The sequence below is a fragment of the Zingiber officinale genome, chromosome 10B (assembly GCF_018446385.1).
Source record: "Zingiber officinale cultivar Zhangliang chromosome 10B, Zo_v1.1, whole genome shotgun sequence".
Lineage (NCBI taxonomy): Eukaryota > Viridiplantae > Streptophyta > Magnoliopsida > Zingiberales > Zingiberaceae > Zingiber > Zingiber officinale.
This window is the reverse complement of record NC_056005.1, coordinates 60,432,567-60,504,655: the sequence shown is the minus strand read 5'-3', so window position 1 is coordinate 60,504,655 and position 72,089 is coordinate 60,432,567. Positions and strand designations below refer to the sequence as shown.

General features: G+C 38.4%; 1 protein-coding gene across 5 annotated transcripts; it reads left to right on the top strand.

Moving 5' to 3' along the window:
• Positions 1 to 25,009: 25,009 nt before the first annotated feature.
• LOC122029517 (1-phosphatidylinositol-3-phosphate 5-kinase FAB1A-like) lies at positions 25,010 to 52,084 on the top strand. 5 transcript variants are annotated; one of them, XM_042588530.1, is made up of 15 exons: positions 25,010 to 25,249; positions 25,834 to 25,874; positions 25,963 to 26,052; positions 26,130 to 26,245; positions 26,338 to 26,371; positions 26,857 to 27,567; positions 27,666 to 27,810; positions 27,878 to 28,222; positions 47,814 to 48,626; positions 48,723 to 49,048; positions 49,137 to 49,263; positions 49,409 to 49,576; positions 49,666 to 51,081; positions 51,170 to 51,430; positions 51,511 to 52,084. In XM_042588530.1, exons 3-15 carry the CDS (start codon positions 26,027 to 26,029, stop codon positions 51,841 to 51,843), a joined length of 4,821 nt encoding a protein of 1,606 aa, XP_042444464.1. In that variant the 5' UTR covers positions 25,010 to 25,249; positions 25,834 to 25,874; positions 25,963 to 26,026; the 3' UTR covers positions 51,844 to 52,084. The 5 variants fall into 5 exon arrangements, with proteins under 5 accessions (XP_042444464.1, XP_042444466.1, XP_042444463.1 ...); XM_042588532.1 differs by having other exon boundaries at positions 25,834 to 25,879; XM_042588529.1 differs by lacking the exon at positions 25,834 to 25,874.
• The last annotated feature ends 20,005 nt before the right edge of the window (positions 52,085 to 72,089 follow it).

Sequence of the window (72,089 nt, the reverse complement as noted above, 5' to 3'; positions counted from 1 at the left end):
AGCTAGGGCCGGCCTAGGTATAATATTGGGTGGTCCCTAGCTTGAACCCAAGCTAGTAGGGGCCCCAAATTAGATTTAAAAGGATTTTAATTTTAATTTTATTATGTGGAAGAAATAATTTATTAAAGAGAATTAAAATTAAAATATCTCTCTTGTAAAAGATCTACAAAAGATTAAAGAAAGAGATTAGATCTCTTTCCTTATTTGTAGATTGGAGAGATGTTTTATTTTCTCTTTAAAAATTATTCACATGTTGATAAAATTAAAATTATAGAAATTTTCTTTTATCAACCATGAAGAGATTTTAAAGAGAAATTTTTATTTTTTAAAATTTCTGGAAACAAATTAGGAAGTTTTAATTGTTGATTAAAACTTGTCCAATTTGTTCTCCAATGATGTGGCCGGCCATTGAAGATTGATTTGGAAAATTTATTTTATTTTTCTAAATTAAATCATGTCAAGGAAATTGAGGAAATTTTATTGTAATTAAATTTCCTAATTTGCCTAGGCCAAGGAATATAAAAGAAGGGGTGAGGGTGCCTTCATGAGAGACAACCTCTATTATTTTCTCTCCCTCTTTTGTTCCTTGGTGTGGCCGGCCATCCTCTCCTTCTCTTCCTCTTGTGGTGGCCGAACCCTACTCTTCCATTGGAGCTCTTGTGGTGGCCGGATACTACTTGGAGAAGAAGAAGAAGAAGAAGGAGAGAAAGCTAGCATCTCTTGGAGCTTGGTTAGTATTTTGATTTTCTTCCTTGGTGAAGCTTCCTCTTTGTTGGCCGAACCTAGCTAGGAGGAGAAGAAGGTGATTGGTGGTTTCTCATCTCGGAAGATCGTTGCCCACACAACGTCCGAGGTTAGAAGAGGAATACGGTAGAAGATCAAGAGGTTTTTCTACAAGGTATAACTAGTAATTTTTATTTCCGCATCATGCTAGTTATTTATGGAAATAATACCAAATACAAGAGGCTTACGATCTAGTATTTCGAATATGTTTTTCGATGTTGTGTTCTTTTGTTTTCTTTTTTTTCCTTGTGATTTGATTGTTCTCTTTGGTTAACCTAAAGTTATTTTAGGAAATTAAATATTAGCTTTCTATTAAAGGTTTTGTCTAGTCGGTGGTGGTTGCTCCCATATCCAAGAAGGCCATGTGCCTCGCCACGTCAGTACTGGGAACCTTTTATGGAAATTAATATTTAATGGAATTAATAACTTAAGGAGACTTGGGTCGAACGTGTTAAGTTCCGCAGGAGATCCAAGTCAAAACCTAAAAGAACAAATAGATTAAGTTTTGGATCAAACGTGTTAAGTTCCGCAGGCGATCCAAAATTTAATTTAAAAGAACACATGGTAGCTAGGAAAAGGTTCAGACCTTTGTACAAAATTTTTGTACAGTGGAACCTCTAGGTTTTCCGAGTAGCAACCAACAATTGGTATCAAAGCTAGGGTTTTGCCTCTATGTATTTGGTATTTAGTTTAATTATGCACATGTCATACATAATTTAGGCAGGATAATAGTAGGATGTGCTAACTTTGTGGATGTAGGATCCAACTATTATGGATTTTAGTTAATTATGTGTGTGATTGGACCCTTGGACATGTCAAGGGCAATTTATATGTGTGTGCATGATTGTATTAAAATACAGCAGGAGCTGTATTTAGTTTTATTAGGATTTTATTTTTGATCTAGATACATGTACATTCCTTTTATGGAATATAGGATCAAAAATGTAAAATTCTATTTATGTCGCGGATCGAATCTTGCAAAGCGTGGAACCTTCTAAGGACCAGAGGCGCAATTGAACAAGGAGCAAGATGGATGCTAATAGACCTTGAGGCGGTGGCACAAATATGGCAGAATTAGATGACAACACAGGATAATTAGAGATAAAAGCCATAATAGTTGAAAATTAAGTTTTCTATTTATTGCTTTATATTGTCAGGTATGTGTGAATGTTAGTTTACAAGTTTAGTAGGCTAGCATAGTTAAAATTCTCATTTATAAATAACTAAGTGGGAGAGGGATTTTAAATAAATCCCATGGTCTCCATTATCGGGTTTGTAAGTGATGCAAACAAGCTTGCGCGTTGGCTCGAGTGCCTTCCTCCATAACGGATGAGCTTGTTTGTGGATCACTAGAATAGACTTCCATTTTGGATGACTATAGGAAATTAATTAAGAGCGTGTGATCTTCCCCAACCAAGGGCATAATCTTATTAATGGACTTAGTGTCAAGTAATGGTACACATTAGACACATCTAATAGTATCCTCCCAACGGAGTCACTATTATTATTTGTGTGACCAAATAATACCAACTATTAATTTTATTTGTCAAAAGTTAGGTTGACAAGATAATAAAATTAATGGGTTAAAACCCTCCTTTTACAAATGTTGAATTTGTATACGTCCACACTAACGTGGCATACAAAATTCATGGTGTGATGAGGTGTTGGTTAATTTAAAATAGTATTGTTTGAGGAATCAATATTATTCTAAATTTAGAGTTCTACCAAAAGTTATTTGTGATTCTTAGGATGACTTTCAACCCACCGTCCATCATACTTCAACAAAATAGACTTACTGGACCTAATTACATAGATTGGAAAAGGAACCTGGACATTGTTCGACCGCTAAAAGCTATAAATTTGTATCGATGAACCTTGTCCCGATGCACTCACCGTGAATCTACCCAAGAGGAGATTGAATATCATAAGAGATGGGTAAAGGCCGATGAGATGGCGCGGTGTTACATTTTAGCTTCAATGTCAAATGTATTGCAACATCGAGATCAAGATTTACCAACAACTTATGATATTATGAACAATCTCAAGGAGCTCTTTGGTCATCGGGATAGGGTTTCTAGACAAGAAGCTATGAGAAAGATAATGACAGCCACCATGCAAGAGGGTACTCGTAAGGGATCATATCCTAAAGATGATGGCTTATCCGAATGAGATGATCCTTGGAGGAGAAATTGATGGGAAACCCAGATCGATATTATCCTCCAACGCTACCTAGAAGTTTTGAGCAGTTGCTTGAACTATAATATGAATAAAAGGATTTATTCATTAGGGGAACTCTTGACAAAACTTCAAGCAAAGTAGGATTATTTCACACATTCTCAAATTCACTTTCAAAATGGTTCTACTTCTAAACCGAAGGAAAGAAGAAGAAGAAACAAGTGGCAGAAAGAAAGTGAATAAATCTCAGAGTACGGATTTAAAGCTAGAGTGAAGAAGCCAAAAGGGCAAGTGCTTCATCTGCAAGCAGACATGGAAGGCGGACTGTCCTCGTAGGAACCAAAACAAAGGTATATCTCATGCTCGTTGTTGAAACATGTTTAGCGTGTTATCTACCAAAGAGTGTGTAGATACGGAGCCACCGATCATGTCTGCAATTCCTTTGGGTTCCGAAACCCGACGACTATCGAAGGGAGATTACCGCTCCATGGGCAATGCTACTAAGGTGGCAATGTTGCAGTGGGAGGGAGACGCCTACTTGTCTTTTAGTAGAAATAGAAATTTGGTTTTAAGAAATTGTCTTTATGTACCCAGCTTTAGAAAGAATTTAATTTCAGTTTCTAAACTGCTTATAGATGGATATTCGTTTCTTTCAAGAACGATGTAGTTATTAAAAGAAATAAAGTGATTATCTGTTCTGGTGCATTAGTTGGCAATTTGTAATCCAATTTCTTCCACAAAGCAAAACATGGAAATTTATAACTCATCTTCTAATTCTAATAAGAGAAAAGAACCTTCAGAAATGAACCAAGCATATCTTTGGCATCTAAGACTTGGTCATATTAATTTAAGTAGGATTCAGAGGCTTATAGTCGATGGACTTTTGAGTTCATTAGAGTTGGAAAATTTTCCAACTTGTGAATCTTGCTTAGAAGGTAAATGACCAAGAGGCCGCTCAAGGCCAAGGGGTATAGAGCCAAAGAAGTGTTAGAGTTGGTTCACTCGATTTGTGTGGTCCTATGTCCGGCAAGAGGAGGTTTTGAATATTTTGTCTCTTTCATAGACGATTATTCAAGATATGGATACATTTACCTAATGCGCCGAAGTCCGAGTGCTTTGACAAGTTCAAAGAATACAAGGCTGATGTGGAGAAACGATTAGGTAAAAGTATCAAGACACTACGATCCGATCGTGGTGGCGAATACCTCTTAGGAGAGTTTAGGAATTACTTATCGAAGTGGATTCAATCCCAATTGTCTGCACCGGGAACACCCCAATGTAATGGTGTAGCAGAACGAAGGAATAGGACTCTTATGGAAATGGTTAGATCGATGATGAGTTATTCAGAATTACCAAATTCATTTTGGGGATATGCTCTGGAAACAGCAGTATACGTTCTGAACTTAGTACCTTCTAAATCAGTTTCTTCTACTCCCATAGAATTGTGGAATGAGCGAAAACCCAGTCTAAGACATATTCGGATTTGGGGTAGTCCAGCACGTGAAACCAGATGCTGATAAGTTAGAATCTCGTACAGAAGTTCACGTGTTTGTAGGATATCCCAAAGGAACGAAAGGTGGTTTATTTTATAGTCCTAAAGACCAGAAGGTCATTGTTAGCACCAATGCCCAGTTTTTAGAAGAAGACTATATAATGGATCACAAGCCCAATAGTAAAATTGTTCTAGAAGAACTTAGAGAGGACACGTCTACTTCAGTACCAACAGTACAAGATGAAGTACCACAAGATACTGCAACACGTGTCACACATGATACACAACTACAGACGGTGCCTCGTCGTAGTGGGAGGGTTGTAAGGCAGCCCGAGAGATTCATGTTTTTGGGTGAGTCTTCGGACTTGATACCAGGTAAACATGAACCAGATCCCCGGACATATGATCAAGCACTCCAAGATATAGATGCAGTATCTTGGCAAAAGGTAATGAATTCTGAAATAGAATCTATGTATTCTAATAAGGTATAGGAGCTTGTAGAACCACCTGATGGTGTAAAAGGCATTGGATGCAAGTGGATCTACAAAAGGAAAGAGGGATGAACATGAAGGTAGAAACCTTCAAAGCTAGGCTTGTTGAAAAAGGGTACACTCAAAAGAGGGAATCGATTATGAGGAGACCTTTTCACCAGTATGCTTAAGTCTATCCGGATACTCTTATCCATTGCTCACATGGATTATGAGATTTGGCAAATGGATGTCAAGAGCTTTTCCTTAATGGAAGTCTTGAAGAGAACATCCATATAAAGCAAGAAGGGTTCATTGAAAAGGCAAAGAGCATCTAGTGTGCAAGCTCAATCGGTCCATTTATGGATCGAAGCAAGCTTCAAGTCTTGGAACATCCGGTTTAATGAAGTAATCCAGTCATATGGATTTATTCAAAGTCCGGATGAGTCTTGTGTATATAAGAAGTGTAACGGAAACGTGGTGGTATTTCTTGTACTATACGTAGATGATATTTTGTTAATTGGCAACAATGTCAAGGTATTATCAGACGTAAGGGTATGGTTGTCCAAACAATTTGATATGAAGGACTTAGGAGAATGTGCACACATTCTTGGGATCAAAGTTATAAGGAATCGTAAGAAAAGAATGTTGTGTCTATCCCAAGCTTCATATATAGATACAATCCTTGCTCGTTTTAACATGCAGGATTCCAAGAAAGGTTTCTTACCTTTTAGACATGGAGTAGCTCTATCTAAAGAGATGTCTCCAAAGACATCAAAAGAGATAGAGGACATGAAAGCAGTTCCTTATGCTTCGTACCGAGGAAGCCTAATGTATATGCAATATATACGAGACCGATATCTCGCCTACGGGCATGGCTATCGGAGTAACTCGACAAGAACATTGCGATCAGTAAGCATATATTGAAGTACCGAGAAGGACTAGAGATTATATGCTAGTTTACCAAACAGACGATCCGCTCCCCCTGTGGGTTACACGGATTGATTTCCAATCGATAGGGATAACAGTAAGTCTACATCAGGCCATGTGTTTACTTTAGGAGGTGGAGCCATTTCACGGAGGAGTGTTAAGCATTTTCGACTCAACCATGGAAGCGAGTATGTAGCATCGAGGCGCTAAAGAAGCGTAGATGGCTTAGAACTTTCTAATGGACTTAGATGTGATTCTGGTTTGCCCAAAATTATCACAATTTATTGTGATAATAGTGTGCAACACAAACTCAAGGAACCACGAGCTCATAAGGCAAGTAAACATATAGAGCGTAAGTACCACGATACGAGATATCGTGAAGCGAGGAGAAGTTGTCATCGCCAAGATTGCATCAGCAGACAGATAACCTCGCAGATCCTTTCACTAAGGCCCTTCCTACAAAAGCCAAGTGGAGGGAATGAGAATCGATATATGGTAGAAGATATGGCAGCTAGTCATTAGTATAAGTGGGAGATTGTTGGAGTGTATAAAAGCCTAAACTTTGTAAACATTCATAATGAATAAAGAATCACATTTGGTCAAATTTTCTACATTTAGTTGTAGTTGTTCAATTAATTTATATTGAAGATAATATAGTATGTGGTGTCACATACAGAAGATGATATTATCAGTACCTTATAAATTATAAACAGTAGCTCACAACCAAAATGGAAAGGAACAAACCATTAGAAGGTCGTAGTGTAATTAGGTATCGTTTATCTTGATTGTATAATTACACTAGTACACTTAGTGTGTATTGAGTAGGACCATTTGAGGTCGCTTCTTTTATACCGACTTTATAAAGAAACAAAGACCTCGGTTATTATGGAAGTGTGTGCTCTTAATCCTGATATAATAACAAGCACATATATTTGATATTTATTTCTTTAATTTATCAATGGGTGAGGTTTAGTTCGATGAATCAATAAGCCCGATAAGTTGAGAAATGATATCACTTATAGTGTGTGTTGTTGATTATAGAAGGAAACTGTGTCCTAGAGATACTAGGTTGATAATGTCCCCAAGAGGAGCTCATAAGGATTGTCATGCTAAACCCTGCAGGTGGACTTAGTCCGACATGACAATAAGGTTGAGTGGTACTACTCTTGGACTTAGATATTAATTAAATGAGTTGTTAGTAACTCACTTAATTAGTGGACATTCGATATCTTAAACACAGGGAGACTAACACACTCATAATAAGAAGGAGCCCAAAAATGTAATTTGGGATTGGTGCGGTAGTTCAATGATAGTTCTCTAGTGGAATGAATTATCATTGATAAAATTAAGTTGTGTGTTCCGGGCGAACACGGGATGCTTAATTTTATCGGGAGACCAAAACCAATTCCTCCTCTCGGTCCCTATCGTAGCCTCTTATTTATAGAGTTCTATACCCACCTATACCCACCTTCTATACCCAGGGTCGGCCAAGCTAGCTTGGGAACCAAGCTAGGGCCGGCCTAGGTATAATTGGTGGCCGGCCCTAGCTTGAACCCAAGCTAGTGGGGGCCGGCCAAATTAGATTTAAAAGGGATTTTAATTTTAATTTTTATTATGTGGAAGAAATAATTTATTAAAGAGAATTAAAATTAAAATATCTCTCTTGTAAAAGATCTATAAAAGATTAAAGAAAGAGATTAGATCTCTTTCCTTATTTGTAGATTGGAGAGATGTTTTATTTTCTCTTTAAAAATTATTCACATGTTGATAAAATTAAAATTATAGAAATTTCCTTTTATCAACCATGAAGAGATTTTAAAGAGAAATTTTATTTTTTAAAATTTCCGGAAACAAATTAGGAAGTTTTAATTGTTGATTAAAACTTGTCCAATTTGTTCTCCAATGATGTGGCCGGCCATTGAAGATTGATTTGGAAAATTTATTTTATTTTTCTAAATTAAATCATGTCAAGGAAATTGAGGAAATTTTATTGTAATTAAATTTCCTAATTTGCCTAGGCCAAGGAATATAAAAGAAGGGGTGAGGGTGCCTTCATGAGAGACAACCTCTATTATTTTCTCTCCCTCTTTTGTTCCTTGGTGTGGCCGGCCATCCTCTCCTTCTCTTCCTCTTGTGGTGGCCGAACCCTACTCTTCCATTGGAGCTCTTGTGGTGGCCGGATACTACTTGGAGAAGAAGAAGAAGAAGAAGGAGAGAAAGCTAGCATCTCTTGGAGCTTGGTTAGTATTTTGATTTTCTTCCTTGGTGAAGCTTCCTCTTTGTTGGCCGAACCTAGCTAGGAGGAGAAGAAGGTGATTGGTGGTTTCTCGTCTCGGAAGATCGTTGCCCACACAACGTCCGAGGTTAGAAGAGGAATACGGTAGAAGATCAAGAGGTTTTTCTACAAGGTATAACTAGTAATTTTTATTTCCGCATCATGCTAGTTATTTATGGAAATTATACCAAATACAAGAGGCTTACGATCTAGTATTTCGAATATGTTTTTCGATGTTGTGTTCTTTTGTTTTCTTTCTTTTCCTTGTGATTTGATTGTTCTCTTTGGTTAACCTAAAGTTATTTTAGGAAATTAAATATTAGCTTTCTATTAAAGGTTTTGTCTAGTCGGTGGTGGTTGCTCCCATATCCAAGAAGGCCATGTGCCTCGCCACGTCAGTACTGGGAACCTTTTATGGAAATTAATATTTAATGGAATTAATAACTTAAGGAGACTTGGGTCGAACGTGTTAAGTTCCGCAGGAGATCCAAGTCAAAACCTAAAAGAACAAATAGATTAAGTTTTGGATCAAACGTGTTAAGTTCCGCAGGCGATCCAAAATTTAATTTAAAAGAACACATGGTAGCTAGGAAAAGGTTCAGACCTTTGTACAAAATTTTTGTACAGTGGAACCTCTAGGTTTTCCGAGTAGCAACCAACACTGGCGTCTATAAATCATCCGAGCGGATGAGGCAAAAAAAGGATGCAATTGTCCAAGAAACTCGCCGTCAATATCGTTCGATCGTCTCTATGTTCCGCTCGGCCCAGTACCCAAAGGTACTTCATCGGTGTCTAGCGAGCGATCTCTGCTATCAAAGCGGAATGTTGTATATTGGAAATATTACATATTTAGCCGAGCGGAAGGGCAATGCCAAATACTTACAAAAATGTCTTTTCGAATACCAGAGATGTCATAATAGGCGAGCGGACAACACACATTAACTAGCAAAAGGACAAAGTACGCGAAAGGGAAATTGTAAAATACCGGAAAATAGGCGAATATTAATAAGGGAATTTTTCGGAATTTTTGGAAAATTTTCAGGAATTTTTCGGAGCTCGTACGGACGAGTTGACGGGGATAAAAACGGGGGCCGGAAAAGCCTGTTTAGGCTATCCCATTTAAATGAGGAAAAGTTGAATTTCTTAATTTCTTTTTCTTTATTTATGTTTTTTCCTTTGTGTCACCGTTCACTCCTTTCCCCGCGCAAACCCGAGCCCTAACCGCCGCCCTCTCCCTCGCGATTAAAGCCTCACCGACCCCTTCCTCTTCTCCTTCTTCGTCACCGAGCACTTCCTTTCTCCCTCTTCGCAGTCGAGTAACCTTCTTCGTGCCCTAGCCGTCGGCGACGCACGGAGCCGCGCCTTTCTCCCTCAGCCCTAACAGCCGTCGTCGTACGGAGCAGATCCTCTCCTTCTCTGCGTTAGAGCCGGCGCCACTGCCGGCCACCCCGTGCCCTAGCCGAGCCCTTGCTGTGGAGTTCACAGCCGCCGACGCCGATCGCCACCTTATTGCCGGATTTCACCTTTGTTCTCCACCCGACGGTGCCGCCGTTTTCCCCTCTTTTCCTCGGTCACCTCCGCACAAACGAATCACGGCAGAGCATTTCCTCACCAGTCTCTCTTGATCTGCCCTTCCCTGTGCCATAGCCGCCAGCCACCGAGCACCTTCGATTACTGCCACCGTGCCCTAGCTAGCCACCGGCGTCACACGGAGCAGCGTCGCCTCTCGCTGTGCCGCCTCTCCGCTGTTCTTGATCATTTCTTCTTTGAGGTGAAGTTAGGTCACAGTTGGGGTAAGTTGGATTCTTGGTAAGGAATTTTGTGTTATGTAATTGGGTATCTTGATTTGGTGATGTTCACATCTTATTAATCTGACAGTGGGGAAAAGATTTTCCGTAGGGTTTGCTTTACTGTGGATTTATTCTAATTCCAGCAGTAACCATCTCTTGGCGTTGGATCAGTGATTACAGCTGTGGAATTTAAGGTAAGGTTTAGGGTTTTTGATCTTCATTGTAGGTGATTGCTAGTTGTGTTAGCAATACTTGTTAACTTAAGTTTAGAAATAAATCTAAAGGTGTAATTAGGGTTAATGAAACTAACCCTAACTGGTCAGTGGATTAGAAATTAGTTTAGCTATTTGTTTATAATTAAATTAGCTAAACTGTGCGATTTAACACAGGACTTTGACGCGAGACGAGTATCTCGGAGTCAGATTGGATATTTCTATTTTCGGAGGCGGGTACTTTTGACTTATTGTCTTTGATATGCTTAGTAATGAAAATAATATGTTGCATTAATTGTGTTTCCTATTTGTTTCGGTTAATCACTGCCCAATACATGTTACCTGTTTGATTGATTGTTTGTTTGCATCTCGTATTGATCTTGTACCCGATCTATCATGCTCATGGGTAGTGATATAACCATGTTTTACCATGTCAGGACCTAGGTTTGATACCTTATTTGATCAGTATACCTTGATATGATTTATTTACTTTGGTGCACATTATCATATGTCCAGAGATTGATTAGCATATTACCATGCTTAGTGACATGCACCATTCGCATGATTGCATGCTGTGTGAGAGATTGCTCCATTATTGTTGAGCACTTTGCCAGTTTTCATCACTGTTCGGTGCTCCGTTGTGACGCTCATGGGTAGCGTGACACGTGTAAAGACGCCGTCTTGACTCTTCCGCGGCTGCGCTGATCCGCCATGGGTAGTGTGAGCGTGTAGCACGTTAGAGATTCCTCCCGTCATAGTGTACCGGAGATGAGAGCATTCGCTCCCCATTTATGATTTGGGATAGGAGTATGTATGTACGAAGATCCAATCCCGCCCACTCGATCACTCATCGAGTAGTGATGCAGAGTGCACGCTATTGTCATGACCCTACCCACTCGGTCCCACTTTGTTATGAGTTGGTGACCGCGCCGGGACCATGACATTCGCATCATATGCATGATGCATTTAGTGCTTGTGTTTGTGTTTGCCATTTATATGCTGCATATTGTGTGGATACCATGTTTGACATGCATACATGTTCTTATACCTTCGGATCGTTGTCCTTATACGGGTCCTGGTTAGTACAGATTCTCTCCTGTCTACTTCGGTTTGCATTTATCTTTATTTTTATCAGGAGACTGTACGCATGATTAGTGCTAGGTGCTATTTCTTTACTTTGCATATCAATTGTACCTGCTGAGTGTTGGACTCACCCCGCCTCCATTGTTGTTATTTTCAGGTTGATGTTGTCCGGAGGGAGTTCCAGTCGCTAGTCCTCACTGCACGTAGTGCTAGATCCCTACAGACCTCGAGGATTTATTTACCATTTGGTTTGGTTTTTATTTGCTTATGTGTGTACTTGGTTATTTGGATACTTGGACATCGTATGTTTTTTTTCTATTGATATTGATGAATGTTCTATTCGATATGTTTTTACTACATGCTTGCCTGGACGGCAGAAGAGGTGAGATTCGTCGGATTTGAGTTTTACGAGTGTAGTGGAGTAGGGTGGATTTCGAGTCAGTGTAGTATTGTGATGTACTATTATAAACTGCGTGGTGAATGTTTTTTATTTATTGTTATTATTCCAGCCGCCTGTGGCTGAGGTATATGAGATGTAGAAAAGTTTCAGATTGTCCGCCGTACAGGGGAGATGTTGCCGAAATTTTCTCGGACAAGGACTCCTCTGGGGCGTGACAATTTAATGGTATAAGAGCTTAAGTTTTACGATCTTTGTTTTCGTATTTTAGATATTGGGATAACTTGATACCAATTTATTTACTTGGTATCAGAGCGCCAAGTTTGGCGATACTTGTTGGATTTTTGTATTTTGGATTTTCGAGATTTATCTGATACCAATTTATTGGTATCAGAGCAGGTTATGGATACCTGCTTTTGGTGTTCTGGATTTTTGGAGTTAGCCCGAGTTTACTAGTGAACTTGGGTATTTATTTCGGAGTTACGAATTTCCATTATGTTATGTTTCGGACTTTCGTTTCAGATTTATATAGATTTCCGACGATTTTCATGTTCGAAATTTTGAGGTCAGAAGTTGGGGACTGGACAGCGATGGAACATCTCCAGACGGCTTATAGGTATGATGTTTAATTTTTTAGTTTATGACATGTATTAGCATTCTTTATTTAATACTTGTCTGGTTGTGGTAACACATATTACATGTGATAGGTTAGCCATTGAGCATGGTCGACCTTAATAGAGATCAAGGATTATAGTCTCTAGTGATTTTTCATATCATACCATCAGTAGTTTTAGCTTCTGTTACTAGTTGGTTAGGAGATAGAGGCACTTACCAGCCTCTGCTATTGTTAGCTGGCTAATGGATGATACCTACATATTCCTGTTGACTTAGCCAGTGGAGTTTTTATACTTATATCTTTTGGATATTAAGGTACCCGATACGATGAAAATTGGTCATTTGGGAAGTATCATATTTGATCATTGTTGAGAATGGTTTGAGGTTGAGGGATATTGTGAGATCAGATATTGTGATATGTTGATTTCTAATGGTTTGTGAGAGTAAATGTTATGTGGTTGTCTGATGATCTATTACTGGATATTTGTTTTGATGGTGACATAGTGAGTGTCAACTATTTTGATGATCTATTATTTGGGCTGTCGTTGATGGTGACATAGTGAGTGTCATGTATGATATTCACAGGTTTGATGATTATAGTTGGTAATTAGATTATAAATCGGGTGCTAGAGAGTTTACGGTTTGGTGTGCCTATGAAATTTTAATAAATCTGGTTAGTTGTGGTTAGTTAATAGGATGATAGAATTGATATTTGCTTCCTCTGATATTGGACTATATGGATAAATAATGATTTGATGTTTTGAATGTTAACTTGCTCTCATGGGGAGTAGAGATTTATTCATCTGATATTATGTGGGTTGATATTTTTGAGGATAAAAATGAGAGTGTCTTGATGTTCTTGAATTCTGACTTTATCTTTTAGGTCGTACACATTTATACATATGATTATTAGGGGTTTCTAGTCGATTATACCCGAGTGGTTAGACATACATGTCTGATTATTTATTGGAGGTATTTGCCAATTAAAAAAAACTATGTTGTGGAATGTGCACATATGTTTGAGTGTTTTATTGGATGCATCTTATCGATCTAATCTGAGTTGTGATATGTGCAGATGTGTTGGGTGTAATATTTGAGGTATCTTGTTTATTATATGATTGTTTTGAGAGTATACTCGTGTCGATTATGATTTGTTGGAAGTATTACGTTGATTATACTCATGGCATAGGTGTACATATGTCATGCGAGTGTTGTTGAGGTGTATTGTTGATTATACCTATATTGATATATGCACACGGGTTTGATAGGTATTGTTGGAGGTATCACACTGATTTATACCTGTGCTATGAGTGTGTTTGGTGTGTACAAATTGGAGGATTATGTCGATCATACATATGTTGTGTGTGCATGTGTATCAGGTGTATGGTGGGTAGTATCATGATGATTCTACCTATGTTGAATGTAGAATGTAAGTGTCTACATTATGTTATTGGTTGTATTATCCTGTCAATTAATTCTTCTATTAGTGGGTGACCGATCCACTATGATGATGATAGAGTTGACTATGGATTTGATTTGTTTACTAGGTTCTTTATACCTTTGGCTGCCTACAGTGATATGTGGTTGAGTGATCTCGTGCAGCCTCTAGTTGGATAGTTAGGTGCCTTGGACACTTATGGATCGTTTGTGGTGGAGCGGAGTTCCCACATATACATATTTCGGATTGCTTGTAGCGGAGCATTGCTCCCATATCTATTGCAGATACATGTTATAGATTATTTGTAGTGGAGTGTTACTCCTACATATTGAGGATTTCTTGTGGTAGAGCGTTGCTCCCACATATGTGGTATTTTCTGTGATGGAGCGTTGCTCTCACACTGGAGGATCTATGCTTAGATGATTTATATCGTTGGTGATCATATTTCAGATTTATTGTCGAGGATCTTATGGATTGGGAATGTCTGTGATACGGACATTATGTGTATTGGTTTTACCATTAGGGCTTATGGAGCCTTAGATGTTTTCATGGACTAGATGGTTTTGGGTATCCCTAGGATATTGGATCAGAATTCGTTATCGTTATTGATGATGTGGTGTTTTATTCCTGATCTGAGGTGTATCACGTACACTATCTTTGCATAGTTCTAGAGATGTTTCGACTGAAATGTCTAGATGTGAAGATCAGTAGTGCCTATTTTAGTTGTCTTCTGTGAGATGTTTGAGACACACGGTCATCAGTAGGAGTATACCGTGGTTCCACAGGAGATCGAGGTTGTTACCGTTGGGAGTAGACGGAGTCTATAGAAGAGGCTCGCAACTTCCTTTGTTTGGCCCGATATTTCCGGGGATACGTTGAGGGTTTCTCACGGATTGCTATGCTACTTACACGCCTGACCTGGAAAGACGTGAAGTTCACTTGGACTAAGGATGACAAGACCAGCTTCTAGGAGCTGAAGCGGAGGCTAGTGTCGGCTCCGATTTTGGTTTTACCTTCTGGAGAGGACGGATATGTCCTCTACACCGACGCATCTATTTAGGGTTTGAACGCTGTTCTGATGCAGCACGATATGGTAGTCTCTTATGCTTCTCGTCGATTGAAGGAACATGAGAAGAACTACCCTGTACATGATCTGGAGCAAGTCGTCATTATTTTTGCCATGAAGATTTGGCGATATTATTTATATGGCGTTACATTTGAGATTCTCACTGACTATAAGAGTCTCAAATATCTGTTTACTTGGAAGGAACTTAATCTCCGACGGAGAAGATGGATGGAGTTCCTGAAGGATTATGATTGTACCATTAGCTATCACCCGGGGAGAGCTAATGTGGTTGCCAATGCGCTTAGCAGGAAGTCCGGAGGGACTTTAGCTTGCCACCAAGTTGTGGTCATGGACTTGATTCAGGGTTTCTCCGAGTTAGACCTTGAGGGGCAGGGACGGACAGAGCAGGGTATTCTTGTTACCATGGTTGCTCCGTCGTAGATCAGGATGAGGATACGAGAGCCCTAGGCTGCTGATTAGTATTTGCAGTTTATTTGCAGCCAGATAGCTTCCGGGCAGCAGATCGAGTTCACATGAGACGAGGAGAGTGTTATACACTTCTGAGACAGATTATGCGTACCTCAGTCTCATCCGGTCTTACAGGAACTATTTCAGGAAGCTCATCGCTCTCGATTTGCGATCCACCCAGGCGAGACCCGCATGTAACGAGATTTGAGGTGTTTCTATTGGTGGAATGACATGTAGGACGACATGAAAGAAGACATCGCGGATTTTGTAGCTAGATGTCTTGTCTGTCAACAAAGAAAGGCCGAGCACCAGAGACCTGCCGGCTTACTTCAGCAAGTTCCTAATCCTGAGTGGAAATGAGAACACATTACTATGGACTTTGTGGTAGGTTTGCTGAGGACACGACGAGGCCATGACGCGATTTGGGTAATTGTTGATCGATTAACCAAATCCGCGTACTCGTTAGCGATCCGGAAGATTGATTTCCTGGATCGATAGGTAGATCTGTTTTGTCGGGAGATTATCAGACTACATGGTGTTCCGTTGAGTATCATCTCGGATAGAGATCCACGGTTCACGTCTCGTTTTTGACAGAGTCTGCAGTAGGCCTTGGGCACGCAGCTCTGTTTCGGTACAACTGTCCATCCTCAAACAGATGGATAGTCAAAGCGGACCATTTTGACTCTAGAGGACTTGCTGAGATCGTGTGTATTGGATTTTTGAGGCAGTTGGAAGGACCATCTGCCATTGGTAGAGTTCGCCTACAACAACAGCTTACATTCGCCTGTCCCGATGACACCGTTTGAGGCGTTGTATGGTAGGCCTTGTCAGACACCCACCCTCTGGATGAGGTTGGGAAGACCCAGTTGTTGGGACCTCATAGAGCCTAGCATGAGGCAGAGTTGGTCCGTACTATTAGACAAAGGATGTCAAAGGCATAAGACTGCCAGAAGAGTTATGCTGACCCGAGTCGGAGACTCTTAGAGTTCTCCATTTGCGACCATGTATTTCTGCGAGTTTTACCCACGAAAGGGGTGAAGAGATTTGACCTCATAGGTAAGCCAGCTCCGTGATACATTGGACTTTTCCAGATCTCGGAAAGGATTGGAGCTGTAGCTTACTGGTTGGCACTATCGCCGTCCTTGGCAGGCGTTCACGCCGTATTCCACGTATCTATGCGGAGGAGATACACACCCGATCCGATACATGTGTTGATAGATAATCTCAGTTCCCTTCAGCTTGATGTCACCTATGAGGAGGTTCCGGTACGAATTCTCGACCGGAAAGAGTGTCAGTTGCGGAACAAGACTATCCGGCTGGTTAAAGTCGGATGGCAGCATCATTCAGACGAGGAGGCTACTTGGGAGCTCGAGGAAACTATCCGAGCTCGATATCCCCATCTTTTCATTTGAGGTATGTGATTTAGTTTACCGTTCAGCATTTTTACTTTCTGTCTGTTGTTAGTACTTGCTGATGGTAGATAATGAAATTTGGGGACCAAATTTTTATTAGTGGGGGAGAATGTAAAATACCGGAAAATAGGCGAATATTAATAAGGGAATTTTTGGAAATTTTTCGGGAATTTTTCGGAGCTCGTACGGACGAATTGACGGGGATAAAAACGGGGGCCGGAAAAGCCTGTTTAGGCTATCCCATTTAAATGAGGAAAAGTTAAATTTCTTAATTTCTTTTTCTTTATTTATGTTTTTTCCTTTGTGTCGTCGTTCACTCCTTTCCCCGTGCGAACCCGAGCCCTAACCGCCGCCCTCTCCCTCGCCATTAAAGCCTCACCGACCCCTTCCTCTTCTCCTTCTTCGTCACCGAGCACTTCCTTTCTCCCTCTCCGCAGTCGAGTAACCTTCTTCGTGCCCTAGCCGTCGGCGACGCACGGAGCCGCGCCTTTCTCCCTCAGCCCTAGCAGCCGTCGTCGCACGAAGCAGATCCTTTCCTTCTCTGCGTTAGAGCTGGCGCCACTGCCGGCCACCCCGTGCCCTAGCCGAGCCCTTGCTGTGGAGTTCACAGCCGCCGACGCCGATCGCCACCTTATTGCCGGATTTCACCTTTGTTCTCCACCCGACGGTGCCGCCGTTTTCCCCTCTTTTCCTCGGTCACCTCCGCACAAACGAATCACGGCAGAGCATTTCCTCACCGGTCTCTCTTGATCTGCCCTTCCCTGTGCCATAGCCGCTAGCCACCGAGCACCTTCGATTACTGCCACCGTGCCCTAGCTAGCCACCGGCGTCGCACGGAGCAGCGTCGCCTCTCGCTGTGCCGCCTCTCCGCTGTTCTTGATCATTTCTTCTTTGTGGTGAAGTTAGGTCACAGTTGGGGTAAGTTGAATTCTTGGTAAGGAATTTTGTGTTATGTAATTGGGTATCTTGATTTGGTGATGTTCACATCTTATTAATCTGACAGTGGGGAAAAGATTTTCCGTAGGGTTTGCTTTACTGTGGATTTATTCTAATTCCAGCAGTAACCATCTCTTGGCGTTGGATCGGTGATTACAATTGTGGAATTTAAGGTAAGGTTTAGGGTTTTTGATCTTCGTTGTAGGTGATTGCTAGTTGTGTTAGCAATACTTGTTAACTTAAGTTTAGAAATAAATCTAAAGGTGTAATTAGGGTTAATGAAACTAACCCTAACTGGTCAGTGGATTAGAAATTAGTTTAGCTATTTGTTTATAATTAAATTAGCTAAACTATGCGATTTAACATTGGAGGCGGGTATTTTTGACTTATTGTCTTTGATATGCTTAGTAATGAAAATAATATGTTGCATTAATTGTGTTTCCTATTTGTTTGGTTTAATCAACACATTACTGTTTGATTGATTGTTTGTTTGATCTTGCGTGACATTGATCTATCATCGCTCATGGGTAGATATAACCATGTTTTACCATGTCGGGACCTATACCTTATTTGATCAATATACCTTGATATGATTTATTTACTTTGGTGCATATCATATGTCCAGATTGATTAATATTACCAATGACGCACACTATTCGCGCACGACGATGCAGAGATTATTCCATTATTGTGAGCAACTTTGCGATTCATCACCGCTCGTTGCAGTCCGCCATCGCTGGCCGCGTCATGGGTGCGGCCGCTGGACTCTGGCCCGGTCTGATCCTCATGGTAGTGTGATGCGTGACGTTAGAGATTCCTCCCGTCATAGTGTAGTGTAGATGGAGATGAGCTCACCATTTATGATTGGGTGTGTAGTTGTGACGCCCAGATCCGCCCCGATCACTCAGAGTAGTGATGCAGTTGCACGGTTGTCACCTACCACCGGGTCCCACTTTTGTTATGAGTTGGTCGGATCATGGCGTCGGTGGAACCATGACATTGACATCATATGCATGATGCATTTAGTGCTCAGTTGTGTTTCACGACGTTAAATACCATGTTTATCTGCATCTGGTCTTCTATACCTTTGTTTGTTGTCTTGTCCTTATACCGACTCTTAGTCTGCATTCTCTCTCGTCACTTCTTTTGCATTTATCTTTATTTTTATCAGAGACCGTGATTGCATGATTAGTGCTAGTCTTCTTTCTTTACTTTGCATATCAATTGTATCTGCCGAGTGTTGGACTCACCCCGCCTCCATTGTTGTTATTTTCAGGTTGATGTTGTCCGGAGGGAGTTCCCGCTAGTCCTCACTTGCACGTGAGTGCTAGATCCTGCTCGAGGATTTATTTACCATTTGGTTTGGTTTTATTTGCTTATGTGTGTACTTGGTTATTTGGATACTTGGACATCGTATGATTTTTTTCTTGATATCGATGATGTTCTATTCGATATGTGTTTTATTATACATGCTCGCTCAGAGAGTGAGATTCAGAGGTCGATTTGAGTTTACTAGTGAGAGTAGGGTGGATTTGTTCAGGTAGTATTGTGATGTACTATTATAAACTGCGTGAATGTTTTTTATTTATTGTTATTATTCCACCATCGATGTATATGAGATATAGAAAAGTTTCAGTTGTCTAGCAGATCGAATTTTCTGGACAAGGACTCCTCTGGGCGTGATGTAAAATGTGTTATTAAAATTAAAACTTTGCCGAGCTACCAAGTACAAAAAGGATCATTTTTGGCTAGTGGCCTAATTACATATAAAGACGCCTACTCAATGTAATCATAAAGGTCCTTGGGGATATTGTCCAGAGTGCCACTTGATCGCCTACGAATAGTAGTGGACTCAGAAGAAGACCTTTAGACTGGAAGAATAGTAGTGGACCAGCCAAGTCGAGTTACATCCGCCGCAGATTGAGGAATTCAAAGCATGTAGCTGTAGCTCTTTCTTAGGGCGACCCAACTCTACTCGGCCTCTGATATTCTTTGAGGGTCACAGGGAGAGGGAACTCCTGCATTTTGATTTCCGGCCGTAGCGACCCGCTTCTCATATCGCCCTCCGCCGCTCCTTTACCTTCTTTACTCCAGCCCCTAGCCTCCACGCTCTTCTTCTCCAAATCGGAAATGGCCGTGTTTTCGAGTGGTGGCCAAGGTTATTGTGTCCGGCGACTTGACTCGCTGGACTCAGGCATGGGCTTTCGGTCGCTCTACGCCAACAATCACTTCACTTTTGGCTTTACTGGCATACGAGGGGCCTTGAGAGCAGACGGCTTGAGCGACGCCGCTCTCTTGTTCCACTCGTCCACCATCGCCGTGTTGGAGAGCTATCTCTTCCACCTATCTCTGGCGAGAGAAATTAGAAGTTGTTAGTGGCAAGAGCGGAGATAATGCATACCAAACATCAAGAAAACAAACTTACCTCGTGGCCTCCTGCATGTGGCTGGGGATCAGTATGATCCACGACGAGCCACATCTCGACTAGGGGGCCCCTTCAAGGTGATGGTGTGCTCGGCATGGTTGGACGACGACGGCTCGCATGCCTTCACGAGAGAGAGAAGAGAGAGACTATTATAGCGCCGGCATGTCGGGTAAGGCCAGTGCTCGAAAGAGGATCAGTCGGCGAGAATGAATGGTTGAGCGCTTGACTAGTTGATGAGCGGGGCGGGTGTGCGGAATAGTGGCTCAGGGGTCCGATTCGCCCACAATCCGATTTTGCCGTTGTGTAGTAGCCGAAGTATACCACAGGCCAGGTAGCACGGTGGAGTGGAGTTTCACGCCTTCGAGGCGGGTTGTCCCTCTTCCAGGAACCTTCTTCAGTTGTCTCCTCCGGGGAGTGGCTCCGCTACACACGTCGTTGAGAAGGCCGAGCGACTGCATGAGTCCCGCTCTCCCCTTCCTGCGAGCCGACCGGCTGGATGCCGAGCGCCTCCATCTCCTTTGTTGCCGCGGCTTCGAGCGCCGCCGCCTTTCTCTTCAGAATGCCGGCCATTACCGACTCCATGACGATGTCCGCTGCAAAGGAAAGAAGAGAAATCAGTTAGCAATCAAAGCAAATGCCCAAGTAAAATTCTTACCGAAGTTGCTCGGAAGAGGAGTCCGTATGGGACTCAGGCCGAAGATGTACATCACTCCTTCGTGAAGAAGCTTATTGATGTCGAGCCGCAGACCGGCTAGCATGTTTGCAGCATGGAGGTAGTCCGGTCGGGTCTTGAATTTCTTCAGCTCAGGAGTGGGGGGTAGGTCGACCTGCCACTTGGTCCGGAAATTGGCCTGCTCGGGCATACGGATATAGAAAAAATACTCCTTCCAATGTTTATTGGAAGAAGGCAGTTTGTTAAAGAAGACTAAGCCGGGCCGAGCTTGAAACATGAAGGTGCCCGGCTCGGATTGCTTGGGGTAATAGAAATAAAAAAAGACGTCCGGTCGGAGGGGGATGTTGTGGATTTTGAACAAAACAACAACCCCGCAGAGAAGGCGAAAAGTGTTGGGTACTAGACTGCCGAGCGGAACACCGAAAAAGTTACAAACATCGATAATGAAAGGATGTACAGGGAAACGCAGACCAGCGGTAAACTGGTCGCGGAAGACACAGAAGGCTCCGCGCGGCGGCCTGTGCGGCCGAGCGGAGGGACCGGCCAAAAGAAGTTCAAAATCATCGGGGATTTCAAAATTGTCTGTTAGAACATCAAAATCACGCTGGTCGAATCGGGACTGCATGGTGGTGTACCATGGGCCGAGGGACTGGTCTTCAGGATGAGAAGAACTAGCCATGATCCGAGCGGAAGGAATAAAAAAGGCGGAAAGGTAGAAGAAAGGCGGCAGCAAGCGAAAAAAGACCCCAAGGATTGAAACTGGGGAAAGAAATGCGGAGGAAACACCGGAAATAAGGAAGAAAAGATATAGAGCCTTACTGCGAGGAAAAGGATCAAGGAAAAGGCGTCGGAGAGCATTGGAGAGCAGGAATGGAATCGCCAGAGCACCGAAATACCAGGGACGAAGGTAGAGGTCGCGAAAGCAAATGAGGGGGATAGGGGAGAATGAAGATTTTATAGGGTGGAGGCCGGGCGGCCTCCACCGTTGGATCCATGTCACGGGAACCAAAGCGTGCATCGCACCGTCCATTTCGAACCGCTTCGATCCCATCAAAGCACCACGCCGTCGTCGCCGTACGATGACGACAATGCGCCACGTGGCAGTCAGCCATTCGAAGTATTTAATGAGCGCATGCTCAGCCTTAATGTCGAAGATTGGCGCAGATTACGAGGAGGTCCAAGGAATGTGGCTGTTGACTAACCTTAAGGCCATCCCGGTGGTAGGCCGAGTGGAGTATAATGGCATGGATGCGCCGCCCGGCTAGACTCGCAGTCTAGTCAGTCGGACTAATCACCTCCTTCGACTAGACTTAAAGGGGAGGCAAGTGATCCGGCGGTAAGAACAGAGGACCCCCGCTCTAGGGAGTCAACGCAACGTGGAAGTCAAAGGGCCAGGTGGGCGACCGGAGATGGGTGGGTCGAACGCCCGGCCGGCTGACTGGGGTCTAACTGATGGCAAAGGGCGCCCCAGCAGGAAGCTGGGCCCCGACGCTCATGGTACAGGATCGTAGGGCCGAGCGGAGGGCACGCTCGGCAGAAACATGAGGAAACATACCGCTAACAGTCTCCATAAAGCACATCACCGAGAATCTTCCAAGTAGACCACTATATGCGCCCGGCCGGACGTAAGGCAGCAAGCCGGCCGGACGCCGGAGCGCAGGCCGGCCGGCCGGACGACCGGCCAGAAGCAAAGGGGAAAAGGACAAGGGACATCTTTTCCTGACAGCGGGCATATTCCACGTTTAGGCCATACTCCAAATCTTACGACAGGGGATTCCACTGTCCCATCGAAGACATGCTTGGAGTGTAGCATGAGATCGTGTAAGCTCACCGACAGCCCTTACTAGGTATGGGCTAAGGACACGTATCATCTCGGTATGTGTGCACCGCTCCTCCCAAATCTATATAAAAGCCTCTTCCTTCACGGAGGTACGCGTTCTACAACTTCGAGAGCCACTTCTTTGTTGAGCTTACGACTTGAGCGTCGGAGGGTCGTCGCCGGGAACCCCTTCCCGGCCCGACTTCCTTGCAGGTTCGCCGGAGCGTCGTCCGACCGGCCTGAGATCCACGTCAGCGACTCGGAGAGCGCCACGTGCCCAGCGTCCGTTGATTCAGCTTTCGGACAGGATCATAAATATATATATATATATATATATATATATATATATATATATATGCACTCTAATAACTCCTTAGTATACATTTATTTATTTAGATCCAAAATTGGATTAAAAATAAGCATGTAATAATTTTTGATAAAATTTATTATGTAATTATTTTTGATAAAATTTATTATGTAATGATTTTTGAATCATTTGTATGAATAGACTCAAACAACCTCCTAAAGGACATATATCTTCTGATTTAAAATTTCACTAAAAATGATCGTGCATAATTCTGGAATAAATTATTGCGTATTATTTGTCAATCGTTTGTCACTTTTAAATTATTAATGGACTTTAATGACCTCCTATAGTACAATGATTTATTTAAGTTCAAATTTTACTTAAAAATGACCTATAATAGTTTTGTCAAGATCGCTCTATCACTATTTTGAATTAATTTGTCCCTCGAAAGCATGAATAAATTTTAATGGCTTTTTAAAATGTATTTATCTATTCTAATTTCAAAAATAATTATCTATTAAAATGTACCATTCATTCAAATTCAATATGTATTTATCTATTTAAATTCAAAATCATATAGAAATTTTGGACAATTTTTTCTTAAAGTGCATTTATCTTTTATATTCAAAATTTAAGAAAAAAAAAATAATCATTTCATAGTTTGGGACAAAATTATTACACGACTATTTTAAGTCCTTTTGATCATTTTGAAAGCATAATAAACCCAAACAATCTCATAAAATACATCTATTTATTCAAATTTTAAATTTGAGTAATAATAATTATAAAATAATTTTGAGAAAAATATGTGGGAACTTTAATAGTCTCTTAGAGTGTATTTATACACTCATATTAAAAAATTGAATACAAAAATGATTATATAATAATTTTAATCAATCTCAAGTGAAGTTATCATTTTTTATTTATAGAATCCCTTTGATTTTATTAATTTTAAAGGATTTTTTTTCTGTATTTTTAAAAAATTTATAACCTCTTATAGCTATTTTTTATTATAAACATATACTAAATTTTATATTATTTTTAAAAATTGATATTTTAAAATTACAATTTATATAACAACTACTAGGTGTATTTATTTATTTTAGTTGATATGTATTCAACTCTTTTTATTTTTTTTAAAAATTTTTAAAATTTTTTATTAGCTATCAAGATAAATGATAAATTGAGAAGGTCTTATAGAGACCCATCCAAATATACATCTATTTAGAAAAGGTACACTAAGTTGGTTGTTATGGATAAATTTGATAGAAATAGAATCAAAATAATTCTTCCTCAGATAATTTTAATTATTTTTCCGGACTATTATTATTTATGGATTTTGTGTCGGTCTAAATACATATGGCTAGAGCGCAGTTATTGATAATGACGAAAATTCAAATTAAATCGAGATGTTCAACTCAGGATGCACTGTGGACGACTTAGAGAGGCAGTGGAGCCCAACAAATATGGATCACGATCACAAGGTGGTGGCAAAATTAAGAAATCATCGATTAAAATACAAAAATTAGTAGTTGAAACAATAAAACCTTTGGAATGTAAAATATTGACCTCTTCCGTCCCGTATTATTCCGACAACGTGTTTAGCCCTTTCCTGCAAAATCTTGACCCACTTACCCACGTTATCCTTGCCTGCTTGTCATCTACAATTTTAAAAAAAACTCCGACTAAATTCCACAAATTAAAAAAAAATGCTCTATGTTTTTTTTCTTCAAAATGTTTTCATTCTTCTTATTTTAATTAAGCAAATAAAGAAATAACGGATGAGAAAGATCAACTACTATAGAAAAGAAAGAGCGAAGGAATAGAGGGAAAAGTAGTTTCGTTTTTAATTAAATAAAAAATTAGTTAATCCATCAGTAAATTTAGGATCTATTTTTTCTTCTTCTAATTTTATACTAAGCAAGCAAATGGGGTACGGTGTGCTTGAAGACTTACCGAGATAATTAATTTGAAATCATTATGCCAGAAAAGTCCACCCTCTGACTACCAAGGCAAATGCTTATCCAACGGCTTAAGCAACCCGAGCCGCTCCACCGCGTGCGCCGTCACGTCACCCGCCCATTGGCGCGTTCTCCTTCGTTTCGTCTGCTTCGGCGTATGTTTCGGAGGGTGTGATGGGTGCACCGGGTCGTTGGTACCCGTCCAGAAAATGTTTTTTCAGACACTCGGTGGGCTCCACTCGAAGAAGCATTCCTGCTTTTTCTTCCTGTTTTGTTTTCCTTTCTTTGCCCCTTCCCTTTATTCTTCATTTTTTTTCCATCTACTTCTCCTCGTCGTGGCCTCGCTCTTGGTTTTCCCTTCCTGGTTCGGAGAATTTCGAGTTCCTTCCCCTGCTCTTATTCTTTTCGGCTTGAACGCAGAGAGCTTCAGATCGAGAGAAGCAAAGCTTGCCCAAGTGAAGCAGCAAAGGATTCCTTTAAGGCGAACAAGGGCTTCGTGTCGACTCCCTGGATTTCTTCAATCCCGTAAGTCATTCTCTTCTCAATCGTCTTTTCTGTCATCTTCCTTGTGTTTTAATTGGGATAAAGGGGAGAAAGGGTGATTCGATATTCTTTTTTTTTTTTTAAATTGAATTTTGATTTTGGGGGTGGACAGTATGTCTGGCACATGAGCTTGGGAATCACGTTTATGACTTCGTGGTGATCCGAGATCGGTTTATTCGTCAAGTTGGTGGATTTCGTCTCTAACTAGCTCCCCGATTTTGTTTTCGCTGACTCTCTTTGCTTCTGTTTTGTTTTTATCTGTAGCTAGCAGATGTTAGATTTTATTGTAGTTTTTGTTTCTCGGATCCGCTCTTTTCGATTAGTGATTTGATACTGAGTTTTTCCGATTATGTCCATCTCTTTTCTGGTGATTATGCTCCCAAATTTTCCTACTTGTCCTAATTATTTCGAGATTGTAATATGGATCTGGGTAAGATTATCATTCATCTCTTCAGATCTGATTGACTTAGTGCTAACCGGAAGGTAGAAGGATCACTGGTGCCTGTCTTCTGTTTATGTCTTGCTCTGGGGCAAATTCTAACATATAATTTTCAACTCAATCTCAGGTTTAAACTAAATTTGGAATTTTGCTCCAGGGTCACAAAGAGTTTTGTAACAGATACTTTCTATTGGTTTTATTGCATTACACCTGTTTTATACAGACTTTGTTATTATTTTTCATTTTCTTCTTGTAGCATATTGATTGGTGAAGAGTTTAGATCTATTATGGTTGGATTCAGATGAATACATTTGCTAATCATGTCTCCTAAAACAAACACTTCCAGGTAGTACAATTAATAATTTTCTCACTGGCCTTTGTTTCTGTGTGGTATGAATTGAGGGAGTTTCTGCTTTCAAATAGTGAATACCAGCCACGGCACTATGAGTCCAGTCAGGGGAAGTATGGTGAAGAATCTTTAATAATGGATGGTTCACTTAGTCGTATGTCAAGTTGTGAGAGCTGTTCATCAAGCTATGGTAAATTCTTCTTATTTTGCTGCTGTTTTTCTTTTTCCCAAAAAAATCAGAGATTGCCATTGAGATGCTTGTTTTACTGGTCTTTTCTCCAGGTGATTTACAAACCACTCTGAATGCGCAGTGCAGGTATATATGATTCACCTCTTTTGGTGTTACGCTGTCTTCTTCAGGAGCATGAAGTTTAGGAAAAAAATTTTGTAAAATGAAGTAATCATATGCTAATTTAAAGAACATGATAAACAAAAACTAAACCAAAAATCTAAAGTCGTGCTCATCAAATACAAATGTTTTGTTTTTATATATGTTGTTGTTACTCAGATATATAAACTAAGAGTATTAAATGAATTACAAGGGTACATAGAATAGTCCCTAACTTCTAGGATGCATGTACTCTAGCCTAATTTACGTTTCATATCACTTGCCTAACAATAAGAATCAATGGTGATTACAGTTGCTAAATTATCCTGATTTCTGAAATGAATATAAAAATTGGGCCTATACTATTTTTAAGGTTTGTTTTACTTGCATGGATAACTAGGAGGGGGAGGGGAGTGGGGGAAGGTCAATTTTTGTTTATTTCTTAACTTTTTTTTTCCACTTGGTTGATTCAGTGATGCTCATGAGCTTTCATCTCACGGGGAGAATGGCTTTAGCACCTTAAAAACTGATAAAAAACAGAGAGATTTTAATGCAAAGCCTTCCCATGATGGAAGCAATGAAGGTGGTTCCGGACATCAAATTTCATCTGGAAATTTTTTATCATCCAGTTCACTGGAGAGTACCGAAGAGGATAACAAACAAAGCAATGACCTTTTGGATGATTCTCAATCCAAAATTTCTAGTCTTGTTTTAAATAATATAGAAAATCACATGGATGGTGATATTCTGGCGTGGCTTCCTGATTTTGAATCAGATCCTTGCATCTGGGTACCTCCTGAACCAGAAAACATGGAGGATGATAAACCCAGCATTGCTGACAATTATGAGGATGATGAGTACAGCGGTTCAGAGTGGAAACAGGCTAGCTCTTTAAGCAGTTTGGATGAGCATCATGGATTCATTCAAACTTCTAGAGAAAAAAGACAAAAGGCAATGTTAGATGCGATGAATGGGCAATTCAAGATTCTTGTTAGTCGTTTTTTGGCATCAGAAGGTGTTACTTTTTCTGTATTGGATGATGATAAAAGTTGGGTAGATATTGTTGCTTCCCTATCATGGAAAGCTGCATTGCTTGTTAAGCCAGATGCTACTGAAGGGCGGGCAATGGATCCCGGGGCATATGTGAAGGTGAAATGCATAGCATCTGGTACTCCACAACAGAGGTAATGTGGAGGTGGAAATTTGGTTTTATGTCTCCTTTGTTATTTTGTCACTTGATTTCCAGAAATTCGTTTCTTTATTGTGAAGCTCCTTATTTCAGTGAACTGATCAATGGATTAGTATTTAAGAAGAACGCTGCTCATAAGCACATGCAGACCAAGTTCAGAAATGCTAAACTCCTACTTCTTCAGGGGATCCTTGGCCACTCGGCTGTTGGTTTATCATCATTTAACTCCATGGAGCAGGTTAGATTATCAATATTTTAATTTATCATTTAAATTTTCTGCTCTGAATTTTTATAGCTCGAATCAGGAAAAGGACTATTTGAAGTCCATGACTGAAATGATAGAGGCTTGCCATCCAAATGTGGTCTTGGTGGAGAAAAATATTTCTCGTGACATACAGGAATCTCTGATAGAGAAAGGAATAACTGTGGTGTCTGATATGAAACACCAGCGCTTGACAAGGATTTCTCTCTGTACTGGTTCTCCTATCATTTCTTGTTCTGACTTTCCATCAAACTTGATCCTTCCACAATGCGATTTTTTCCATATTGAAAGGTTTGTGGAAGAATATAATAGTGCTAATGAAGGTGGAAAAAAACCAAGCAAAACCTTAATGTATCTAGAAGGATTCCGGAAACCATTGGGTTATACTGTGAGTATGATTTTTCTTTGATCGTTTTTCTTTTGATGTTCTTTGGCTATTGCATCTCTTTAATCTTGAAATTGTTGACTGAGAGTCACATAGGCCATAAAATTGTGAACAATCTTGGTATTTGTCTTGAAAATGGTTTATTTATTCTCATTTAATAGCATATAACACTAGTAAACTTGGTTTGCTAATGTTAAAAATAATATATTTCATTAGCTAAATTATAAGGACAATAATGCCTCTAGTCGAACTTGACAAGAAACTCCAGCTCAGCTAGACAAGTTTTTTTTAATAAAAAAACAGGGGTGAATGCCTCTCGTTGCCTACAAAGTTAGTGTTCTACAAAATATACATCAGAAAAGTAAATGAATACTAAAAGAAATGCAAACTAGGAGATACCATGATTTTTCTCCAGAATCGCTACTTCCATGACCTATGCACACGATGTCCACTATATTTTCTTCTCTTTAGTTCAGTATTAGAAGTGGAGAAACCTCTAATAATATGCATAGGAAAATACAATAAGAACATAGCAAAATATGGGCATTGTTTGCATTAAATGGATGATCTCTTTCGCATTCCCTTGAGCTCCTCTTATAGTCTTCATGTCTTATCCTTCCATTCGCTGATTTAGCGATCATCAGTCAACTGCACCTTCAAATCTTATTCGAATCGCGTAGTCAGAACTTTCGTCTTCGGCTTTGTTTGAACTAGTCATTATCAGTAGTCGACTGATTAGTGCTTAGTCAACTTTGCCAATCAACTCCAAGATATTCTGTGTACTTCCAACAGAATTCTGAGTGACTTTGTTAGTCGATTTTAAAATATTTTGTTTGCTCTAAACAAACGTATGTGGACTTAGTCGACTAGACAACTTTTTGTGTTTGACAAAGTTTGAACCATCAGTAGGTTGATCCTTATCCATCACTTGATTGACCCAATTAGAATACCCTAATCAAACTTGTCATATCCCAAGGGTATATTTGCCCGCCAAACTGAACGGTACCCCTAGTGCCAATATAGGAAATAATTGATATCAAACTAATTAAAGCCAATACAAATACCAATGTTATATAAAATCAATATGATACAAATGACAATGCGTGTATGTATGTGGCAAAAGATGATTCGCTCGCCTCCAGCGCCCCCGCCAATCCTTCCCTAAGGAAACACGGAGGAGGTAAATCACTGGTGACTACTAGCCATTAGTGCAGTGGCCAAAGCATAGGGGAAGGCATGTTCGGATGCGTCGAGTTTCAACCTCATGACCTAATGCGGCAACATTCCATGCCTTAATCATCGCACTGCCCCAAGGGGATGCCAATGCGTGTATGTATGCATGTACATTTGATCATACCAAACAAAACAAGATAATAGATTATTACTAGTCTACCAAAAACTTAAAGAGATGATATAAAAAAACAATCGAATCAAAACAGTAGAAAACAAAATCTAATAACTCGAAGTCGAGCGGGATCGACAAGCACTAATCTCTGAGCAACACTAGGGTAGTTGACATAACTTGCCCTCTATCTGCTAACCTGGAAGTTAAAGAAAAGCAAGGGATAGTGAGTACACAATACTCAGTGGGTATAAGATAGATAGTGCATGATACTACATATAAGGAGATCAAAGAAAGTACTCTTAGGTAATAATACTTACTACAAAAGTAAGAGCAAGAAAATAAAATCATACTAGTCAAACCATAAACAATAACGTAACTATTCACTAGCTTGCTCGACCAAGTATAGCCAATAAATCAGGAGTATATACAATATATCCAAAAAACCACCTACATCAACTCAGCATATAACAAGCATATAACAAAAACATAGCAAGTCCATCTCGTGTGTAGTCAGAGTATTGCTACTACTATATGGTTTAGTGGGTAGATAGGAGGAGGTAGCTATTTAACTTTTCAGCTACTGAGTGCGAGGAAAATACACGCTACTACCATCTGGTCCAGTGGACTGTCAGAGCACATAAATGTCACTATATGCTACCCAAAATACATGCCACCACTATCTGGTTTAGTGGGCAGATAGGACATGTAGCTATTTAGCTATGGACTGCAGGCGACAACATGCTACCACAAATGGTCCCGTGGGCAGTCAAGATGTACAAGCACTCGAACTAATAATGACAAGTAAGCAATAACAATCACATCCAAGATAAACTCTGCAAACTATACCATAGTCTAATGATATCATACGTATATAAACAATCAAGTATAAAGAACAATGAGACTGTATAAATATCAAATAAACTCAATGTATGGACAAGGAATAGAGTATCAACCTTAGGAATCGATCTAGAGTAGAGTCAGGTAAGCAAATTACTGCTGTCTAATCAATATATAATAATAAATAATCATGCACTAAGATCAACGAAACTATAAAGATCAAGGAATAACTATCCATCTCTAATGAAGAATGTCCTAGTCATCTTCAAATCCGAGACTTTACCTCGATCTCGAATCTACAAGTAAAACATTCGACAACTATTTAAGTACTATAATAATCCTAATAACAAACTCAATAAATGATTTATCCCCCATTAATTAAACTGTTAATAACTTAGTTGATCAATTTAAACCACATATAATTCTTAATCACTCCATCAACTAATCATTTCATAAATTTCATTGATCCATTAATTCATTTATCGATTACACATTCAACCTATATTTAATTAACTTCTAAACACTTTCAATCATGTTATTTCTTAAGCAATTGATAAAGATAATTAATCTAATAAATTGGAAATAAATCCATTACACTCAAATTAGTGATAATATGATTCAATCAAGGTTTACCTAATTCTATTTAACTATTTCATCTAATTAATCCTCTAATTAATTAGTTAATCATCTAATTAATTTTGTTAATTAGTTAATCAACCAAATTAAAGCCAATTAATCTGATTAATACACCCAAATCACCCCTAATTAAATAATCATTTTTTATTTAATCATTACTGGCAGCCCTTCTCAGCCGACTGTGGCTCCCCGGTGTGGAGTAGGGGCGGAGGAGTCGACGCCGGCACTGGCGTCGACCGATGGAGGAAGCGAGGTGATGATAGATCAGTTATGGAAAAACTACGACGGCTGGCACGTGAACCAATAGTGACCTGTGGAGATCATCAGTTGCTCGTGGCAGGAGCCCCGAAAGACAGCCATTACTGTTCTTTGACAACGAGGAAGGTGTCAATGGTAGTGGTACCAGGAGCGACAATGAGCAGCAGAAGAAGACGTAGCACGAAGGGAGAGGGAGGGCTACGACAACATTGCTAGGGCTTCGCTAAAGACAGTGGAGGCCTCTCGTCGACGATGGAGGCCATGAGTTGGGGACAACGGTGACGTGTGTTTGCTGCACGATTCCTTACGCCGAGGGAGAGGTAGCGACGGAAGTAATTGAACTTAGCGTTTAATAAAATGAAAATCTAAGTATGCTCTAATTAACTCCCAGCTTAAATAGGATTTCTTAATCGACTTTTCTAAGCCCTAATTGATATACCCTAATAAAATATAATTAAAATTCATTTTAAATTCCTAAAAATTCTAATAAACTCTGATAAATTCTTATAAAATTAAATATATTCTTTTATGTTTATTTCTGTATTTATTATGAGCTATTTTAATATTTCATTTTAAATTTCTCTTTAATATTAAATATATTATTATTATTATTATTATACCTATTTAAATTTGGTATTTTACATTATCTCCCATTAATAAAAATTTGATCTTCAAATTTCCTACTTAAGTTGTTTCACTAAGATATCCTCGTCTAAGGGTAATCACTAGATAATATATTACTATACTAATCTCTTCTAGTATCTTCAACAATTTCTAACGGTTAGGGAGTAAGGATCTCTTATAAAACTACATGATGATCTACTATTAAGGTAGGTAATCACTATTCTGTAGGTTATGAGCCCACCGTGTGAAATATCCTAGACCTTTAAATATATGTATATATATATATATATATATATATATATATATATATATATATATATATATATTTCACGAACTTCACGGTATTAACATTAAAGAGACTCAAATTAAATAAAACAACTCTAAATGATAATGCATTACAAACTGGTTTAACTTAAAACCAAAACAATCTGAGTTTGAACATCATAATAGTGAATAAAATCTTCAAAAGAACATAGAGTGCGACTAACTAGTGAGATGAATTCAACCGACTATCAAAACAGATAATTGAAATCCGACTAGAGGATTCAATATCCTAATGTAAGTAGAAAAGTAGACTAATAAAAGAAGCCCTCGGGTGTGCACTGCTTGGTACAAGAAGGCTCATCTGTCAAGTCCCTCCGTCTCCTTATTACCCGCACCATATAGATCTAGTGAGTCTAAAGACACAGTAAGTTCAACCTTTATATAAATAACATCTATTCGCATTTAAGAGAAATATTTGATAAATTATCATGTTAAATATCAACGGAGATTAATCTCTGATTTCAGTTTCATGAACCTCCAAACTACTCTAAATTAACATTCGATTTTTAGCCTTTGTTATCTTTTATTTTACTTTTAAGATTCATAAATTACAAGAATTTATATCATCAAGTGTAACTCCTTTATACCTTAACCTCTGATCGTTTGACCAAACTTTTCCTAGTATTAGGTTGGTAAAGTTCATCGGACCCTTCTTAAGCTAGATTCCCAAACCCCTCTGTTTTGATGAGATTCACCTGACCCTTCTTAAACCGGATTCCTAAACCCTTCTGTTTTGGTGAAATTCACCGGACCCTTCCTAAGCCGAATTTCTAAACCTCTTTGTTTTGGTAAAGTTCACCGGACCCTTCATAAGCCGGCCATGAACTAGGGATCCATTGTTAAGTATGTTATGTCCAGCATGAGTTCTACATACCTAATGTTTGTGGATTGTGGTTCTGATACTAACAATTAAGACTTATTAACAAAAAGAAAATCCACATCAAGGTTATATATTGCAAAATTATTTAAGAAAAGAAAGCGGGCTAAAGCAAGACACGTGAAGTTGGCAATTTCATGGTTGAGGCTAGAGAAAAGAATACTAAACTACACATATATTCTCATCCCACCACAGCAACCAAGAATTAGCATCCGACAACACACTAACATCCATTAATATAGAACACGAAAAGGAAAAGTAAATTCCCTTATCACGATTTTCCAATGGAGGAGTCACTAGAACCTCCTCAAAACATCGCAACTTGGAATATGTATTCATGAACAAGAAATCTTGCATAAAACATCAAAACTTAAATTCTATGACTCTTATAACTCTTATAGTACAGGAAACCAATGTTAGATATCTTGCCAACCATCACAAAATTTCCAGTAATACTAAGAAAAGAAAAAAAAAAGAAATTCTCTGATCACAGTAAAACATGCATCAATCATTAACCATGCGTAGTTTTAACAACCGAACCAGGGGTGCTCTGGTTATGACGTTGTACCCTTTGACTGAGGTCAGGTTCGAGCACCCCCCTGCGCAGGCTCTTATCAATTAAGTGGTACCGTTCACCCAAAAATCCCTTCGGGGGTTTCTGATAAGGGGTCGTTTCGGCGGTGGTGTCGGTCACTATAAAAAGTTTATCCATACAGTTTTTTTTTATCAATTAAGTGGTACCGTTCATCCAAAAATCCCTTCGGGGGTTTCTGATAAGGGGCCGTTTCGGCGGTGGTGTCGGTCACTATAAAAAGTTTACCCATACAGTTTTTAAATAGTCCCTTCGGATGGGTCTAGTGGCTAGCGCATGAGGTGTTGTCACAATGAGGTCTGGGGTTTGAATCTCGGCAAAGCCGAGGTAAATACCTCCCTTATATGCTAGTCATTATTCCAAAGGCTAGTAGCCGCCCGTGATTTACCTCCTCCGTGTTGGCCTTGGGACGGGTTGGCGGGGACACTGGGGACGAGCGTATTCCCCTTTTTTTTTTTGCCACAATGTAGTGCGATAAAAGCCTAATAAAAAACCTGATGATCTAATCAAAATATTATACTATGACTCGTATAGTGCAGTAAATATCAAAAGCCATAAAAGGGAATTTGCCTTAGTGTTTTACGTATGGGGGATCATCCGCGAGAGGTAGGAAAAGACGACCTTAAGTGTTTCGACGAGGTTCTTTCTCTATCTCTTCCAAAGTCGCTAGGGTTTGGATAGGGGTATGGGGAGGCTGACTGTCACACCCTAGAAGAATCTCTACTCGACAAACGGACAACATCTCCTGACAAATGAAATATGTATACAATGTCACAAGGCTACTCACAAGTTATCAACAACCCACATGGTTGGAACATACACAACCACGCAGTTATATACACAACCCACATGGTTGAAGCAGAAAGAACATAGCCACACAGTTGTATAATAAGCAACCCACATGGCTGTACCAAAAACATAGCGGAAGATGTAGGAAAGCCACATAAACCAAAAAGATACAATGCGTGTCGGCGCGACTTAAACACAATCGAATACCAAAACGATAAAGTAGCCATAAGACTAAACTCTAAATACAATGCTAAACCATAAGGAAAACATGCAAGAAAACAAAAGCGAAGTAAAAACCATCCTCTGATATGGTGTGGGATCGACAGAGAAGATACTCTAAGCGACTCCACAATCATCTATCTGCTATACGAGGAAAAGATAATACACAAATGGGGTGGTGAGTGCAGGTCACTCAGCAGATAATAGACAAGATAGTGCATGGTTAATATAAAACATGACGATCAACGCATAACAGTCTCAATAGAGAAATAAGAACATGATCATATCGACATAATCAATGCACTTAGGCATAACTGACATAATGAATACTTATAGTCATAACCAACATAAGGAATTCACATAATCATAACTGATATAATAAATGCACATACCCAATCTGCACCCTACATATACAGTATAGTGATCAGTATACTCACTAGGAATCAGCAACAGATCTGCTCGTAACACTTGAGCAATATAACCGACAGTATATACATGTATGATAAATAAACATGTATGAAACATGACAACCATATGCAACAATCATATCTCAAGCATGTGCAACAATCACAAGCAAATGCATATATATCTCCAGAAGATGCATCGCGCATTATATGCAAAATGCATGTGCATGCAACATGATCACCCCACCCATCTCTCAAGGCACGACGACCCTTGTGTAGCCGAGAGGACGAATAATGACAACTGTACTACCCTCCATATATCACTATAGAGTGGCCGAAGCGGACAGTTCACTAAGTAGTTATCTAACTACATAGCATCAGGGTCCTGACTGCTCACATCTCTAGTCCGCACTATCCTCCAGATACCACTATACACGAGTGGCTGAGGCGGATAGTGTATAACATTGAGCGACCAAGTGAGCATGACAGGACTAGCTCCACTCCAAGTTATCACTCTCCCATAGCGGCTGAATGAACAACTAACATGTCTGATGACTAGTTCATACTATAAGGGAGCAAGTGGTCATTAACATGCATATATATGACTGGCGACTAGCTCATATCATAGGGAGCAAATGGTCGTCAGCATGCAGTGCAATAATGAACATGATATAAATAATCATGATACCGACACGATCATCATCAATGCAACGCCCCAATCATTATAAAATACCTCCAATACCATAATCTATTAAACACCTATATCTATAGGTATGGGTAGATCCAATGGGTACCTACTAAATAACAAATACTATAAGTAGCAACACCAAACACTTACACACAATACACGTACGCACTTTACAATGTAGGTATAATCTACATGATTCCTCCAATATCACACCAGACGCATATGATCACCAACATAGGTATTATCGACATGATTCCTCCAATAGTACACATCAGACACGTGTATACACACAACATGCAAATACATAGACAATATGATCACACCTATAACACATACCAATCATGTGTACACTTAATATCATATATATAATTAACATGTTAGGATATCTCCTACAGTACATACTCTACATGTATATACACAATAGAGTATAGATATTCAAAGCCGAGACTGTATAGACAATAAAGAGATCATTTCTTAAGTCAAGCAGCTAAGTATCAAGCAGAATAACAAATGAACAAATTTAAAGTAAAGCAACCTAATCTATTAATAAAAAACAATCATACACTAAGTTTAATGAACTAAAGAGGCAAAAAAAGAAATACCTGCCTTTATTTGTCGATCGTGATAAACCAATCGCACGTCGAGATGCTCGTCTCGAATAAAAGTCCTGCAAATGACATGATGTACAGTTTAGCTAATCATATAAGCAACAACTAGCAAAACCCAAAATCCAAACTAATTAAGGGAAACCCTAATCGAACGATCATTAATTAACTCTATTAATGATCAACTTCAATTAATCTAATCCATTTATCAAATTAGGGTTAACCCTGTTATCAATCCTAATTAATTCATCTTATTGACTAGATCAGATTAGATTACAAATGACCAATTACCTATCCCTTTACTATCACACATTTAACCTTTAACCAATTAGGCATCGATACATAATCATATCTAGAAATCAACTCTATGCTAATCTGATATCCCTTACCCACGTCGACAAATCACCATCAACAAGTAAATAACCAAAACAATACAGAAAGATGATTTCCATTCTACAAAAACTAATTCCGATTCCTTACACATCCCCTTCTCCTTAACAAATCAGAATATCCTGCTAATCAACTCTGCAACAACCCCAAAACTGAACAAAAACTCACCTCAATCTCTACACATAACCCTTCCATGAAGATGTCAATTGCTGTTGGAAGTCATGGCTGGTGCTTAGTGAAGTTGCTATCATCCAAACCAAATAACCCAAAGCAATACTAAGTATAGATCGACACTCAGATCGTGCGCTAGGGTTGACAAATTACCTCAAATGTGGCGACAGAGCACACCAACGATCAATAGAGAGGCTCGAGGATGCGAAGATGTACACAGATCATGGATGACCACTGGGAATGTTGGTTATTGTTGGGTGCTGTAGTCTATGGCCTCGACACCACTCCAAAGAAGAAGATGGTGCAGCGGTGAAAGATAAACTAGGGATCACCACAACCAAAAGGGTGTCGGAGCTCCTTCACTCTCTCCCTCTCTCGCGACCGGGAGGTAGGCCAACAACGATTGGTTGAGGATGATGTTTGACGGCGGTTCGAAGTTGGCGATTGACCTGATTGGCTAAGGAAGGGAGATGGCAGTGTCGATAGAGATCAGGAGAGGGCCACGATAGGGTCAGCGTTGATCGGAGCTAGGCATAGCTCGATGGGGCTTCAACCGGCGGTGGATTGAATGACATCAATGCGATCGGGATGTCAACAGCGGAGACACGACAACGGCGACATCCGACATAGGGTGGCGTGGCGACGGGCCGTGGTGGCCGGCGACAACACAGAGAGAAAAAGGGAGAGGGTTGACGACGTCTGGGAGTAGATAACGATGAAGATGAAGAGGAGAAGGCTCGCGGTCGGAGCAAGGGAAAAAGAAGAAATCAGGAGGAGAGGTTGGGGCTCAACTTTAATAACTAATTTAACTTGGGTTAGTCAATCAAACCCTAAGTTTATATTCCAATCAACTCCCAACTAAAATGGGTATTCCAAACAGGTTTTCGCCAAGCCCAATCGATCCATCTCCTTAAAAAGTATCATATGGTCTCCGTTTAAATCCCAAAATTTTTTTAAAAATTCCCAAAAAATCTAATAAGGTTAATTCTCCAATAATACTTATTATTTAATTTGCAGTATCTTACACCGACGACTTTCAAGGGAAGGGTGAGGGGAGAGGAAAAATAAAACTTGTATTTAAAAGAGTCGGGTCGGGTTGCTAGCAAATCGGGTAGGGTTCGTTAATCTACTAATACTTTAATTACTTAAACCCTTTAGTACTAAACAGTAACATAAATCTTGGTTTGTCTAAGTGAACTGGTTTTTTTTTTTTGTAAATGCTGTGTGTTTCACTACCTTTGATATCTTTTATTACTTCCAAAATTCTATGCGCATGATCGTAAATGGTCCTCCAGCTTGTGTGCTCCATCAGCTTGTCTTGAAGAGTCCTCTAAATAAAGTTTGGTACAAAGGACTTGTTGGAAACTCTGCCAAGTGATCCAAAGAGTCAGTCCAACGGGTCAGTAGGAAATGGGAGAACTTGATGAAGTAATCAATGATCACCCAAATCGTACTATGTTTCCCCTTTTTCTACTTAGGTACAAAATCTTCCAAAGTAAGCTTGCTAGTCTCTAATGCTCTCGGTGGGTTAAGGGCTTACTACGCTTCCACCACGTCACTCTGATGTTATGCTTTCCGCAAGTATCGTGCTGTAAAGTCCGCAAGGCCCTTTTGCATACCGTTCCACTAGTAGGAGCATTTTAGGTCTTGATACATATGGGTACTTCTCGGATGAACCGTGAAACATGATGATTTACTTCTGGAAGTTTAACTAGGTTCACCTTGAGAGTACATAGTCTCGAGCTATTAGATGGGGGGTAACATTCAGGTAGTTGACTAAACTCTGCCTTGAAATCCATTACGCCACGGTGGCCCAACTTAGGATTTAAGAACTTCTGAAGACGAACTATAAAAAGTAGCTAAAACTATCTCTAAAAAGCCTTTCGAAATCATCACCATGTGACGCGCTACTCCTCAACCTTTGAAATCATCGCCAAGTGACGCGCTGCTCTTCGAAGGTCATCTTCTGCAATCTTCCATCATATGGTGGCTTGGTCTCGTAAGTGATAAACAGCTAGCTCCACTATCTCTGCATCATGTGGGTTATATATCCAAGTGCACCTTTGAGGTTATTTAACCAAGTATGAGCATTCCATAGGTCAGAATCTCCCATAAAATAGAGAACATCGATCTATTAATTTAGCTAATATTGGTATACGCGCCATGTTCATTACCCAATTAGTAGTGGTAGGGGCGAGTACGATTGTCAATGCTTGCTGAGATAGTGCTCCTTGATCTCCAATAAGTGGTTGACTGCCTCGATCCCTATTTTTTTGAGACTGTACCAGTCGACACTTCAAATGAATTTACATTCTCTATGTCAGGGTCAGGTTCTAGATCGTGTCTACTAGTCGCTTACATGGTCAACGTTGACCACAATCGCAAGTGTGGGCTATCTCACTAAGTGTCATTTCTACTATGACCAAGTGAATAAGTACCTAATAGAAAGGTATAATAACATAATATAACCAACTAAATGAGAGAGTCTAACCAATCATATTTCAATTTTCTATGGAAAAAACTGTCTAACAATAACCTAAACAAAGTAGTGAACACAAAAGGTAAGATAATCACTAGAGATATACCTTACTTCCTATAGAGATGTCCTTCAGCTCGCCAAACATCCCAAACTCGGAAAACCATAAATCAAAACGAGATGGAAATCTTAAAACACAAAAACCCAACATTCGAACTCGAACCATGCTCTGATATCAATAAAATTGTCATATCCCGAGGGTATACTTGTCTGTCAAACCGGACAATATCCCCTAGTGAAAATATATGAAATAATCGATATCAAACAATTAAAGTTAACACAAATACCAATGCAATATACAATCGATAAGATACAAATGTCAATGTGTGTATGTATGCATGTATATGTGATCATACCAAATGAAACTAGATAATAGATTATTAATAGTCTACCAAAAACTCAAAGAGATAATTAAAAAAAACATGAATCAAAATAGTGGAAAACAAAATCTAATAACTCGAAGTCGAGCGGGACCCGCAAACACTGATCTCTGAGCAACACTAAGGTAGTCGACACAACTTGCCCTCTATCTGCTAACTTGGAAGTCAAAGAAAAGTAAGGGGCAGTGAGTACAAAATACTCAGCATAAGATAAATAGTGGGTGATACTACATATAAGGAGTTAAAGAAAGTTGACTCAGTTAATAATACTTACTACAAAAATAAGAGCAAAAACATAAAATCATCTACTAGTCAAACCATAAATAATAATGTAACCGTTCACTAACCTGCTCCACCAGGTACAACCAATAAATCAGGAGTACATATAGTATATCTAAAAAACCACATGCATAAACTCCGCACATAATAGCAAGTTCTGATTGTGCGCAACAACATGCTATAACAAATGGGTCTCATGGACAGTCAGGGTATCCACTATTTGTGGGGGACAATATACGCTACTGCTATTTAGTCTAGCGGGCAGATAGGATGAGGTAGCTATCTAGCTCCTCAGCTACTGATTACGGGGGACAATACACGCAACCACCATCTGGTTCAGTGGGTAGTCAGAGCACATAAATGTCACTATATGCGGGCGACAATACACGTTACCACTACTTGATCTAGTGGACACAGGACATGTAGCTATCTAGCTATGGACTGTGAGCAACAATATGCTACCATGGATGGTTCCGTGAGCAGTCAAGATATACAAGCATACAAACTAATAATGACAAGTAAGCAATAACATTTACATCCAAAAATAAACCCTGCAAACTACACCATAGTTTAATGATTTCGTATGTATATAACCAATCAAGCATGAAGAACCATGAGATTGCATAGATATCAAATAGACTCAATGTTTGGACAAGGAATAAAGTAACAACCTCTAGAACCGATTTAGAGTAGAGTTAGGGTAAGTAAATAACTGTTGTCTAATCAATATATAACAATAAATAATCATGCATTTATATCAACGAAACTATAGAGAACTATCCACCTCAAATGTAGAACGTCCTAGTCATCTTCAAATCCGAGACTTTGCCTCGAGCTCGAATCTACAAGTAAAACATTCGACCATTATTTAAGTATTATAATAATACTAATAACAAACTCAATAAATGATTTATTCCACCCGTTAATCGAACTGTTAATAACTTAATTGATCAATTTAAACGACGTATAATTCTTAATTACTCAATCAACTAATCATTTTATAAATTTCATTAATCAATCAACTAATCAATCCATTACATTTATCGATTACACATTCAACCTATATTTAATTAACTTCTAAACACTTCCAATCATAGTTTGCAAAATCGCGATCCGGATCGTAGGATCGTAGGATCGTACGATCCGGAAGCCCAAAATCGATCCAGAATCATGCAGAATTGTTTTTGCAGTAGGATCGCAACAGGATCGGTAGGATCGGAATAGAATCGGTAGGATTGGAACAGGATCGGAGCAGAATCGGAGCAGGATCGGTGAAAGCTTTGAGAGGTCATAACTTTTGACTCGGATTGAACCACGGGGCCTATAATATATCAAATCAAAGCTCGTTCAGAGATCTTTAATAAATTTCAAAGTTTATCTTTAACCACCATATTTCAAACCCCAAAAATATCATTTAAATCCTTTTCGGATGTCTAGAGGATTTTATGTTTTTTTTATTATGTTTTTTTTCATCTTATTAGGGTTTTAAATTATTTAAACATATGTTTACTTATTTTTGAGTTAGTTTTTTATCAATAATATTCTGTCAATTCTTTTTCTTCAAAATAATGAGTTTTTGGATATCTATTGTTTAATATTATGTGACATCAACCAGTCTTTAGAAGATTATTTCCAGCATTCATATTTGAATCAAATGATTCAATAGCTTCTGTTATATACGTTAAGTGCTTTGTTGACCTTTAAATTGAATTATCTTATAAATCAAGGAAATATTTTTGACATTGAATGTGTTATTATTATTGTATTAATAGAAATTTTATATTCTTTCATTTTATAATATGAAAATATAAATATTATTACTATGTGAGAATGACAATTGAATTACAAGTTAATTTAAATTTATACATGTAGTAATGTAATTTGAGGTGTTGAGTATAAATAATTGCATATATATACAAAATTAGTTATTTATTTATATGTAAATGAGTTTTTAGGTATTTTTTTTCTAATTATTAATCATGTACGATAAGATTTTAAGGGTTTTTCGTAGGATCGTACGATTCTACGATCCGATCCTAACCCTAAATCGATTCTGCGTAGGATCGCGATTCTGCAAACTATGCTTCCAATCATGTTATTTCTTAAGCAATTGATAAAGATAATTAATCTAATTAATCGAAAATAAATCCATTACACTCAAATTAGTGATAATCTGATTCAATCAAGGTTTACCTAATTATATTTAACTATTTCATCTAATTAATCCTCTAATTAATTAGTTAATCATCTAATTAATTTTGTTAATCATCAATTAATCAGTCAATCATTTTAATCAACCAAATTAAATCCAATTAATCTAATTAGCTGATTAATACACCCAAATCACCCCTAATTAAATAATCGATTTTTATTTAATCGTTACATGCAACTCTTCTCAGTCGATTGTGGGTCGACAGCTGTCGATTGGAGTAGAGGGCGGAGGAGTCAACGCTGGTGTCGACCGACGGAGGAGGCTGGGTGACGACAGATCGACTGTGGAAAAACTGCGGCGGCTAGCATGCAACCGTGCCCGATAATGTCCCGTGGAGGTTGTCGGTTGCTCACGGCGGGAGCTCCCAAAGACAATCGCGACTGTTTTTTGATAGCAAGAAAAGTGTCCGTGGTAGTGGAGTTAGGCACGACGACGAGGAGAAAAAGAAGACGTTGCACATAGGGAGAGGGAGGGCTACATAGTGGAAGCCTCCCATCGGCGGCGATGGAGGCCACGAGTTGGGGATAGCGGCTATGTTCGCCACTCGATTGCGGACACCAAGGGAGAGGTAGCGACGAAAGTAATTGAACTTGACGTTTAATAAAATGAAAACCTAAGTATGCTCTAATTAACTCTCAGCTTAAATAGGATTTCTTAAGAGACTTTTCCAAATCTTAATTGATATACTCCAATTAAATATAATTAAAATTCATTTTAAATTCCTAAAAATTCTAATAAATATCGATAAATTCCTATAAAATCAAATATATTCTTTTATGTTTATTTCTTTATTTAATATGAGTTATGAGTTATTTTAATATTTCATTTTAAATTTCTCTTTAGTATATATATATATATATGGTATATTACAAAATCAAACTTAAGGTATTAAACTAGTAGTTGTCTGATACTTATTAGTCGATTGGACCTTAACTTCGACCATATCTAAGGTCTAAAATTGTTGTCTACCTTAAACCTTATATACAAGGCACTCTACTCACATTTCTCATAGAGTTTCTCCAAGTCTTGATGTCTTCTACCATTAACTTGCCTATCTCATATGCTTTGAGCCCTCAGTTTCTCCTTAGCCATCTTTTGATTCATTGCTTATATAGATTTCCTCCTCGACTTGTATATTCCACGTCTTATAGTCTCTCGGATGCACCGTTCTTCCTTGATGTCACGGACCTCAAGCCATTGAGTCATCCCAACCCTTGCCAACGCCAAGGCAACTTCTATACATGGTAGACTTTGCACAACTTAGTACATAAGTTAAATAGCCACAAATCTAACTTAAACCCTTTGTCATTTTCATTTTCATTTTCATCAAGACCCTTTGTTGCTTAATGTAGAGGAGGACTAGAATTCTAATAAAATTTCCCTTTTGATGATTGACAATCCGTTTAAGTTAGTTAAAATCATAGTCAAAATTATAAATTAAGGAAAGTTTCAAGCTTCTCCTTCACTTAAGCTCCCTCTAGAACTAGGAATTTTTGAAAAATTTAAAAAAATTGTTAACTTAACCCTTAATTTCTCCCACTTTTCCACTCATCAAAGACCCACAAATTCAAACGGTCTATTTGACTTGGTTAATGTGCTAGTCGATTGAAGACACAATAGTCGATTGAGGTACATTAGTTGACTAATATTCTTGCTTTAGTCTATTGCCACCTAAATTGTGCCAATCTTTAAAAAATTAATGAAAAATTCTAAAAAATTTTAAAAAATTTAAAATTTTGTAGGCAAATATAATTTATGTATTACTTTGAGAGAAAAATGAATTTTCATAAAAAATGAGTGCTACAAGCTATTTTTGGTGTAAGTCAAACTTATCAACATATATTAAATCAAGTGTATAACTCATGATTTTCTAACAATATAACAATTCGAAATTCTCAACCTATTTTTCAGAATTTTAAGGGTACTTGCTATGTCAACCATATGATCGTTATTATTATTATTATTTATTCTAATACGGTTGACCCTAAGGTCAATTAATAGTTAAAATAAAGATTTTAGTACCTAAAACAAGTTAGGTCCAACTAGATTCACTAAAAAATATTTAGGTATTCATGTCTTAGCTATTGTTCCAATTTTGCCTACTCTTCTAGATAACAAGCTAAAACAAGTTTTTTTATAACCCTTATACCCTAAGCCGTTTTTGCTTAAGTTTGCCCTTTGACTACTAACTAACAAGTTCAAAGATTGTGATATAATAGTAAACTTGTCTAAGGCTAATTTTAATGAATCAATTTGTTTTCTAGCACTAGTTCTTGAATCCTAATGTCCTGCAATTTATCACATGCTATACTATTAATCTAAGCTTTTCTTCTAACATGACATTTTTCATTTTCAATAATTAATTTTCTTTTTAGACATATCTAATGGTCTATTTAATGAATTAACGAAATAAATTAACTTAGATTCATAAGAGGAGGAATTTACCTCACTTGTTGTGTTGTGATTTGAATTCTCCTTTTCTCCTTGGATGAAGATATGCCATTATCAATATTAGAAGGATTCGATTGTTTGGTTTGATGTCCTCTGATGAGCTGGTCTCATCCCAAACAGCCGGTAGGTTTCTTTTAGGAGGTTCCCTCTTTTTCTTTTCTTAGTTTTGGGTATTTCTTCTTTACATGCCCTTGTTGTAGTTATAGCATTGCTTAGTTTGTCTTCTATCCTCCTTGTACTTTACATACTCTTTCACGTCTTCCTCATTCAATTTAAACCGCTTTTTAAATTTACTTTTTGCCTTAGTTGCCAAACACACCTCGCCATTGTTGTTCGCTTCCATGGTGAGCTCCTCAGATTTGGAAGGTGATGATCGCCCCTTTCTTTCCTTTTCCCTTCTGACCAAGCTTAGATTGTAGTGTTCATTTGTTTGTCCCTTTCCTGCATCTAGATCCCTAGAGACATGCAACTCTAATTCTGAAAATAATGAATCTAAACTACTTGCATTGAGATCCCAGGCAAGCAATGAGGTAGTTGTTGTCCACCGAACTCCAATATCGCATTTTTGGTAGAGCTTTCAATGCAATTTAGATGAGGTTATGTTTGGCCATAATTCCTCACATTTATTAGTTCTTGAATTAATTGATTATACCTTGAGTGCATATCCGTGATTTGCTCCCCTTTTAACATTCTAAATGAATTGAGCTTTGATTGCATCAGATCTCTTTGTGCAAACTTAGTTTTTGTTGACCCTTCATGCATTTTGATTAGTCTCTCCCATAATTCATTGGCTATGGTGTATTTCTCTAATTTTCTCATTTTCTATTTAGGAAAAGCTTGCTCCTGTGCCATATTTGCTTTAGTGTCATCTACCACCTTTTCTGTTGGCTTCTTTGTTAACCTAGAATGGGGCAACCTGCTATTATGGTCATCAACAGAAAATTCATACCCTTCTTTGATTGTGATTACCATGACGATCTCCAATTTGAAGAAGTGCCCCATCTTATACTTTAATGAGTTGAAGCTCCTCTCTAGCTTCAGAATTTGAAATCGATCTCCGGCCATGTGCTTTATTGGTTGATACTCCTTCGACAACAAATCACTTGTTGGAATCGGTGTCGGTGTGCTAGAGAGGAGTGAACAACACTCGTTGACTAAAGTTCAATATTCTACAAATTATGCACAACAGAAAGTAAATGAACATTAAAAGGAGACACCAAATTTTTTACATGGTTCACAATTCCCTAGAATTGATATGTCTACAGCCTATATACACACGATGTCCACTATACTTTCTCTTCTTGAATTGAGCATTGGAAGTGGAGAAACCTCTTACAATAATCAACAAAATGCAAAGGAAAAATAAAATAAGAATATAAAAGCAATCAAGGCTTGGGATGAAGTTTATGGGCATTGGTTTCCATGAAATGAATGATCTCTCTTGCAGTTCCTTGAGCTCCTTTTATAGCCTTCATGTTGAATTTTTCCATTTGTTGATCTGACCATCAATTGACAACTCTTTCAAATCTTATCAGATGGCACTTCCATCTTCGGCTTCATTTGAATTAGTCGCTATAGCATTAGTCAATTGGACTTAACGGTTGTCAATTGATCTGCTCAGTCAACTTCGCTAGTTGACTCCAGAACATTTGTGCACTTCACTTTGCTACTCAACCCCAAAATATTCTGTTTGCTTCAAAAGAACCTTAGTCGACTAACTTTCTGTCCATTTGACAAGGTTTGAACCATGATTGATTGAACCAGAATATCCCAATAGACCAAACTTTGAATGGACTTCGACTTCGACCACATTTAAGGCTAAGTCCACTTAAGTATGTTGTTTACCCTCGACCCTTGTATATATGTTATTTTACTCATATCTCTAGTGGAGTTTCTCTAAGCCTTGAGGTCTTCTACCGTTAAACTGCATCCCTCAGATGCTTTGAGACCTCGTCTCCTCCTAGCCATCCTTCGCACCTTTGATTGGTATATCTCCTCGACTTGCCATGCTCTGATGTTTCTTCTCCTGCACTTCTCGAATGTGCCATCCTTCTATGATCTCATAGATCTCGAGCCATCGAGCCATCACAACTCTTGGCCAGACCATATATTTGGTAAACCTTGCACAACTTACTTAGTACACAAGTTAGGGAGCCACAAATCTAACTTAAACCTTTGCCAATCTCATGAAAATCTTATGCTGCTCAAACACAGTGGGGGATGAGAGTGCCAACCAAACTTGGTTTGGTTTTTGTCCATTTGCACCTCTTAGCGCACACAGAGACTAGGCTGTTTCTGATTTTTAGACTTGGAGTAGCAATTTTTCTCTTATCTATTGTAACCATTACTTGAAGACTGTGCTGCCTTGGTTCTGGGAGTATTTTCACTAGCATGGTTTTTATTCCCAAAGTGTTATATCAGTTTATGCTTCTGACTATTTGCAGTTCCCTTCTGATTTTGTGATGCCAAAGTGCATCAAGCTTGTATGCACCATGGTTTGGTACTACTACAGTTGTAAGTAGGTGTTGTTTGTCCATTTAAACTCTATAATTCACTTCTGTTAGTAAGATACGAGGATGTACCACGCTACCTAGTGATAGTGTCAATGAGCGATTGGTAGAATTTTTGTTTGTGGCATTCAAATGACAGCAGTTTGTGAAATTAATACTGCTGCATCAAATTATTTGTATAGTCCTATGTTACATGAGGATTATCTTTTGTTGTAAGTTACTGCTAGAAGTAACAATGACATCAAGCAATACAACAAAGATTTTATTCCACTAGTATCACAAAAGCCCGTCTGTTTTACATGTATCCTTGTTTTAACGTGCGAAACTCATTCTTGTCCCATTTCAAATTAATTAAAATAGTTTAAAAATGTAGGTACACTAGTAAATATCTTTGGAATTCTTGCAAGACCATGATTGGATTCAGAAACTTTGCTTGTCTAAGTACTCTTTGTGTTGGATTTTTGCAGATATTGCTGAAGGGTGCTGAGAGTGATGATCTGAAAAAGATTAAGCGTGTCGTTCAGTACACAGTTTTTGCAGCATACCATTTGATCCTTGAGACTTTGTTTTTTGCAGATCAAAGAGTGTTTTTCACTGATAATAATGCTGCAAGAAGAGAAAGTGGAAATTTCAATAATGAACCATTTCACTTTATTAGATCTGATGCTACAGGGTACTTGGATAACCATGAAGGTTGTTTGTCTCTCATAGCTTCAGAGCAATCAGTAGATGTTCCAATATGCAGTGGCTCATTTGGTAGTTTTACAGATGTGGTGACATCATCAGATTCTCATTTAGGATATACAATTTCTGAAAATTCTGGTATTGTTGACACAAATGTGTTAGACTCCTTCCAATCTAGAAATTTGCTATCTCTTTTCTCTCCTAGGCGTGAAGACAATTCTACTACACCTAATTTTGAATCTGGTTCAGTAGAATTTGTCATTCAAAATACAGTATCTGATGGCAAAAGAACTGACCATGATGTCTCAGAGAACTCTGAAATTAAAGAAGAGAAGCTAGGTGATGGAGCCTTGGATTATAAGGACAATGGGATTATTGGGGATTCTATTGTGGTTAATAATGATGCCCACATTTCTAAACAACAGAATGATGATATTGAGAGTGTGTTGGATTCACAGAGTATTTTGGTTTTACTTTCAAAACAGTGTACAACGAAAGCAACCATCTGTGATCAGAGTCATCTTTCCCGTATTAAATATTATGGGTACTTCGACATTTCACTTGGACGATTTCTGAAAGATTTGTTGCTTGATAAGGTTTGTTTCCTTTTTTTATTTCTTTGCTGACAATAGTTTGGTTTATTTTATGTCAATGGAGTTTGTATGAATGGACACTTTATGCAACTTTTGCAGAATAGTTGCACTTCTTGTGGTGAACCACCAGAGGCACATGTTTTCTGTTACACACACCAGAATGGGAATTTAAGTGTATATGTCAAGAAAATTTCTCCTGATTCTCATTTGCCAGGTGAATCTGAAGGAAAAATTTGGATGTGGACTCGTTGTTTGAGATGTAAGAATGGAAGTGAGATATCCACAAGGAGAGTCCCCTTATCTAGTTCAGCGCATAGTCTTTCATTTGGGAAGTTCTTAGAGCTCAGCTTTTCAGGTCATTCTGCTGCTAGTAGGTTATCTGAATGTGGGCATTCATTGCACAGGGATTTCCTTCGGTTTTTTGGGTAAGTTCATCTTCTTTATTTGGTGTGAATAAGCTTATAGTTTCTTTTTCTTGGATGTGAAACCTTAGCATACTTCGATGAAATGCAGATTAGGCTCAAAGGTTGCGATGTTTGTTTATTCATCAGTTAAGATATATGCTGCCTGTAAGCCACCACCTGTTTTGGAGTTCCATGATCCAAAAGGTCAAGAGTGGTTTAAGAAAGAAATGGAAGATGTATGTACTTTTTTAACTTAATAGTAAAACATTTCGTTAATATTTTTGTTATTGATTGTATATTATCTAACTAATGAAATTTTACATCTAATACCATTTAAAAGCTAGTTTTTCCTCATTAACCTACATAATGATTTTTTGCAAGGTTCTTTTTCGAGGGCACAAATTTTTCTCTGAAGTCTCGGACTTGTTGCAGAACTTGAAGTCTAGATATATTGATCCTCATGCTAGACAATGTGCTAAGATCTCAGGTTCACTCAAGGAGTATGCTGAAGTTGAAGAGATGCTGATAAAGGAAAAAACTGAATTTGAGGTTATATTAACGCTCTGTTGCTTTCTTAGTATGATATTTTAACCCTTGTTTAACAGAATAAAAATTTCATTGAATTGACAACTATCCAGGCTTTTTTGCTGAAGGCAATAGATAACAATGGTCAAGTGGACATATCTACTTATGAGGTTCTTGATTTAAAGTGGCTTAACCAGGAGCTCCTTCTTGAGTTATACATTTGGGACAGCCGTTTAAATTGCCTTTTCCAGGATATGAAATGTCAAAAGGAAAGTGTGGTTGTAGTTGATGAAGTTTCAAGAGCGCCTAGTCATGAAGATGAAACAACCTATTGTGCTGACAACACACAAATTGATGTTGATGTTCAGTCAACCAAAATTTGTGTTGAGACAATTGATAGCTCCAATACGCTTCTTGATATTGGTTTGGCTGATTTGGAACAACCAGCTGGAATGCTTTCTGTTAAATCATGGAATGATGAGTTGGTTACATCTGTCCTTGAACTAGAGCAAAGATCAGGTTATTTGCCTTCTGCTCCCAGAGAAAATAATAAGACTCAGGAAGTTTGCGCATCTATTTCCAGTGACATACAAAATCATTCTGTACAAACTGTAGAGGATCCTTTTGTTGATAGAACAACTGATGAGCTGAAAAATGACGAGGCAGTTACTAAATCTTCTGTGAATGATAATTCAAGTGTTTATGCAAAATCAGAAGGTCCAGAAGATTTGATATGGGCTCCATTTTCTGATTTAAAGAGGGAATACAGAAATGACCTCAATGATGGTTCATTTAGAAAGTTCAAATTTATGAATACATATATTCCATCCCATCTTTCTCCATTGCACCGACCTAGTGAAACAGACTCATTGTATTTTCCAGTGGGCCCTGGTGGGAATGTCTTGTCTGTTTCCCAGGATGAGATATCAAGTATAATTGCCTGTGCACTTTCCGCATCTGAAGATCATCCTACCTTGCCAGAGAATGAACCAATGGAACTGCATAAATCTTATAGCTTAACATCTGAAAGTTCTGGTATCTCTACACATTGGTCTTCTATGGGATTATCAGAGACAGAAGGAATAAATATGTCACACAGTATCTCCTCACTCTCATTAGATGAGTCATTCACCTCCATTTCTGATGGTTCAATATCTGTTGATCATATGCCAGCTTCAGATAATCTCCATCCTCAGGTGTCTGTGGGGATGGATAAGGTTTCTGGGAGAAGCATTTTCTCTGTAGCTTGCATATATGCAAAGCAATTTTACACTCTCAGAAAGAAATGCTGTCCTTCTGAACTTGCCTACATATCCTCCTTAGGCCGTTGCAAGAAATGGGATGCTCAAGGAGGGAAAAGCAAAGCTTTTTTTGCAAAGACACTGGATGACAGGCTTATAATTAAACAAATAAAAAAGGCAGAATTAGATTCTTTTTTAAAATTTGGCCCTGATTATTTTAAGCATGTTTTTCATTCTTTAGATTTGGGAAGCCAAACATGTCTTGCAAAAATCTTGGGAGTGTATCAGGTATGTAAGTGAACACCTTGTCTTTTGTTTACCTGATTGCAGACTTTAAGTGACGTGTCTATCTAATTATTGTTTCTATGATATTAAGGTTCGGCAAACCAAAAATGGGAAAGAAATAAAAACTGATCTCATGGTGATGGAAAATCTTTTGTTTGGACATAAAGTTTCACGAACATATGATCTGAAAGGTGCTAGCTTTGCTCGATACGTTGCTGATGCAAAGTATAGCAAAACAGTTCTTTTGGATCAAAATTTTGTGGAGGACATGTGCAAATCACCTATATATCTTGGCGGGAAAACTAAACATCTTCTTCAGCGGGCCATTTGGAATGATACTTCATTTCTCACTGTGAGTTTGCAGTCAACGGTTAGTAACTCAAATTTTCTTGAATCTCATAGATACTAAAGTTTATATTATTAAATTTTCAGTCTATCAATGTCATGGACTACTCTCTACTTGTTGGAGTGGATGATGAGCGAGGAGAGCTTGTTTTTGGCATTATAGATTATTTGCGGCAGTATACATGGGACAAGCAGTTGGAGACGTGGGTGAAAGCTTCAATGGTCGTTCCTAAGAATGAACTACCAACCATTATTTCACCTAAAGAGTACAAGAAGAGGTTTAGAAAGTTTATGGCCAAATACTTCTTAGCGGTTCCTCATAGTTGGAACTGTGAACACTGCTCACCGACGTGCATATTTTGTGTTGATGGCAAAAAAAGTTATGCCAAAGTTCATAACACGGAGTTGGCAGAACAGTAATAATCCGTCCAGGCCAAATTTAAAGTTGATACTTCCTCAGCAGAAAATTCAATTTCTTATTCTTTTCTGTACTTGCTTCATTTGTATATAGTTATTGCTTCATCCTCCTGATATTTGCGATTTTTTAAGCAAATTTGTAGGTTAAGCTAGTTCCACTCTATTTGTACCTATGGGTTTGTCTAAAATTGTACACCGATTTTAAACCAACTCAAAGTATGTTCTTTCTTGTCAATGTTTATCATATACATGTGAGATCGAATAAAAACCTTGCATTTTTGGACTGGATGAATATAGGCTCCATTTTACGTCATGAGCAATCTAATTTTCACGCAACTGGTGCTACGTTCCAAGTGTACTTGGATTGTTTTGAACGAACATTTTTTAGAAGCATTTGTCTACAAAGTTATCCTTTGCTAATCACCTAAACTATATTTTGGGTAAAACAGATGTAGCTTTGAGTCCAAGTCTAATAAGTATAAATAAATTTGCACACTTCATGTACCAAAACCAAATACACACTTAAGTTGTTTTGCTTAATCATCAAAATAAAATGGTCAACCCAACTAGAAGAGAGAAATCATTTTTTTTCCAAATTGTTTACTAGAAATGAAAGATTCTGTGTGGATTAATACTCACATCTCTCTACAAGTCTAGCAACGTATCCCAATTTGTTTTTTTTTGTCCGCGGGACTATGATATTGTGGTAGGATATCCAGGTTATCATCCAGGTATTCGCGGTTCGATGGCGTATTTGCAGAAATTTTTCCTCTAAATGGGGGGGCGCAACCAAAGGATGCTGGACTTCTAAGCTGACCGCCACGTGCGCTTCCCGATTTATCCTGGTGGCCAGTAGGAAATTTTCATGGGACCAGATGAATCATCCCAAGGATAATCAATGAGACTAACTGGTATTCTTATTTATTTTATTTTATTTTTTATTTTTATTTTTATTTTATGGGTTCAACCCATAGATATCAAAACTTGTAATCCTATTGTAAATGATAGTAACAATTTCAAGTTTAAGAATCAATCCTATTGTAAAATGATAGTAACAATTTCAAGTTTAAGAATCAATCCTATTGTAAAATGATAGTAACAATTTCAAGTTTAAGAATCAATTACACATGTTTACATATGTCATGTATGTTGGAATAGTCTCAAGAGTTTTATTTATATACTTGTTTAGACATCACAATGTCTATAGATATAAGATCACCTACTTCAATCATATAATAGAAATGTTAATGCAATTGTAATGGAGTTTGAAGAAGATTACATGAGGAATCCAAGGGATTATGGAGGAAAACATATTAAGGTGTTGTTTGATCATCTTGTGGTGCTTTAACTCAGCACATCCTAGTTGGTTATGCACTGATATAAGAATCTTAAGTCCAGACAATTTGCCTATGTATCTCATGTTTGGCGCTACTCGGAATTCCGTTCTGTTTCCCCTGTACAAAAATTTGTACAAGCATAGAAATTTTCCTAGCAACCCATGTGCTTTTCATAAGTTAAACTTGGATTGCAAATGAAACTTAACATTATTAATCCAAGTTCAACCCATGTGATCTTCAGAAGTTAAACTTGGATTGCAAACGAAACTTAACATTATTAATCCAAGTTCAACTCATGTGTTCATCAGAAGTTAAACCATATTACAGAAGTTGATTAAATATCTATTTCCAGGATTGACTTCCAGGTTGTTGGCAAGGCACTCGACCTTCTTGGTTATGGATCATCCACCACTTCCTAGACAAGCCTTTCAAAGAAATTGAATATTTAAACTCCTCACAGTAAATCCTAGGTTTAACTAAAGAGACCTCAATCGAAGTACAAAATCGAAACACAAAATCGCTAGCCTCATGTGTTGGTATTTCAGGATCCATACAAAGAAAAACTAAACTAGTACACCGCGGAAACAATTAACTAGTTATACCTTTCTTTGTATCTTAAAGACCTCTTGATCTTCTGCTGTATTCCTCTCCTCCTTTTGGACGTCGTGTGGGCGATGATCTACCAAGACAAAGACACCCGACCTTCTCCTTCTTTTCCAAGCTTTTGGCCATCAAAGAATACAAAGTGAAGATGCCTCCTCCTTCTTCTTCTCCTCCAAGCAATCGGCCATAAGGTGAAGGTCCTTCTCTAAGTGCCGTCGGCCCTTATGAAGAGGAAAGGGAAAAGAGGGAAGAGCCAGTCATAAGAAATTAGAAGAGGAGCCTTCGTTGTGTTCTGAGAGCATCCCCTCCTCCTCTTTTATAATCTTTGCTAGTGGCTAATAAGGAAAGTTTTTAATAAAATTTATTTTTATTTTTTATTTTTTATTGTAGATGGTTACAAAAAAGAAAAAATTTTAACAAAATTAAAATCTCTCTTTTAAACCATTGTAAATAGTTATAAAAGGAAAGATTATAACAAAATTTTGTTTTAAACAAAATCTTGTTTTAAACAAAATCTTCCTTTTATTCCTATAATGATTGGTTACAAAAAGGAAAGATTTTAACAAAATTAAAATATCTCTTTTAACCATTGTAGATAACTACAAAAAAGGAAAATTTTTAACAAAATTAAAATATCTCTTTTAACCATTGTAGATAACTAAAAAAAAGGAAAGATTTTAACAAAATTAAAATCTCTCTTTTAATCCATTGTAGAAAGCTATAAAAGAAAAGATTGTAACAAAATTTTGTTTTCAACAAAACTTCCTTTTCTCTTCTTGTATGGCTGGCCCCATGCTTGGGCCCCAAGCATGGCTTGGCCGACCCACATCTTGGGCACCAAGAGGGCTTGGCCGACCCCTTGCTGGGGCACCAAGCAAGGATGTGGCCAACCCCTCATTTGGGTAAGATGGAAAATCAAAATGGGTGAACACGAGGCTTTATAGAGGCTACAGCAGGGACCGAGAGGAGGAATTAGTTTTAGCCTCCCGATGAGCTTGAGCTCCATGTGTTCGATCCGAACACCCAACTCAAGTTCATCAATAATAACTCATACTACTAAAGAGTTATTATTGAACTACCGCACCAATCCCATATTATATTATGGACTCCTTATCATGAGTGCATTAATCTCCCTGTGTTTAAGATATCGAATGTCCATTAATTAAATGAGTTGCTGACAACTCACTTAATTAATATCTAGCTCCAAGAGTAGTACCACTCAACTTCATTGTCATCCCGGACTAAGTCCACCTACAGGGTTTACATGACAATCTTTATGAGTTCCTCAAGGGGACATCATCAACCTAAATTATTAGGACACAGTTTCCTTCTATAATCAACAACACACCATATAAATAATATTATTTACCAACTTATTAGGCCTATTGATTTAACGAATAAATCTCACCCATTGATAAATTAAAGAAATAAATACTAAGTATATGTGCTTGTTATTATATCGAGATTAAGAGTATGCACATCCATAATAATAGAGGTTATGTTCTTTTATGCAATCAGTATAAAAAGAAATAACCTCTAATGGTCATTCTCAATACACACATAGTGTACTAGTGTAATTTTATAGTCAAGATAAACTAATACCAAATTACACCACAACCATTCCAATGGTTTGTCCCAATCATCTTGGTTGTGAGCTACTATTTATAATTTATAAGGAACTGATAACATGATCTTCTGTGTGACATCACATACCATGTTATCTATAATATAAATTAAATAGACAATTACATTTTATTAAATGCAGACATTTGACCAATGTGATTCTCATTTCAAAATAAATGTTCATACAAAAAGCTAGACTTTTAGTATACATCTTAACATCTCACCCATTTCTAAGTTTCATAATACACAAACAAGGTAGTCCTAGTGTGTTGGTGAGATGCTCAAGTTCTAGACTTATAGGAACATGCTTTCTAAGGGTTTGATCTAGACTAAGGCTAAAGTAATTTTAAAAATTCCAAAAATAAGGAAAGTTTTGAGAAAAATAAATAAAAATTTTCCTTAGAATTTTTAAAAAAATTGAAAGCAATTTTAAGAGTCCTATTCTATTAAGCACAATATGACAAGTCAATATCTGAAGTGAAGAACAAGTCAATATACAAGGACAATGATCAAGACAAAATACATGGAGATTATAGCAACCTAGTCTACTGTGATGATGAGGAGGTTGGTCTGGAACTTAAAGAGCATAACATCTCTATCAACTCAGCGTGACGAGTCTGGTCATCCTCTTGAGAGCTGGATATGTCCCGTCGAAGATCGGAGACATCCTGCCATATGTCTCGTCCAAGATTAGAAATCTCCTGTTGCATGTCCCGCCGAAAATCAGAGACCTCCTGCCGAAGACTAGTCATAGCTGTCTCAAGGCTGGTGACTCGGTCGGCTAGAGTGCGAGGGGCGAGACGTGGTGCTTGAGCTGGAGGCGGTGCTGGAGTAGGAGGATCGCCAAAGAGCACATCCATGAACTCATCCAACCTGCCTCCTCCCCCTCGGCATCTGGCTGTGGCTCGACATCCGGGTCAAGTTGGTGCTGGACCTCTCTCCACTAGGACAAGATACCCTCATCATCAACATCTATACCTCCTAAAGAAAAGTTCCTAGATCCTACCATGTCAAACTCAATCAGGGCTCTAACATCACTTTTGGTGACATCAATATCTAGGGAGGTAATGTATGCAGTCAAGATGTGGTAATAGGGCATGTGAACCCATTTGCTGGTGATGAGTCCAGCTGAGTAAATAACGCATGAAAAATATGTAAACTAATATCTATATCTAATCTATGACATAAGGCATATAGTAAGAATGAGTGAAAAGGATGCATCATTGTGATGTTGCGAGTGGTCAAAGGCAAAATGCAAGAGACTAAGACTCTATAAAGGACATAGTCCTGTACTCTAAGAGAGATTTGTTCGTTAGTCCTAGGAAAATGTACCGGTTCTATTGTAAAAAATTTTTGTACAAGTGTCGAACCTTTCCTTAAATAACCTATTGTGTTCTTTAGAAGTTAAATTAGGAATCACAGACGGAACTTAACATTATTGATTCCAAATTTAACTTATCTGTTCTTAATGGTTTAGATTTGAATCGCAAGCGGAACTTAACACTATTGATTCAAATCTATCTAAGTTATTAATTTCATTAAATATTAATTTCCAAAATTGGCTTCCAGGACTGCATGGCGAGGCTCATGACCTTCTTGGATATGGGAGCAACCACCACCGCCTAGACAAAGCCTTTTAAGGAAAGCTAATATTTAATTTCCTTAAATAACTCTAGGTTAACCAAAAGGAACAATCGAATCACAAATTCAAAAAAGAAGAAAACACAAACTCAAAAAATAAATTTGAAAAACTAGATCTAATTGCCTCTTGTATTTAGAATTCTTACAAAGAAAATAACTAGTATGATACGGAAGAAAATTACTAGTTATACATTCTCTTTGTAAGCTAATGACCTCGAGATCTTCTGCCTATTCCTCGCCTCGCCTTGGACGTCGTGTGAGCGACGATCCTCCAAGATGAACACCACCCAAAAGAGCTTCTCCTCCTTGTAATATTCGACCACTACCACCACAATAGAAAAGAGAGCAAAGGGAGAAGAGAGGGGCCGACCACCAAGAGAGTCTCCAAGCCAAAGAATAAGAGTTGTATCTCATGAAGCCCCCTCACCCCTTCTTTTATATTACTTGCCCAAGGCAAATAAGGAAAAACTTTTAACAAAAAATAAAATCATCCAAGAGTTTTTCCTTTTCCCTTTTAATTTTTCCTTTTCTTTCCTCTTGATTGAATCAATCACCAAATTTGATTTTGTGATGATTTAATTTATTTTATTATGGCCGGCCACTTGCTTGGGCACCAAGCAAGGTGGCCGGCCATCTCATCAAGAGGAATAAGGAAATATATTTTCTAAAATTTTACAAGAAGAAATCTTCTTATAAAATTTACAAGCTCTCTTTCCTAAAGTAAGAGTTAAAAAAGGAAAGTTCTAAAAATTAAAATCATGTTTTAAAATTTAAAACTTCTCATATAAAATTTCCTTTTTTAACATGATGATAGAAAATTTTAACATGTCACAAAGCAAAGGGCCGACCCCTATAGAAGAGAATGTGGCCGACCCTTGCTTGATCACTAAGCATTGGACTGACCCACTTCTTGGACACCAAGAAGAGCCTTACATTTGGATGGACTTGAGGCTGTAATGAGGCTACGACAGGGACCTAGAGGAGAAATTGGTTTTGGCCTTCCGATGAGCTTGAGTATCCCGTGCTCGCCCCGAACACACAACTCAAGTTCATCGATAATAACTCATTCCACTAGAGAGTTATTACCGCACTACCGCACCAATCCCAAATTACATTATGGGCTCCTTCTTATTATGAGTGTGTTAGTCTCCCTGTGTTTAAGATTACGAATGTCCACTAATTAAGTAAGTTACTGACAACTCACTTAATTAATATCTAGCTCCAAGAGTAGTACCACTCAACTTCATTGTCATGTCGGACTAAGTCCACCTGCAGGGTTTAACATGACAATCCTTATGAGCTCCTCTTGGGGACATTCTCAACCTAGATAACTAGGACACAGATTCCTTCTATAATCAACAACACACACTATAAGTAATATCATTTCCCAACTTATCGGGCATATTGATTTATCGAGCTAAACCTCACCCTTTGATAAGTCAAAGAAATAAATATTAAATATATATGTTTATTATTATATTAGGATTAAGAGCACACACTTCCATAATAACTAAGGTCTAGTTCTTTTACTAAGTCAGTACAAAAAGAACTTACCTAAATGGTCCTACTCAATACACTTAAAGTGTATCAGTGTAATTTATTAGTTAAGATAAACTAATACTTAATTACACTACGACTATTCTGATGGTTTGTTCCTTTCCATCTTAGTCGTGAGCAACTATTTATAATTTATAGAGAACCGACAACATGATCTTCTGAGTGTGACACCACACTCCATGTTATCTACTATATAAATTAATTGAACAATTACATTTAACAAATAAATATAGATATTGACTAATGTGATTCTTTTATTTCAAAAATAAATGTTTACAAAAGAAAGACTTTTAGTATACACTCCAACAAGATTGACCTAAACAGGGTAACTGTGGGTACTCGCTCTTCCCCCAAAAAATATGAGTAAATCGTATCAAGTGTGATGTGTGAGTAAGGATCACCAAATGGTGGATCCCTAGGGGGATAACACTGAAAAATGCATGCAGATGGATGTAAACCTAGAAAGGTACAGATGACAGTAGGGGATAGTGTGATATCAATACCAGCTACCTTAGTGGTATATATAAGGTTATCAACTCAAACTAGGTTATTGTATAGTTCAGCACAAAACCTATGTTAACTGAACTAGAACAATAAATCAGACGATGCAAGCTGTAGTAGTCAATGACTTCTATAGCAGGAATGCATGAACGCATAAAAAAATATCTATCTAAACACCTGGTCCATAGGTTCATGTAGATAGTACTAGCAAACCTAATCCTAAGTTTCTCAGTAGGAAATATAGGGTCAGTACTAGCAGTAGAGGGCCCAACACCAAGTCTAGAAGGTTTCTTAATTTATCAAAGAAAATTAAACTAATCATAAAATACTAAAATAAAACAATTTAAAAGCATAGGAAAGGAAGGAAAATTTACCGAGACATCGTTAATGAAAATAATAGAATTAATGACCTCGGTTGTTCCGTAACGGCGTAATAACTAGAGGAGGAAGAACAAAAAAATTTAACGTTGTATTCAGTATGTCCCCGGTGAGAAGGGAAAAGGAGATAGCAGAATTAAACAAGCATGAATGTTGACCAATATCGGTCGGGACAACAGATCTAAGAAAATATAGACCAATATCAGTCGGGATAATATGCCTAAGGAAATATAGACCAATATCGGTCGGGGTAACAAGCCTAAGGAAATATAGACCAATATCGGTCGGGGTAACAGGCCTAAGGAAATATAGACCAATATCGGTCGGGATAACATGCTTAAGTAAATACAGACCAATATCGGTTGGGATAACAGGCCTAGGAAAATATAGACCAATATCGATCGGGGTAACAAGCCTAAGGAAATATAGACCAATATCGGTCGGGATAACATGCTTAAGGAAATACAGACCAATATCGGTCGGGATAACATGCCTAAGGAAATAAGCATGTTATCAAGGAGAGCATCCTATTGGCTTACGTCATCATAGACTTGTGGAAATATAGGTTAATATCGACCGGGACAACAGGCCTAAGGAAATATAGACCAATATTAGTCGGGATAACAGGCCTAAGGAAATATAGACCAATATCGATTGGGGTAACCGACCTAAGGAAATATAGACCAATATCGATTGGGATAACATGCCTAAGAAAATATAGACCAATATCAGTCGGGATAACATGCTTAAGGAAATATAGATTAATATTGGCCAGGATAACAAATATTCCAAGAATATTTATAAATATATCTATAGTATGTGATTATATAACAGGTTGGCTAATTTGGTAGGAAGAATGTTTCTAGACTCTTCTACAGACACTAGGCGACAAAGAAGGTACATCTGGGGTACAAAAAAAATTCCTTAAAAAATTTATTTTCTGCAAGTACATAGCTTACGTCATCATATAACAAACTCTAAAAAACTAGAGTCCACTTCATGACTACGAAGGTTATATGAAGTGGTATAAAAAGGTGAATCTCCTTCGTTGGCCAGGTATGTTCATGCTTACACTCACACCCATAATCCATATGACAAACTCTAATTTTAATCATAATTCATCTTCTTCTTTCTTCCTCCCACATCGAGAGAGATCACTAACTTGAGCGTCGGAGGACCTAGCCAGGGATTCCCACCCCGGTCTTAGGTCACTGACGATAGTGTTGGCAGTTCTCTTGTGCGCAGGAAGACATCGAAGCTCCAGATCTTGGTATTCTTCATCGACTCCTTCCTTTCGTCTTTGGGTCTTTGTACAAGGAGGGCGTTCTTTGGGTTCATTCTCCCAGATCCTGTAACGCCCGCCCCTCTACTACTACTAAAGAAGGGACGAGGTTACTTAGAACATACATACCTGTATATGCATATGAAATCATGCCAGCGGAGGTGGGTTGTCTAAAATTTAATTCGATCATATGCATATGGACTAAACATGACATGTGAACCATATAATCATATAACATAGTAAACATGCTTAACATACTAATCCTTCAAACATAACATGTAACTTGATTTATCATCAACTACTTAAAACATGATTCATGATATCATAAGCATACCAACATGAAACAATAAATCATAAGAGCATAATCTATCCATGCTAGTTCAAGTAGTTATCAAGCATATAGTTAAACATGGTTCACATAAAAGGTCAAGACATATATATAAGTGTTAGTTAGAGCCCTAGAGCCAATCATTTGATGATTGTATGGACTCATTGTATCATATTCTTGTATATTAATAAAGGCATTTGTTTGGTTATTATACTTATTTATATTAGTGCCAAATAGACTAAGTATAATAGCGTCCTTGAGTAGAAGGTTCGTACCTATATCAATCGATTAGTTGAATCGATAGTGAGATGATATAGGGAACACTACTCTAAATCATTCCTAGTCGAGTATTAACATTCAGGGACAATGTTAATACAATAAGATTAGCATGTAGGTCAGCTCGATGACTTGATCTCACAAGTCATGGATATAGAGATATCAAGTTGACACATGGGTATGCATTAGAGAATGTATACTGAATGACCCGCCATGAGAAAGTATCATGGATCGTTATATGAGTGTCATATACTTTCTCATGTGGCTATTAGTAAGACTATTAGTCCTTAGACCTGAAGTCACCATGGATCCCTACATAAGGAGTTATGTACTTTGGTTTCGTCAAACGTCACCCGTAACAGGGTGGACTATAAAGGCGATTACTGGGTATGTAACAAATTATGCAGAGGGATGTGAGTGATGTAGATGGGATCTATCCCTCCCATATGACGGGAGCGACATCAATATTCTTGATAGAGTTAGACCACGAAGTGCATGGCCATGCCCAAATGAGTCAACATTAGATGTTGAGCTCATTTGATCGAGTGAGTCTACTTGGAGTTCAAGATTTAGATTGATTAGAGGATGACACGGTCTATGCCTCACATTGATCAATCTAGATGTCTAGGATAGAAGGACAATGTCACATATTTTGTGAGGAGTCACAATTGGTAGTCACAAGGTGATGTCGGATCTCGACATTCTTGTAACTTGGGTAGTAATGATGTGTTGCTAGATACCGCTCATTACTTATGCTCCTAAATGGGTTTAGGGCATTGCCAACGTTACAAGAACCTATAGGGTCACACACTAAGGACAATTAGATGAAGATTTGGTTCATATGATGAACCAAGAGGATTAGATTCATTTGATGAATCATATTGGATTAAGAGTAATCCAAATTGGGCTAATTGAGTTGGACTCAAGTTGATTCATGTATTCAATGAGTCTAATTTAGATTATGACTCATTAAATCAACTTAATTTAATGAATTAGATTCATTATATTAAGTTGGCTTGAATCATATGGTTGGATTAGATCAACCATGAGAGAGATTTGATCAAGTTTGACTTGATTTGAGAGGAAGAGAAAAAGTCATGTTTGACTTGACTTTTTGCCACATCACTAGTGAGTTGGTAAGATGTGGACCAATAGGATTGCTCCACATCATCAATGTGTGCCACCTCATGGAGGTTACAAGCCTCCATAGCATTTAATGTGGCCGGCCCACATTAAATGAGGAGGTTACACTTGTTGCCATGTCATTTAGTGAGGTGGCAAGATGTGGACCAATAGTGTTGATCCACATCATCCTAGAGTGCCACCTCATGGGGGTTACAACTCTTAATGGTCTCCACATTAATTGGAATTAATGTGGGGGTTACACCTCCTAGAGTGGCCGGCCACTTGATGGCTAAGGGGTTGTTTGAATTTCCTCTTATTGATTATTCACTCTTCTTCTCCCTTGGGTGCTCTCTCTTCTCCTTCTCCCATTCCTTGGCCGAACACTCCATTGGTGCTAGCACACCTTGTGTTTTGGTCATCTCCTTCTACTTGTGTCCATGTGGATACATATAGACGTTGTCTACTTTGACAACTAGAGATCCGGCGACATCTTGGACAAACGGGAACGCGAAGGGCTTCGCTACAAGGGTAATGATCTTAACTTTAGTGTAGATCTAAAGTTTTTACAAACTCGTACAAGAAACAGGTTTTTCGATAATTTTGTTTACGAATCTTTGCACGAGATCCATGACTTTGGGTGACTCGGGGTTTCCGCGACGTGAAAAAGCGGTTTTCACGGCCCGAAGAACCCAACAATAAGTTCTGAAACACAAAGGGATCTATTCCACCATGCCACTTCCACACACATTCTTGCCCTTCTTGCTGCTCCTCTTAGTTTAGCCACTCTTTCCCTTTTTCTGCAATACAAGGAAACATAAACTATAAGTACATAGGCTTAGTAAGTTCCTTTTTCCTACTCACAAAAACCATAACTCATGCATAAACATAAAACCATATCATAGCATGTGAGAGTATAAACATAAAATCATATCATATCATGTGAGAGCATAAACATAAAATCATATCAAATCATGTGAGAGCATAAACATAAAATCATATCATATCATGTGAGAGCATAAACATAAAGTAGTAACATGATCATATAAATATCGTAGACATATTTTCAAGAGCATCTTAAATAAGCATAAAGGAAACCATATAACATGAACTTGTAGATGCAAGATGTTCTTTTGAAAACATGTATCATGAAATGAATATATGTAAGATGTCCTTTTGAAAACATATATCATATACATACTTAAACATAATCTCAACATGAGGGTCCGGCTTGTACCACATACACACATAAATGCGCACATCCTAAATAGATCCAAGGTAGCTAATCTTGAACCTACTAGGAACTAGGCCCGTTTCATAGACCATCGACCTAGGGGCAACTTAGGAGCCCATCCCTTTTACTAGACCCGTTTCATAGACCATAGACCTAGGGGCGCTTATGGAGCCCACCCTTGGTACAAGCCATATAAAAGTAAAATAGCATATCATGTTTCTTACATATCATGTTTCTTGTCATATCATGGCATATCATATTCTTGTCATATCATGAAGAGTGCTCTTGATCCCAACTTAAGGGAAGCATCTCTTAGGCTTTTCATCTTACATAAGCCTTTCATAAACATATCATGTTCTTATCATATCATGTAACATAGCATGTTCATGTCATATCATGTAACATAGCATGTTCTTAGCATATCATGAAGCATAGCTTGTTCTTGTCATATCATAGCATAGCATGTTCTTGTCATATAATGAAACATAGCATGTTCTTGTCATATAATGAAACATAGCATATTCTTGTCATATCATAAAGCATAGCATGTTCTTAGCATATCATGAAGCATAGCATATTCTTATCATATCATGGAGCATAGCATGTTCTTGTCATATAAAGCATATCATTTTCATACATAGTTAGGGGTTTTGAACTTTCTACAAACCCTAAATCATACTTGGCTGAAACATATAAGCATGGTCATAGGGTTCTCAAGCAACATAAAAGCATGAAATCAATGTCCTATGTTCTCATAATTCTTAACATGACATGTGAAGCCTTTAGAAAACCCTAGGTAGCTCCTTAACCTCATCCTTCTTGTCTTGGCCGAAACTTGTGAGCATGGTTCTAGTTTTCTTTTAGCCACTTTAAGCATGAAACTTTTACACCATACATAGCCTAGCAAGTGAGACATTTAGTAAACAGAAGTGAGGTTCTAACCTTGATGTTCAACCTTGGCCGAAACATCAAAAAGCATGGTTCTAAATTTTTCAATGCAACATAAAGCATGGAACTTAACCTAACATTGTATAGGAAATCATACATCATGAGAAAGTATAAACAAACATAGTTTAGGTCTAAAAACTATCTCTAAGCCTTTTTATTTTCTTTGGCCGAAACCTAAAGAGCATGTTCTTAAGTTTCTAAGCAACATAACACATGGAAAACTTTATACTAACATCATATAAGGGATTACATGTCATGAGGACTAATAATCAAGCATAGTTGAGGTCTTAAGCTTCCTCTAATCTCTTTATCCCTTCTTGGCCAAAATCCTAAAAGCATGTTCTTAAATTTCTAAGCAACATATAACATGAAAACTTTATATTAACATCATATGATAGATTATATATCATGAGGACCAAAAACCAAGCATAGTTGAGGTCTTAAGCTTCCTCTAATCTCTTTATCCCTTCTTGGTCTTTCCCTAAAAGCATGTTCTTAAATTTATAAGCAACATATAACATGAAAACTTTATATTAACATCATATGATAGATTACATATCATGAGGACCAATAACCAAGCATAGTTGAGGTCTTAAACTTCCTCTAAAGCCTTTATTTCTTCTTGGCCGAACCATACAATAACCTAATCCTAGATTTCTTTTTTTTCTTCTTACATTATAAACACATGAAAACATTCGGAACTACTTGTATTGCAGGTGAGGAGGATACTTACTTCCTCTCGCTTGATTTCCTAAGAGAATACCCTTGCTTGTGGAGCTTTTCCTAGAGAAAAATCCTTGGCTTGAATTCGGCAAGGATGAAGAGGAGAGAGTTTAGGTTTCGGAGGAGAGGAGGAGGGAGGAGGAAGAGAGAGAAAAAAATGAAGTTTTCCTTCCCATTTTCTTATTTATTGTCAATGAAGGAAGAAGGCAAAACCAACTTCTCATTGGAAGAAGAAGAAGAAAACTTGAACTTTTCCTTCTCAGTGAGGAGAGCCTTCACTTTCCTTACCTTTAACTATCTTGTCACTTTCCTTCTTAACAGCACACCCCTGCTGGGGCTACTGGTTATGACATTCATGCATCTAACAAGAGGTCCAAGGTTCAAACCTTGGTCATGCCTCTTTTTGGTTCTATTTTTATTTTATTTTTGGAAATATTCACATAAGGCTCATTTTAATCATTCATAAATCTATATGAATTATTAGAGATCATATGGGTGTTACAATCCCCCATACCTCATAAAAGTTCGTCCTCGAACTTAAAATAACTTCGGGTACTTTTGTTTCATATCGTCTTCGCGTTCCCAAGTGGCTTCTTCGAACCGTTGATTTGCACAGGACCTTTATTAAGGGCACCTCTTTGTTCCTTAGTCTTTTGATATCTCGGTCTAATATCTGGACCGGTCGGCTCTCATAACTTAGGTCCTCTTGGACTTGCACTGTCTGTGGCTCAATCACTTGTTCTGTTTTAGGAATACATTTCTTAAGCATCGAAACATGGAAGACGTTGTGGATAGATGACATCTCTTGAGGCAGCTCTATCTCATAAGCTACCTTGCCGACCCTTTTCTGAATCTGATATGGTCCCACATAGCGCAGACTCAGCTTTCCCTTCTTTCTGAACCTCATCACTCCTTTCATAGGAGCTACTTTGAGAAATACCGAATCCCCGACACTAAATTCCAACAGCCTACGTCGCTTATCTGCATAATTCTTCTGCCGACTCTGAGCAATTTCTATTCTTTGGCGGATGTTCTGTATAGCACGGGTGGTGTTGTCAATGAAATCTGTTCGGAATCCCATCTCCTTCTTTTCACCGCCTTCGTACCAGCATATAGGGGATCTACATTTCCTCCCGTACAAAGCCTCGTAAGGTGCCATTCCAATAGTAGCTTAGTAACTATTGTTGTAGGCGAATTCCGCTAAGGATAGATATCAACACCAGCTCCCCTTGAAGTCTAAGGCGCAAGCTCGTAACATATCTTCTAGTACTTGGTTCACCCTTTTTGTTTGTCTGTCGGTCTGAGGGTGGAAGGCAGTACTGAACAATAGCTTTGTGCCAAGAGCCTTCTGAACACATTCCCAGAAATGTGAAATAAAATGACCATCTCTGTCAGAAATGATGGTCTTAGGTATCTCATGTAATCTAATAATTTTCTTAACATATAACTGAGCCAATTGCTCAATTGAGTAGGTCATCTTGATTACTAGGAAATGAGCGGATTTTGTCAATCTGTCCATGATTACCCATATAGCGTCGTAGCCTTTTGTCATTTTGGGTAATCCTGAAATGAAGTCCATAGAGATATCTTCCCATTTCCATTCCGGAATTTGGATTGGCTGCAGTACTCCTCCAGGTCTCTGGTGTTCTGCTTTAACCCTCTGGAAGGTCAGACAGGTACTGACATACTGAGCCACGTCTCTTTTCATACCGAACCATCAGAATTTCTTTTTCAGGTCTTGGTACATCTTGGTGGATCCAGGATGCATCGCATAGGGTGTTACATGGGCTTCTTCCAGTATCTTCTTTCGCAACTCTGGATCGTCGGGAATACATAAGCGATCCCTGAGGTATAATATTCCACTGTCGACGATACGGAATCCATCATTCTTTCCTTCTAAGACCTCTTGCTTGATCCTTTGGGTGCTTGGGTCACGGGTTTGCTTCCCCAATATATTGTCAAATAGCGTCGGTGCTATAGTCAGGGTAGAGAGCTGTCCGGACATATTTTCGACCCCGTAGCACATAATTTCTCTTGGCTTCCCAATAAATTCAAACATCGGTTCTGCTTCAGGCCGGAAAACCACTTTTCTCTTATGGCACTCTATCGAACCACCGTACTTGCTCAGGAAATCCATGCCCAATATAATATCATAATCCTGCATGTCAAGCACTATTAGATCACAGTAGAGCTCTCTGTCTGCGATTCTGATGGGTGCGGCTCGTAGCATATGAGTAGATGGCATCACTTCTCCCGAAGGTAAGGTCGTTAAGAACTTGCGATCTAAGGCTTGCGGTGGCATGTCTATCTTCCTTGTGAAAGGTGTAGAAACGAATGAGTGCATTGCCTCAGTATCAAATAATACAGTAGCATGCTGACTGAAAATAAATACCTGACCTGTGACAATGGTAGAAGCATTCGCCACATCTTCCTTGGTGAGGGAGAAGATCCTGACGTTCGTCGTAACTGGCGGAGCTTCCAGTCTCCCTTGGCTTATCAAAGTCCCTTCTATAGCATCCTGCATCTGGTGCAGTTGTGGGGGAGCACCTCTGTTCCGGACATACTGTTGCGGAGGTGTCTGAATCTGGGTAGGATAGTTTCTGGCCATATGTCCTTCCAATCCACAGTTGTAGCACATATTTGTGCATATACGGCATATTCCTGGATGCTTCTTCCCACATGTGGTTCACTGAGGGAACGTAGGTTGCTTGCTTGCTGGACCACCCTTAGAGTCGTTCCATTGCTTTCTCTTACCGCTGTGGTTTCCTTTCCAGCTGGTTCTGGTGCTTTGAGATTTCTGCCCTCCTGACTGGGCTTGACTCTTGCCCTCATTCAGCGCCTTCAGATAGTGTTCGGTGATCAGGGCACTGCTGATTAGCTCTTCGACAGTCTGCGGTCTATTAACTCCACCGGCCACATTCAGAGCAATCTCGGGTCTGAGAATCTTCAACATAAGTCTGACCCTTTCTCTTTCTGTGATGACCAACTCTGGGCATAGACGTGCTAGATGGTTGAATCTCTTCACAGCTTCATTAACTGGTAAGTCACCTTGCCAGAACTCAGTGAACTCGTCGTAGTGCTTGTTTGTCACCCACATGTGGAAGAATTCCTCGAAGAATTCAGTCTCGAAGTCTGTCCATCTCATTTGATTTACTTGTCTCTTTGCTTTAACTCTATCCCACCACATTCTGGCATCTCCCGTAAGGCAGAACGATACACACTTGACCTTCTCGTGTTCAGGCCAGTCTAATAGCTCCACTATGCTCTCCATAGTCTTGAACTAGGCTTGGGCGTCCCATGGCTCACAGTTACCAGAGAAAGCTTCCGGCTTCAGCCTCTGCCACTGAATCAAGTACGCCTCCTGTCGAACCACTAGGGTTGGGCCTACCGGTGGTACAGATGCCGGTGGTACTGGTGTAGCTGTAGGTATAACTGGCATCACATTCTGGTTCCTTGGTGAGGTGGCAGGGTTCCCCTGCTGATTCATCAGAGTATTTATCACTTGCTGTTGTTCTGTGACCTGACGCTGAAGTTCAGTGACTAAATGCATCAGATCAGGTGAAGGTACTGTCTCATCGGCTCTGGTATTGCGTTTTCTAGCCATGCTTATCTTCATAAATGTCAACAAGGCTAGCATAAGTTATCATTATTCCTAACCAGGCTAGCATAAGGTTATTATCATTCCTAACCAGGCTAACATAAGGTTGTTATCATTCCTAACAAGGCTTAGCATAAGTTATCATCATTCCTAACCTACCATCATGCATATTTAGACTAAAACTGTGACTTATCATAATTAAAAATAGAGTAGACGTGCATACTTAAATTAAAGCATTCCTTATCATACATAAAAAGAAATAGAGTAGGCATAGAAATTCTTACTTGGAGCGGCAGGATGTAGGCTTGATGTGTGTGTAGTGGAAAGGCAGAACCTCGCTCTGATACCAAACTGTAACGCCCGCCCCTCTACTACTACTAAAGAAGGGACGGGGTTACTTACTTAGAACATACATACCTGTATATGCATATGAAATCATGGCAGCGGAAGTGGGTTGTCTAAAATTTAATTCGATCATATGCATATGGACTAAACATGACATGTGAACCATATAATCATATAACATAGTAAACATGCTTAACATACTAATCCTTCAAACATAACAGGTAACTTGATTTATCATCAACTACTTAAAACATGATTCATGATATCATAAGCATACCAACATGAACAATAAAACATAAGAGCATAATCAATACATGCTAGTTCAAGTAGTTATCAAGCATATAGTTAAACATGGTTCACATAAAAGGTCAAGACATATATATAAGTTTTGAAACACAAAGGGATCTATTCCACCATGCCACTTCCACACACATTCTTGTCCTTCCTGCTGCTCCTCTTAGTTTAGCCACTCTTTTCCTTTTTCTGCAATACAAGGAAATATAAACTATAAGCACATAGGCTTAGTAAGTTCCTTTTTCCTACTCACAAAAACCATAACTCATGCATAAACATAAAATCATAACACAGCATGTGAGAGCATAAACATAAAATCATATCATATCATGTGAGAGCATAAACATAAAATCATATCATATCATGTGAGAGCATAAACATAAAGTAGTAACATGATCATATAAATATCATAGACATATTTTCAAGAGCATCTTAAATAAGCATAAAGGAAACCATATAACATGAACTTGTAGATGCAAGATGTTCTTTTGAAAACATGTATCATGAAATGAATATATGCAAGATGTCCTTTTGAAAACATATATCATATACATAAACATAATCTCAACATGAGGGTCCGGCTTGTACCACATACATACATAAATACGCGCATCCTAAATAGATCCAAGGTAGCTAATCTTGAACCTACTAGGAACTAGGCCCGTTTCATAGACCATCGACCTAGGGGCAACTTAGGAGCCCATCCCTTTTACTAGGCCCGTTTCATAGACCATCGACCTAGGGGCGCTTATGGAGCCCACCCTTGGTACAAGCCATACAAAAGTAAAATAGCATATCATGTTTCTTACATATCATGTTTCTTGTCATATCATGGCATATCATGTTCTTGTCATATCATGAAGAGTGCTCTTGATCCCAACTTAAGGGAAGAATCTCTTAGGCTTTTCATCTTACATAAGCCTTTTATAAACACATCATGTTCTTGTCATATCATGTAACATAGCATGTTCTTGTCATATCATGAAACATAGCATGTTCTTAGCATATCATGAAGCATAGCATGTTCTTGTCATATCATAGCATAGCATGTTCTTGTCATATAATGAAGCATAGCATGTTTTTATCATATAATGAAACATAGCATATTCTTGTCATATCATAAAGCATAGCATGTTCTTAGCATATCATGAAGCATAGCATATTCTTATCATATCATGGAGCATAACATGTTCTTGTCATATAAAGCATATCATTTTCATACATAGTTAGGGGTTTTGAACTTTCTACAAACCCTAAAACATACTTGGCCGAAACATATAAGCATGGTCATAGGGTTCTCAAGCAACATAAAAGCATGAAATCAATGTCCTAAGTTCTCATAATTCTTAACATGACATGTGAAGCCTTTAGAAAACCCTAGGTAGCTCCTTAACCTCATCCTTCTTGTCTTGGCCGAAACTTGTGAGCATGGTTCTAGTTTTCTTTTAGCCACTTTAAGCATGAAACTTTTACACCATACATAGCCTAGCAAGTGAGACCTTTAGTAAACATAAGTGAGGTTCTAACCTTAATGTTCAACCTTGGCCAAAACATCAAAAAGCATGGTTCTAAATTTTTCAATGCAACATAAAGCATGGAACTTAACCTAACATTGTATAGGAAATCATATATAATGAGAAAGCATAAACAAACATAGTTTTGGTCTAAAAACTATCTCTAAGCCTTTTTATTTTCTTTGGCCGAAACCTAAAGAGCATGTTCTTAAGTTTCTAAGCAACATAACACATGGAAAACTATATACTAACATCATATAAGGGATTACATGTCATGAGGACTAATAATCAAGCATAGTTGAGGTCTTAAGCTTCCTCTAATCTCTTTATCCCTTCTTGGCTGAAACCTAAAAGCATGTTTTTAAATTTCTAAGCAACATATAACATGAAAACTTTATATTAACATCATATGTTAGATTACATATCATGAGGACCAATAACCAAGCATAGTTGAGGTCTTAAACATCCTCTAATCTCTTTATCCCTTCTTGGCCTTTCCCTAAAAGAATGTTCTTAAATTTCTAAGCAACATATAACATGAAAACTTTATATTAACATCATATGATAGATTACATATCATGAGGACCAATAACCAAGCATAGTTGAGGTCTTAAACTTCCTCTAAAGCCTTTATTCCTTCTTAGCCGAACAATACAATAACCTAATCCTAGATTTATTTTTTTTTCTTACATTATAAACACATGAAAACATTCGGAACTACTTGTACTGCAGGTGAGGAGGATACTTATTTCCTCTCGCTTGATTTCCTAAGAGAATACCCTTTCTTGTGGAGCTTTTCCTAGAGAAAAATCCTTGGCTTGAATTCGACAAGGATGAAGAGGAGAGAGTTTAGGTTTCATGGAGAGGAGGAGGGAGGAGGAAGAGAGAGCAAAAAATGAAGTTTTCCTTCCCATTTTCTTATTTATTGTCAATGAAGGAAGAAGG

What these genes read in the sequence shown, in the direction of transcription:
- LOC122029517 (XM_042588529.1), top strand. Translation starts at nt 26,027, where the DNA reads ATGTCTCCTAAAACAAACACTTCCAG. An exon ending in CATTTAACTCCATGGAGCAG is followed by an intron (nt 27,811 to 27,877) that starts GTTAGATTATCA and finishes AGCTCGAATCAG; the next exon opens with GAAAAGGACTATTTGAAGTC. An exon ending in GGAAACCATTGGGTTATACT is followed by an intron (nt 28,223 to 47,813) that starts GTGAGTATGATT and finishes GGATTTTTGCAG; the next exon opens with ATATTGCTGAAGGGTGCTGA.